Source organism: Porites lutea, chromosome 14 (assembly GCF_958299795.1).
Source record: "Porites lutea chromosome 14, jaPorLute2.1, whole genome shotgun sequence".
In the NCBI taxonomy this organism is placed as follows: Eukaryota; Metazoa; Cnidaria; class Anthozoa; order Scleractinia; family Poritidae; genus Porites; species Porites lutea.
In genome coordinates this window covers 7,424,901-7,496,989 of record NC_133214.1, presented here as the reverse complement: position 1 = coordinate 7,496,989, position 72,089 = coordinate 7,424,901, and the positions used below count along the sequence as shown (strand labels likewise).

General features: G+C 39.0%; 3 protein-coding genes across 3 annotated transcripts; 2 read left to right on the top strand and 1 right to left on the bottom strand.

Annotated features, from left to right (window-relative positions):
- Window positions 1–18,359: 18,359 nt before the first annotated feature.
- Window positions 18,360–25,719, bottom strand: LOC140925060 (nuclear receptor subfamily 2 group E member 1-like). Its single transcript, XM_073375016.1, has 4 exons — window positions 25,677–25,719; window positions 24,736–24,972; window positions 20,831–21,535; window positions 18,360–19,908 (listed from the first exon to the last, which is right to left on the bottom strand). The coding sequence occupies exons 1-4, from the start codon at window positions 25,717–25,719 to the stop codon at window positions 19,667–19,669; spliced, it is 1,227 nt and encodes a 408-aa protein (XP_073231117.1). The 3' UTR covers window positions 18,360–19,666.
- A 6,686-nt stretch (window positions 25,720–32,405) lies between these two features.
- On the top strand, window positions 32,406–41,884 carry LOC140924485 (uncharacterized). The gene is made up of 4 exons (XM_073374507.1): window positions 32,406–32,497; window positions 33,026–33,110; window positions 36,342–39,292; window positions 40,813–41,884. Exons 3-4 carry the CDS (start codon window positions 36,373–36,375, stop codon window positions 41,112–41,114), a joined length of 3,222 nt encoding a protein of 1,073 aa, XP_073230608.1. The 5' UTR covers window positions 32,406–32,497; window positions 33,026–33,110; window positions 36,342–36,372; the 3' UTR covers window positions 41,115–41,884.
- Window positions 41,885–50,165: 8,281 nt separating this feature from the next.
- Window positions 50,166–69,264, top strand: LOC140925281 (uncharacterized). Its single transcript, XM_073375273.1, has 17 exons — window positions 50,166–50,377; window positions 50,478–50,543; window positions 50,771–50,789; window positions 52,313–52,335; window positions 54,073–54,192; window positions 56,050–56,599; window positions 58,779–58,975; window positions 60,082–60,196; window positions 60,307–60,373; window positions 61,250–61,657; window positions 63,005–63,119; window positions 63,500–63,556; window positions 64,653–64,786; window positions 65,349–65,473; window positions 65,711–66,046; window positions 67,529–68,475; window positions 68,863–69,264. The coding sequence occupies exons 1-17, from the start codon at window positions 50,282–50,284 to the stop codon at window positions 69,058–69,060; spliced, it is 3,573 nt and encodes a 1,190-aa protein (XP_073231374.1). The 5' UTR covers window positions 50,166–50,281; the 3' UTR covers window positions 69,061–69,264.
- Window positions 69,265–72,089: the final 2,825 nt, after the last annotated feature.

Here is a 72,089-nt window from a genome sequence, read left to right as displayed (position 1 = left end):
AAGTAGCCTAAAAAAGTTACGCAACCTTCTGTTTTATATTTTCTCTTACTGCATTCAAAGCAATACTACCAGAAATAGCTGTTAAGCAATATTTCTATGTTGCGTGAGTTATTTTTGACGACATTTCTTGCGCAAGAAAAGACCTGCAAATTTGTGTTCTTGTTTTATCTTTATTGCGCAGAAACGAGACAACGCTGCTTTGCGTTTCGTCCTGGGCTTGCTACGCTAACAATCAAGTTGCGCACAGTTAGTGATTGTCAAGACTGTGCGTAACCCTCACCATTAAACAAATCGACTTCCTTTTATTGCGGTCATACGAAAATCACGGTTCAAGCGATAACATCAAACAAAGTGCGAGTTAAGACCAACGACATCGCTTCTCAAAAAAGAACGGATCATATCAATAGAACAAATGCATTTAAGTTAATTTTCTAGTACTACATTTAGAGGAAAGACTTTCTAACATCATTTCTGATGCATCTGTCTGATGCGTTGGAAGGAAATTCAAAAGCGCGCCCTTAGGATAATTCTTCCGAACTTACATTATGACGAGGTATTGATACTAAGTGGCCTGCCGTCTTTAGAAGACCGTAGGGCTGCTGGTTGCGAATCATTTATGCGTAATTTAAAACCATCCAACCCTGTGTTTGGCCTTGCCACGAGTGGAAGGGTAACTACCGTTCACTCGTACTCGTTACGAAGCTGCCGGAACTATAATAACAAAATGTGTAAGACAAAAAGGTTGTAGAGTTTGTATCTGTGAAATATTTAGATTTTTTGTCATAAGATAAATGTTAATTATGTGTAATTTGCGCAAGATCCTGTTATCCAGCTCTTAGCTGCAAGGGGTTCTGAATAAACAACTCTACTCTACTCTTTATCATTCACTCGTTTATCGTAAGATTAGGTTTTAAAGAAAACTCTTACACTTCACATTGGCTCAAAACCAAATAGTACTATACATGAGTTCTTGTCAGCTAAAGTGCCTTCATTTTAATGGTCAGTTCGGCCAAAGGATTTTGTCTAAAGATTAAATCGTTAGAACTACGCTATGTGTTTTCATATCTAACTATTAAAGTCAAGATTAACATAGCCCTTTTCAGAGACGAGGGTGACCGATTATCGAGTGATCTTTTTACCACCGTGCAAGCCACGTTGAACACGTGGTGTGACATTCGCTATCTAAGAGATAAGGTAAAGTAAAAAATTCATACACTTTGCATGTTAAAAACTGATTGCTAAGTTTTTTTTTATCAGGACTCTCACATGTGAAAAACATTTTTTTTTTACTGTATTCGCCCGGTGTATTAGAATCTCAATTGAATTGGAATGAGAGCTTGACACTTAAGGTTCTTTGGTAATATTGCCTTTGATTGCAGCGATTAAATATATCACGATATTGTATCGCTCAGTTCAACTTTTAGCACAGAGAAGGCCGGCACTGTGAGATACACACACAAAAAAGTAATTACAGAACCCTGAAGGATCAATCATAAACAGATCGTTGTGAAATGCAAAAGATACCTTATCATGATCACCAGTGAAGACGTTCTTAGTCAAGCCATTCAAAACAATGCAGTGCTTGGGGGTATTGATCTGCCTACTGCCTGTACCAGAACTGAATTTTGACAGAATCGCAAAAGAATTAATGGGCCACATACACAGCCATACATACTTCTTTCATTTTCTGCTGCTCATGACACCGAGTTTTCAATACTCGTGCCTCTAATCTCGATTGAAACCATGTGTTTCATTTAACACCCTTTTTTGGGCGTGGTATAGCAGATGGGCTCTTCTTAGGAACGCCCTTTCGCACTGGGTAAGTGTTTTTCATGAGGGTCTCATCCCAGCAGGGGCGAAGCTCAAATCCTATCTCACCATTTTTTTAACAGAGTGAAGCTGAACAAAAGATGTAATGTTGAGTTTAACACTAAAAAAGGGCGCACATGTGGACAAAGAAATGTCCACTTTAAAATTTCGGCCGCTGTTGACATGTGATGTCAGTAGGAGGCTTGATGTTAAGTTTAATGTTCAAGAGAACAACGTCATTACCTCGCTCTACAGTCTTCTACATACAATTATAAAGTAATTAGTACATAAGCTAGATTACATGTTTTCGCACTGTGAAAATCTATAGCTCGAAACAGCGGGACTGTCTTTGTTCCCTTCGAAAGCAAAATAATGTCAAATCAGACCCACCCGAGTACCAAAACAAACGCAAGCCTTCTTTTGTAATGCGCAACAGGTCCTAGTAAAGGATTACATTTTAGGCACCTCTCCGGAAGGTTCTAAGTGTTAGTAAAGATTATCTACGCACATGCTTTCTACATATTATATCACTGAAGATATAGTTAAGAGCTCCGACTACGGCGACGTCCATAAAAACCTCGCTGAAAAAAAGACTCTGCATTCCTTTAAACGTTTTGCCATTATCCCAAGTCACCCACTTACTTAAAGGAAGGGGAAAATATTAGAGGGGACCGCACCTGACAGAGATCATAGAATTTATCATTTTGCCGCTCCCGTTCTCAAGTAAACTTAAAATTTGGTTATTCACGTCGCACTTGTGATTTTACAAAATCGTAAAGCACGCGCAGAGTTGTCGTTTTTTTCATTAAACTGGTTGCTGTTTTAACGCACCCGTTTCGTAACGTCTCTGTTCAACGGTGACGGCAGCGATCGAAAAAGAAGAGGCTGACGATCGAGAAAAAAGCCTCTGTACTAACGCGCTTTATATTTGGGCAAATTCCTCTGCCCTTCTTTGCAAAAAAGGTATTGTAATATTAGCTGTTTTGCAGGAAAAGTAAGCTAATGATCACGGCAGGACTGAACCATTTTCTATAACTTAGCTTGACTTTGTTCTCAGACTAGTAGAAATTTTTGAATTACTTTAAGAACACGAATTCCTTTTTGCATGGACTGTTTCACTGCCTTTATCGTATAAGTTGCTAAATTAAAGATCACCATAAACAAAAAGACTTTGTTTATGTTATTTAAATATAATATAATATTTAAGAGTTATCACGTTGTACACGAGGTGAGCTTGACGACTAAGGAGTGGTCGACATGCCTCATTAAGTCTTTTCTTTCCGAAAATTAAAGCTAAGAATAAATGCCTTACTTCATTTCTAAAAACATTTTCTGTAAAACAAGCTAGCATAAGGTTTCTACGACAAAACGATTTCATTGAAATAGTCGCACTTTAGACATTTTCTAAACAAAGTCAAATGAAGTGCACAATAAAATAGACAACGACAGAAAATAAACAGCACATATCATTCACCACGAGCTCAAAAGCTAGAACTACTGCGTGAAGCTTCAAGAGTAAACATGCGTACAGCACCAAAGAAAAGTACTGCTGAGTAGCTCTCATTTGAATAGTCACACCATTGGATTTCGTCCGTAATTGCAAAAGTTAAAATTATTTTGTACAGCATAATAAACAGTACCACAGGAAAGTACCGCTCAGTAGCTCTTATTTGAATGGTAACACCGCTGGTATTTCGTCCATAGATTTAATAGTTGAAACTATTTTGTACTTCGTAATACGCAGCACCACAAGAAAGTACTGCTCCCGTAGTTTTCATTTGAATGGTCACACCAAAGAATTTCATCTATAGACTCAAAAGTTAACAATAATAAATAGAATAATAAACAGAATAATAAACATAACCTCAGAAAAGCATTGCCATGTAGCTTTCCCCAGATGTAGAGAAACATAACACGAGTCAGGTTGCACTCGATACTACAACAACAACCTTTATTTAAGTCACATGCATATTTGTAAGATAGTGCTGACTCGCAAAGAAGCCGAAATACTCTCATAGTAAAAATGTCGGTCTTTTCTTGAAATCAATACAAAGGATATTTCACGTGGGCTGTCATTTTGGCGTTAGGGAACGTGTGTTTAAAGTCGAATCATTTTTGTTACCCCTATACAGACCAGCAGGCAAACTAACTCCACTACAGGTACTAGAAACTGTACACTGGGTTGAATGTCTCAGCACGTGCCGTTGTCGTTATCACGTTGTTTATTATCCGAAATTAAAGGAGTCTGGGAGGGTATTCTCGGGATCCGGAATTTTACCCGAAATATAAGATTTGACAAAACGCCAAATTCATTGACGGGATACTGGATTTTACCGCTGCTCGGGCATCGGGATGAGCCGAAGTCTTAGCACGAGCCACGAAATGCGGATTCGGGATAGAAATGACAGAAATTCGGGATGCGGGAATCCCGCAGGGTTCTCGTGAAAAACGGGCGGGAATGCGGGATCAGGACCCCCTTTCAGACCCTTTTACCCCTTTTTATGAGAGTAAATGACACACATGATCGAAACACCTGTTTGAAAGAATCAAAGCGCTTAGCCTAATCTGCATTAGACGACATGTGCCTATAACGTGCATCTTACGTGGCAATTTTTTTGGGTAAAAAAACCTGCCAACCAACTGTAAATAGATTCTCGCTTTTTGATAAGGAAATTCTTGGCAAACCTGGTAGAGAGATTTGATATTCTTAAAAATCGACATGGTGATGGTTAGGAAAAAGAGGAAGTGGATTGAAGGATGGAAGAGGCCTTCAAATTCCAAGATTCTTATCGTTTTTGTTTAGTTAGCATTTCCGATGGCTAATTATTATCGTCTGCTTCGGGGTTTAAAAAGGCTCAATTTAGTATAGTTTAAGGCTTTGTAGTTATTTGGCCTCCTCTGATCTGAGCTGGCAAAGGCTGAGATATGATTTCTGCGGCGGCTTTCATTTTCAGGTTTTATAAGAAAGTATCCTTCGACCTAACTCGATAGTTTCTCTGTTGTCTGTTTGGACAAGAGGCGTCTCTTAAAGCAAATAGATTACCTCTCTGAATTAGGCCCGGTTAGCCTTGTACCTAAAGAAACTGGAATGCAGTGATCAAGCGAATCATTGTTCAAGCTGATATTGACATTATTACTTGACGTTTAAGGAAATATTTGAAACTTTCTTCCCACGTCTTGCTAGTCTGTTTGCGAGGGAATGTTCAAGATTCGATGCCACTGATTTTTGTACCATGTTTCAATCTATCTAAACGAAACCATTTTCTGCTAAAAGTAAGCAGACGCAGGCAATGTTCAGGAAATGAACAATAGCTATAACTCTGGTGCAAAATTGTCCGGAAAGTGAATATGAAAAAAATGCTTTTGTTTGATATAATTATACTTGAATGACAATTCTAACCTCACCTGTGATACGCTTTCTTTTTGAAAAAGAAGGCTTTCCTCATTTAAGCACGAAATGCAAGATTTCGACACGTTCCTGAATTAGACTGAAGAGATGCCACACGCGCTCTCTGACACGTGAAACTGTAGGAATATTTTTAAAAGTAGTGCTTCTGAAAAAAATACGCTGCGTTCGAGCTTAGCATACTTATACATCTTTTAAGTCAAATGAAAGTCGAGTTTTTTTGTAAATGGTGTTTCCTATATTTATCAAATATTGCCGTTTGATAACAGATTGTGTACTTCTAACTTTTGACTCCGTGAGCAGATCCTATAACGAAACTATTCAAACGGAACCTCAATAGCAGAACTTTCGCATGGTGTTTGTTGTTATTATCATTTCAAGTTTTTTTTTAAATTCAGTATGTTTCATAAAGGTTTTAAAAATTCTTTGCGAATTTTTTAATTGGTGGCAGTGACTGAAGGATTAAGACGGGCTTCGTAGACAAGAATTCGGGTCGTTTACTAAGTGGTTGGAAGGCGTGTCGCACGTGTACTTATGTTGTTTTTAGCAGATAACATTAAAATTACACACCAACAATACAATGATATTGGCTGTGGTGCTTGGAGCATACCAGTTCTTGCCTCAGTTTCGGAAAGAAAAGCCAAAACATTAACATTAACTGAGAGAATTGAGCAAGATTTTTTGCGCCTTTACCTAGTAAGTGAAAAGATCTTAGGGAAAATGCACAAATTCAAGAATTTCTCCTCTTGGTTAAAGAGGGAGTGACGAGACAGTCAGTTTACGTCAATTTTCTTTAGAACAGTCAAGAGCTATATTTAACTCCACGTGTTTGAGTTAAAGGAATGGTTAATCATTGTCAAGTAGCAGACTCTGTATTGTGTTATTAATAAACGCCCTTAGGTCTACACATTTTCATCGGAAAGAGAGACGAAAATTCCTTTTCTTTTTCAAGAGCTAAGGGTGCTTAAGATTTGAGGAAATCCGAATTATTGTAGATATAAACTGGTTGTTTATTTCTATCTGACCAAGATCAGAAAGCGTCGATTTAAAGAAAACAATGAGTACACAAAACGATAATTTGAAAAAAAAAAAAATGATATTGACAAGTTAAAAATATATATATATATATTAGCAAAAAAAAAGGGGTCAAAGGTTTTTCATTGAGGATAATACTGACTGTCGTTATTAGGTGACGAATAAATGTCTGTCAGTACTGTGGCTTAAGCTTGACCTTCTCTAAATACCCTTTTTAAAGTTTAAATGTAATTTACTGTACGGGTGAAGAATGAAGTTAGAAGGGGGTAAAAGTACTTGCACGAGACAAGTATAACAGATTAGCATAAGCCGCAACGTTTAAAAAAAACGCCTGTAGCAAAACTATTTAAAAAGCCGAGATAAAGAAATATGCTACTCGCACCTGGTTGAAGAGATGTCTATTTTTTTTTTTCCCTAAGTTAGTAAAGGCGTTGTAAAAGGGGGCAAGCAGATCGGGCATAACTTTTCCACTATTGTTTTTGAAGTTCCCTTTTCGCTAAGCTGTCAACTAAGTTTTGCTACTAATTAACGGAAAGTTAAGAAAAAACTGAGCTGAGATAAAAACTTTTGGACTTGGATAATAACAGCTGTGTTTTTCTCACCATCCTGTAATTAAAGACCAAGGAGATGTAAATAAACTTGAGGTTTATTCAATATGTAACCTCTAATTTTGTTTTGTTTAAGAGCAAAACACTTTTGTTTCTTACGAAACTCTCGTTTATTATTATTAAAAAATTTGAAAACTTTCCAACTTATTTATAATCGCCATATTTAACAAAGTTGGTTCATATCTTTACATACATTCAATTTAAAAATTTAATTTCTGATATGAGTTTAAAGCTGTTCAAAATATAATACAAGAAAGTTGCTTACAAATTTACATGTAAACATTTAGCAGTGACACATTTTTTGACCTAAGAATGTTATTCGCCAAATCCGTTGATAAATTCCGTCCATGCATTCTTATTAGTAACATAAGAGTCTTCTGTCAAGTAAATACTGTTCTAACTGGTGTAAAACGAATCTACAAAGAAGTCACTGTAGTGTGGATAGGATAAGTCCACATTGATCACTTGTTCCCCTATTTTCTGTCTGTCGGCGCATAATATCTCGGAGAGATCTCGTATGTACTCCTTCGCAAGCCTAAGAAGCTCCAATTTAGTTAATTTCCTTTTGCTTTCCGTGTTGGGAATTACTTTTCTCAGTGCCTCCATCGCATCGTTAATTGCCTGAATTCGCCTGCGTTCTCTGCTGTTAGCCCTGATCCGTCTAAGCCTTGGATCGAGGGGATAGCTCTTGGTTGGTCTCTTCGGAGAACTGTCAGCAAAAGTGCTCGAGGAGAAATTTTCTTGGAGGCGTCTTCGATTTTCAGGGGCTATTTGAGTTGCTCGTGGTGTTTCCTCATTCCTGGTAAAAGAGCATTGAGTTGGGATCCCATTTTTGTCCGTATCCATCACAGAAATTTCTGATATCATTATCTGTTCAGTCCTTCAAAAAAAGTAATGGTGCATAGAGATATAAGCATTCATTAAGCTTTGAAAAGTAATTTTAAAAACGTTTTAACCTTTTCACAAATAATGAGGTCTTAAAACTGTTCTAAGAAAGGTAGCCTCAAAAACGAATAAGAGAACCAACAGTAGAAAAAAAAGCTAGCTATTTTGATTCAATCTTGATAGTACAAAAAAAAAATACTAAAAGCAAAAACCAAATTAACCTTACCTGCGCCTCAAGGATGTAAGTAAAAATGCTCTCTACTGACAAATGCTTTTAAATGACGATAAATATTTGAGTAACGTATTCTTTGTTTGAGCGTTAACAAATTATAAGCCAATATGCCATTCTTGCAGGCTATTTATGGTGACAGGAGAGAATAGTTAACCAATCAGTGTCGCCTTTTTGAGACCCGGCTCTAAGACACGGCTTTAAAGAGACTAAGAATGAACGCAGAGTCAAAACATTTCACAGCAAATGACTTACGATTGTTTTATTTAAGAAACACCTTTACATTGCTGGATTAAATAATTCTAGTGTTGATCAAAGCCTTGTTCAATAACAGTGGTCTCTTCTTTCTATTGTTCGACCTCGCCACATGTAAATCTCGCGTCCATATACCATGTCTCATAACTTGGCAACCACTCCCATTCCCGTGTATAAACCTACGCAATGAACTGGAAATCTTTTTCAACTAGAATTTTTGAAGATTATCTAGCTAGTTTTTAAATTCTTTAAGGCGAAATGCTATGAACAAGTCTGACCACGAAAGTTAATAAAAATGAGAGGCTTGCCACCGACAAAAAGTAATAGTGTTTCTTTGGGCAGCGCTGTGTGTTTCGATATGTGTAAAAGGTTACAGCTTTTCTGTTGTGTCTTCACAACATAGCAAGACATTTTTAACCGAACAATGCCTGGTTATGATCCTCGCTGTTTCGTAGCAGACAGGTGGCCGACTAGAGCCTGATTGGGCAATGTGCAGCGGTAAAAGGCCGCGAAATGTTCCCACGGTTAATATAGTTCGTCACTTTAAGACACATGGTGCAAACAAAGGAGTCTCAATCAACACATGCTTAAGTTGAGTTGATATGGAAGCTGGAACAAAGCACACAAACTGACGAACATGGAATGAAGCCTTTATTTACAAAGAAAGAGATGAATTCACTTTATAAAGCGGGGTTAGGGCCAAGTGCATCGAAGCACTCTATTTTGTAACATAACCAAGTTATTTAGTTTGGCTTTCTGTTACTGTAAAACGTAGAACTTTATTAACGCTGTGAAATATAGATTGTACTCAGTATAGCCACTGATGCATAAAGTATTCTGTAGGAACAACATTTATAGTAATTTTAACTGGGCCATCTGTGAGATAGGATTAAAATAATGACCTTTTCTAGTTCGTTCCTTCGTCTTGAAAATTCTTTGTAAAGCAATTAAGAAAACTGACAGAAAGTTTTTCAGTCAAACAACTATCTGACCAATGAATTTACCACTGAACAAACTATAAACTAGTTATTTAAATGGCTTCGAGCTTATTAAATTAAACTGACAAGTAAAAAAAATCATTTGTTTGGAGAAAAAGGACAGTAAAATAATACAGTAATCGATAAGGCTGAAGTTAATTTCAGGAAATTTGACTAAAGAGGAAGATCATGGCCACTTAGTTTTAAATTTTCCTTCCCGCGGATTTTTGTCCATTTTTACAAAATCTAGTTCCAGCATCTTGGTCAAGCCCGTGCGTATTTCTTTACGTATTCTTTTTCAATGGGACGAGTAATTTGCCACTCCAATTTTAAAATTTGCGGACGAAAGCCTGTGGTATTACCAGTCAAATGGAACCTCTTTAGCAGAACTTTTTTATAATACTTAATATATTTCTTACGATTATACGAAAAATAGATTGATTTGTTGCGAATCTTTTTTGTCCGAGCGAGCGCTCGACCAAACTAAATAACTTTTCTTTAACCACTGTTAGAAATGCAAGGATTACTGTTCGTTATTAAAAGAAACAAGACATTGAATAGGCCTTAGAAAGTTAATGGCGAAAACGTAACACGCTTACTGTAGTGTAATTCTTCAGTACTTAGTACCGAAGTACGTGTTAATCATAAGTCAATATGGAAAGATAAAGCCGTAATGGTGAATACTTTTCTGTAATGATTTTCGTCAGATTACAGTAATAGACCATTGTACTACGTTCCTTGAAAGAAAGCGTTGTCAACGATACAGGTGGCCGGATAAATAATGTCATTTAATTTTTTTAGCAGTAGGTTGGAATGCGTGGTCCTCCTTCTGAACCACAAAAATCTTTTGTCTATCGGATCCTTAAAACTTTGCTCATTTTTGCTAGAAAAAAAGCTAGATTAAAATTTATTTACACATTATAGATAAACCTGTATTTAGTTGGCCCAATATTGAGCGAGTAGCCTGTAAAAAGAAAACGAAAAAAAAAATACTCAGTTTCTTTCAAACGTTTTTCCCATTTTTCTGCGAAACCACACGAAACCAGAAACCAATTATAGACCTCCATTAGCAAAGTCGTTCTTGGATGTTTTCCTACTATTGGACTCATTGTATGCAAATTTGAACTTTCAAAACACCTCAAATATTTTTCTTAAAAGAATGAAAATTCCAGACAAAAGCGATGACAAAATTACTGATAATTATGGCGAAAAGTGAGTATTTAACAAGAGAGACTCAAACAGATGAAAGTTAAAGACAAAATTTTCAAGTGCGAACTTCGCCTACTATTGGGTGGGTCTTCGCGCAATGCAAAACCAACAACCTACTTTGCCTTAATTTCAAATCCTTTCAGACCGTCATGTGCTTCTTATTTTGAAATCAGACAAAAGACTTCAATCAAAAGTTAAAACCTGGGTTCATTTTACGGTATTTTGATGCCAAGGTAAACTATTCTTTTCTTAATTACTTTTTTCCTTCCTATTCTAGGACCTGTTTTAATTGTTCTAGGACTTTGTTCGCCAATGGCCTTGACATTCACAAGAAGCTTAAAGATTTGTTTAGACCAGTAATTCAAATTCAAAGAGACAGCATGGATTTGTGTTGATTTAATTCCCTAAATTGCTAGTTTTGTTACCTTAATAGATCATTGTTGTCTGCTTCAGCGATGACGCATTCTTGTAAATCATTTTTCTTAGTTTTAAAAGGTATGATAGCCTTCTTATGCCAGTTTGACAGCTAAAATAACTAGAAAAAAAGGGTATTTTTACCTATAAAAACAAATCAGAGGATTTGTTCTGTTTGTCATAATGATTCAAATTACCAAGTTCGTTTCGACGTTTATTCTTTCCATTGATTTTTACTATTTTACTTAAACAAAGAATCTACGTATTTTTTGAGTTTCAACGAAAATTCTAATTGATGACCCCATCTTTAGATTTTAAATTTGAAGTGTTTCAGATTTCTAGTTTATATTAACCATTTAAGTATGATCAGCTTCAAATTTCTCCTTGTAATATCAATGCTTTGTAAAACAGAGTGGTCATGAGAATTACGGACATGATCACACAAGATGAATTTGCTTGATATTTTATTAACTTCTCCCCACTACTTCTGTAGGAAATGAATAGGGGCAACAAATGAGAATTCAAATTTTGATCTTAGGGTTTAAAGGGTTAACAACACACGATTTTGTTAGAAAGCGGGTATTTAAAGTATCCTAGCGACGACTTAAAACATTTAAGTATCTGCTGCTGACCCTGGAAACTACTGGTGTCCACTGTGCTTTTTTAAGATTCTGCATAACAAGCTGTGGGCACAGGTGTCATCAGAGCTTAAATATTTGTGATGCACACAAATATTTAAGCTCTGATGACACCTGTGCCCACAGCTTGTTATGCAGAATCTTAAAAAAGCACAGTGGACACCAGTAGTTTCCAGGGTCACTAGAGACGTCATTTCGGTGAAATATCTGCTTAGAGGGTCGTAATAATAGCTGCCTTTGACCTAAATAGACACACTGAATTCTGCAAAGCTGATCGTACTACGTGAAAATTAACTTTGCAAGACATCAACACGACACCGAAAGAACCCAAAACAGAGCGGGGTGGTAGCCGTAGACAGCTGTTTCGCCATTTTTATGGCTACCACACCGCTTTATTTTTGGTGTCTTTCGGTGTCGTGTTGATGTCTTGCAAAGTTAATTTTCACGTAGTACGATCAGCTTTGCACAATTCAGTGTGTCTACTCAATGTTTATTTTTGCCGGTCAGGGGCCCGTTTCTCGAAAGTCCCGGTAACTTTACAGGCCCTAAATCAAATATTCAAACCGAAACATAAAGAATAAGAGCGCGGGTCCTGGCTAGCAAACTACTCCATTTTGTTTCATTAACTGACAGTTTTATCATGTAAGATGCAAAACTATTGAAACCTCAATCTTTAATGTAAACGGAGACAGCTTACCGGGCCCGTTAATTATCGGGAGTTTCGAGAAACGGTTCCCAGGTCTTTTATGCATCCTACGTTTTGCGGCGTATTCGTTTGCGGTCCTTTGCAGTTTTAATGTGAAAAGTAGACGCGCGCGGCTTGCTTTGCTCACCCAAATAGAAGAGCTTGCTTGCAGGCTGCCTTTGACCCTTTACTTCGATTTAGTGATAATGGGACCATGGTAATGAAATACGATTTCATGACAAATTTTCCGATCAGCCAGCTAGAAGGATTAATAGATTGTGCTGGCATAACTTTTGGCATGCTTTGTCATTACGAGCATAATTTTCATCTATTTTCCGAAAAAAAAAACAAGGCTAGTATAATTTGCTCTTTTGGCTAATTTTGGGCCGAGATCAGTGATACAGGCAAATTTAAGTAACAAAATCAATATTTTGTCGTCTTATTGTCACGTTCAAGGGAGCTGGGCCCCACAGGAACTGACCCAGGACTCTTTCCACAGGACTCAACGCATGCGTATAACTAGCTCGGTTAGTCAAGACGGCGTCCACGTGCGTGCTGGTTGTTAATTGTTTCAGTTTTTGTGTTTATCAGACAGTTTTGTTTCAGTAGTTTACCTTTCTACATTTATCTATAACTGCAAATAAGTTGCAAGACAGTGATCACCAGGATAATTTATAAAGAATTGTACACTGCTAAAGTTTCTAATTGTAAATGGGGAACTGAATATTTTTGTCATTTACTTGTTTGCTACATAGTTATTGCGGTGTTTTCACCCAATTGAAAGCAAAAAGGAGAAGAATAATTTACATCAACTACAATGAATATTGGTATAATTTTAGAAATATACGAGCACTGCTAGTAGCATGTTATGCTAATTTTGGGAGCACAGTCTATCAAAGCCAGCCTACTTTTGCGTCCTCGCGTGCGCGGTCGAAACTTCCCCTCCCTTTTCCCTTTAGAATGCCGGTCATGTAATCGCATTACTGGGTCTCTGCAGATAGTCTGAACCACCCTAAAAATGCTCAGCCTCATAGTTTCCACTGTCTATTGTATTCTTTCACTGTTCTAGTGGAAATTGCGCCCGCTAAGAGCGCACCGCGAAACACCATGGGTATGAAAATATGGTAACCTATCGAAGCGAAAACTTTTGGTCGTGACGTCAATATACGGCTTTCGCATGCATGTACATACCATCGTCCACCCGTACATGTAAATCAGTATGAATTGAAACATTCAAATTTTTGCTGCGTTTTAGGAGGGCCATCGCATGTAAGCCGCGTCTTTTTTGCGGGGAGGAGGCGGGAAAACGCGCGTCGAACGGCCTTGTAGCAAACTGAAGATAAAAAGAATCAACTATTCCCACCGTCCATTATTCCTGTAGCTTTTTCTTCCCTACATTACAATAATAAATAGACTTAAACAAGGCTAAAAACGAAGCTTCCGTTGACTTGTAACCATCACAAAAAAAATCCACTTGGAGTTGCGCCTATGATCAAAACTGGTAACTTGTCAGCGGAGAACTTCAAAAAAACACGTAAACTCGATGGGTCGATACTTGAGCCCACAATGAAACCATGTGATACTGGTCAGCGAATACCCTGTTTTGATGGCGCTTAATTAACCACAACATGGATGCTCCCACGCTAGCTAAAAAGTGTGACATTTTACATTGATTGTCCTATGGTGCAGACGGACGGGGTGGAAGGTCACATTACTACCCAAATTTCTCGGATGAATAGATAACCAAAAACTAATCTAATTAAAAGCCTAAGTTGTAATAATAACTAGCATTATTATACATTGTACTCACTATCTGTCTTCTCATTGGCTAAGAGCCTACGGCTAATTTTGGAAATCAGCGCAACCTAAGGATTAGTTAGTTATCTGCTGGCAGATACCTGACTAATCTGTAGATTGCGCGCGCAATGCATTATTTCCTATAACAATATCAATTCAGGTTCCTTGCGAGCGTGTGTTTCTCGCTATTTTCTTCAGAACAATGTATAATAAAACAATTATTAGATTCGGTTTTAGTGATATCCTAAATAATCAAGGTCTCGGTAAGTGTTATCAGCCTCGGCCTTCGGCTCAGCTGATAACACTTACCTTGACCTTGATTATTCCGGATATCATAAAAACCGAATCTAATCATTGTTTAATAGTTTACTGTCATTTAAGTATATCGATATCTCGCACACAGTCTTCTATCGCTAATTTTGCCATGTTAGCAAAGGATGATTCAAAGGTGAAATACCGTAAATCCTCTATTTAGCCCCCCTCCCCCGCCTCTAATAAGCCCCCCTCCCCCTTTTCAGGGGAAGAAAGTTAACAAGCCCCCCTCCCCTCCCCTATTTATTCTTCACTAATAAATGGTAGACTGTATCAATCAATTACGACTGTAAAACTTCGTGTAGACTGATCCGACGTTTATTTACCAACTGGAAGTTTGGATTTGATTCTGATCTTCGGCTGCATGACCCCCATCCTTCTTGTTCTTGAGCTTCTCCACTTTCTTTTCTAGTTTTTTATGGAGAACTGATGCAATCTTTTTTTCTAAATTAAATAAGCCCCCATCTCAAATAAGTTCCCCGCCTCTATTAAGACTATTAAGCCCCCCTCAAATGGACTTGAAATAAATAAAATAGAAATAGAACAAATAACAAATAGAAAAAGATCCCGCAGAATTAGTTCAAATTATATTCTTGAAATGGTTGCTAGTGTAAATAAATACTGCAGCAACAATGCATGTAGGGCTGAAACAGGAAGATTCCCAATAAAAATCGAAGCACAATACAGGAATTTTAAGTTTTGGCTGACTCTAACCAAACACCCAAAACATACATTATCACAGGTGGTTTATAATGATATGAAGTCGAGAATGAATAAGGAATTATGAAGCCAAAAAATCAAACGCGTATTAGACCAAATAGGGCCTGGATACCTCTGGACAAAAGCACATGAAAACGACATAGGAATCTTGAACATTATCAAACAAAGACTGAAAGACATCGAATTACAAGGATGGTTAAGTGACGTAAACAATGACGACAAGAAAGGACGCCAACCAAAAGAACAAACTAAGAACCTTCCGAAAATTTGAAAGAATAGAAAATTATAAATATGACGATTGTCTCCGTCAGGTCACCAACATCCAACACCGGATAACTCTAACTAAACTCCGTCTATGTAATCACAAATTAACGATAGAGACAGGTCGGTATGTAAGACCTTATAAGAAACCGGAATAGAGGATCTGTCCTTTCTGTAAAAAAGACGTAGAAGATGAAGTACACTTTTTAACTCTGTACCCTGAGTATCAAGAAAAAAGAAGTACTTTATTTGAATACTTAAACAAAGAATACAGAATATCAGTAAACAGAATGGCACCAGATAATGTTTTTCTGTTGTTAATAAACCCTCCGAGCAAGAACAAACCCGTGCAAAAGTTAATTGCAAAATACGTATTCGACTGCTATGAGAAAAGATCATTAGTTCTTTAGGTTAACATTGATTATGGTTCCACTAGTGTGCAATTTGTGTTATGATTTTAAATTATTTGGATAAAGTCGATGTACATAGGACTGTATAAGACTCCAAATAAAGCATCGTCTTGTCTTGTCTTGTCTAAATAGGCCCCCCGGGGGGGGGGGGCTTAATAGAGGATTTACGGTATGATTGCTTGTCATCCGCATACAAAGGAAAGTCAACTTTATGATGTCTCATAATATTTAGATTTAGCCAGGGCTAATTGTGAAGCTCTCGATAATATTTATAGATTGCTCAAACAAAATATATAGAATCGTGTAATGCTAAGCGGTGAAGGCAACGAGAACGGTGAATAACAACAATAGGTCTAATTAGCAAAAAACAACTTTGCGGGTGCAGCACCCTTTTTTTGTACATTATTTTGCCGTTGTTTTGCACGACTACAACGAATGTCGTACGTGTTGTTGTTCAGTTTTTTTCACTGCCGCTTATTTTCACCTTGGTGGGCGCTAGCATTTCCCATTTTCTCACCGGCGCCACAAAATTTTCATGTTGTTCTCCCAACAAAAAATGTCTCCTTTGTTTTTTATCTCTCGCTCTAGTTCTCTGTCGCTCTTTTTCTCGTTGAGCTTCGCTGGTCTGTCGCCTACTTTCTCTTTTTCTCTGTCTTTCTCTTTCTCTATATTCAAAATTTGTGGACATGATAATTTATCTAAGCTTAATATTCAAGACAACACGGATACAGAAAAAAATTTCCGCTTTCCGTTTTCGTCTTTACTGACTCTTTAGTTGTCTGTGCTTCACAAGATGCGGGTGGCAATGCGATTTCCCGCCAAATATCCTCGAGTTCCATTTGGGCTGCCATACCTGTTGATTGAGTTATTTTACATTGGTATGCCTGTGGTGCGGACGGACGGGCGGTTGGTTGGTCGGACAGACGTACGGTCACGTGATAACCAGAATTTCTTGGATGGGTAGATTACCACATTTTCTTAGGTATGGGGTTACGCTCGTGCATGCGAACCGCGCGCTTGGAGCTCCGTTAATATCACCCGAGTGTGTGGTATAAAGCAGAAATAAAATAGGTCCAAGGACACTACCCTGGGGAACACCGTAGTGTAGCTCACGACTGGATGACATACCACCGTTTACTTTCACAGTCTGGTAACGATCAGACAAATAATATGATCTGAACCACTCTAGTATCAAAGGATTTTCTTAAAATGGGATATGGATGATTAAGTGTTTCAGATTTGTGGACGTTTTTGTTCTTGTCAACCAACATGGCCGTCTTAACGTCAACTGCAAACCACCAATAGGGAGCTTAAGGTACGGTAAAACAGTTTGGCAAAATTGATGCAAAATGAGTTGCAACACGATGTTGCTCGTTAGTATCACCCACGCTCAAACCCGTCTTGCCACAAATCAGGCTGTTGCTGGTTGCCAAAAGTTTTTGCAGAAACTAGAGAATAGTTCTACTTTTTGCAACAAATCTGTACATGTTGAGCGTTTTACCGGCCCAAGGCAAACCCGTTTTGCATGCAGCAAGTGATGTAAATCCAGTACACGGCTCACGCGTAATTATATCCAATCAGAAGTCAGTATTCAAGCAACTTGCTGCAACCTTTATTTGTTGCAAGAACGGTTTGAACGAGGGTGGTAAAATGCGTAACGTCGCTTTCAACACTTTCTGCAGCAATGTTGCAAAACAAGTTTCACGATTTTGTTGCCGTTTTACCGTAGCTTCAAGCAAAGACGTTTTTGAGCGACAACACATCGACCGGAAGTGAGTTCGTGTTTATTTTGATATTCTTAACGCTACCACATTTGAATCACTAAGTGTATTTACTCTGATGAAGACGATTTGCTAAAAAAAATGTGGGCCAAATCACTGGGCAAAAAGTCCACTTGAGGTTGACATGTGTTGCTAGGAAACGTCTTTGCCAGCTCCCTAATACCAATCCGATACAATGGGTGCAATAAAAACTGAATGAGTGGTCCCTCGGGAAACAGTTAATCTTGTTTCCCGAGGGACATTGAGATTCCAGGGAAAAAGAATTAACTGTTTCCAGAGGGACCAGTTTTTAAGTTATTTGTTCTATAACCCACGAAGAAAAACTTTTTCTTGTACAAATTTATGAAAATAGATCTTGCGAGCGCTCAACATTCGCGGGTAACAGTGCACTGTTACCCTCTGACGTCATAGACTTTGCATTGTTGCCCACTCAGAGATTTTGGCGGGAAACAGTTTCGTTGTTAGATGTCATGTGACCTAGAAGTAACCAATGAGAGCGCGCGCTGTTGGGAAAAATTTCCAGCTGTTTAACGACGCAACTTGCTTATCCAGGAAACAAATGGTGATTTTTTTTATTCTCTCAAGGTAACTTTAAACCTGTAAGTTGCGTAATTTTATTTACATATGTACAAATTTTTTACACCTTTCAGCTGCCAGAGCTTTTTCAGATCAATTCAGGTTTCTAGGAGACTGCCTTCCTACCCCTCCCCTAAGCCATCGTTTTTGCCCTAAGTGAAAGGTAAGTGTTAATGTCAGCTTAGGGGAGGGGTCAGTGGGCAGTTTCTCTGAAACCTAAATTGTTCCGCTTTCAATAATATTTTTTACCCTACCAGGGGTAACTACTCAAGATACCACTGGTTGGTCATTCCTAATCAAGTATCCAGTCTTCTCTCGTGCACAAATTGTTAAGGAATCCAGAATAATCAAATACGGTACTTTCATCAGTAGAAATACGACATAACCGCTTTATTTTAGTCCTGCACCGTAAAACCAACTTATCTTATTTTAAATTATTTAGATGACGTTTAAATTTTATTTCATTTTGGCAATTTTGATTTAAAAAGCTAGCAAATTGCTCTTGCCATTAGATTAGCTTTAATTGATGAAATGAAAAACTTAAATTACTTTTTCATATTAGTGATTATTTTATAATATTTAAAAGAAAAAAATTCAATTATTTTTATATCCTTTTTCTGGAAAACCACGCAAAAAGTTTATAAAAAGACAAATAAAAAGACAAGAATTAAAAGAGAATAATAAAAAAGAAAAAATGGAATTTTGGAGGTCTTCAACCATCGTAACATCAGCAACTATCTTGAGAAAGGACGGGGATCTTGCCCAATCAAAAAGGATAGGAAGTTCGGTTTAAAATAACCACGAACTTCTCACTTTTATGGTTGATACACATTTGAAAAGATTTTCAAACAACTGAGGAAAACTCATTATACTGTTTTCAGTAAAACGAACAATATTTTGCCTACTTCGAGGTACTGTACAGTTCACTGATCAGTAGAATTCTATTTGACTTCATTTAACGCATTTCGACTGCGTTCTGAATTCGTTTACTAACCTATTTGTACTTGGAGGGTCTCAATGGGGTTAACCTTCAGCCGTGAAAAAAGCGGCCTGAAATTTAACCGTCAGCCGTCGAAAAAGGTGATTTTTTTACGGTGAACTGTCGAAAATGCATATGAAAATTAACCGTCAAAAAGTTTCGAGGTATTTAAAATCTCACTATTTGAGCTGATCTTAACGGAATTCTGGCTCCCGGAGAATCTCTCAAATTGGAAAAACCAGTTCCCATGCATTTTGTACACCTTCTAGGCATCACTTGTCTTAGACAAGACCTTACAACTTGCTTAAATATTTCGAAATTGTGAGTGAAAGTCCCGACAACCTCCAAAACGCAACATGCAGTTAATATTAATTAATACAGAATTCAAAAATAACCACCCCATTGAGACCCTCCACTAACAGCTGCTTTTAGATGGATGTATATCTTCGTTAATTGAATTTTAAAATTTATGACAATCATGAACGTTCAGAAATTAAAGTTTATAGTCTACAACAAAGAAGCACTCGTCATACGTATCAACGTTTGTTATCTGCTCTTTCTTAATTGTTCTATGGGAAATGTCGAGGCCACTTTGTGTTCTTCTGATGAGGACGTCGCACCGTAGTGGATCTAAGCTGTCTGTCCGTAACTTTTCCCGCCTTTTTTATAAAGGTATCAAATTAAGCTGACTTAAACATATCGGACAGAAGTCTTTCCATTGGAATATTGTCGAGTGTACCGCGGAAAAATATCTGTTCTATGCACTTTGCAGACAGCTCTCGCAAGGAAGGCAGCATCAGAAGTAATCTTCCGAAACGTACTTGTTGACTCGGATAGGTCTGATTATCGTATTCTCCCAGCATGCTTTGTGCTTGGTCTTGAAGCTGTTCCACATGGTTTGGTGCTCGTAGCCCTCTGGTATCTGAAATGGGAATTATCAATACAAACAGCATGAGTATTTCTACCTTGCCGCCGAAATAGAAAATAGCAGTGTCATAACAGTGTTGAGTGTGTATTTATCCACTTTGAAAAAGGGTCATTCTGCGATTGTAAGCTCCTATGTTTAAGGTTATGTTCACACTGTACAAGATAGCTTTTTGTACCGGCACGAAAAGGTCCGGTATAATATGAACACCTATCCGATATATATTTATGCCTCTCCACAAATCGCCGTTCTTACTGTGTGAACAGAAGCCTCGTAAGGTATGGTTTGCGTGCCGGCACAAAAGCTACCCGTGAACATAGCCTAGAATAGATTGTAAATTGTAAATATCTTATTATCCACTCCCCTCAGGGCTTTTCAGGGATAATTTACAACACTGGTTGGGGGACTTTGCCAGACTACTTAGGTAAAGTTTACAGGTAATGAAGGATTGAGTAATGATGCCCCCATACATGAGTGTGAAAGTGAGATAGACCACTACGCCAGGCACTACGTACCCTACTCTTTACGAAGAGTGTGTGGGTTCTTTAACGTCCCACAGATTTTTTATTAGATGTGCAAGGGCTTGTGAGACGGGGCCTACGGTTTATCGTCCTTATCCAAGAAGACTAGAAAGTCAAACCGTTTGCAGATGTTATTACAAAGGCAACAACTTCCTCCTCGGTTATTTAAAGACTCTGGGTGTTAGTCCGGCCTGGGTTAGAACCCGCGACCTCCCACTCAGCAGACCGGCGCTTAACCCATTGAGCTAACCGGGTGGCGGTTGGACTCTTCCTGGCTGGAGTTTTCGGATTGATAGTGAAATTCTCTCTACGACTTTCAAGACGGCTAATGGTAAGCACCCCTATTAACTATACCCAATACCACTGCTTTGTTGGTATCTAAAAACAAAATTACCAACCTGGCTTAAAGAGAACAATAGCTTTCAGGCATGCGTACTCCGTCTGGTCAATATTGGCAGCTCGAAACCTTTCAACAATGTTTTTCAACGCCTTGATGTCTCCCATTCCACACATCATCTTGTCTGTCCCGTCCCGCTCCGGGTTCAATCCCGCAGCGGCGAGTAAAGTGTTCATCTCAACTGGAAGATTCCACTGGGCAACGCTGAGGATGAAGAGCTCGCTCCAGCCCTCCTCGAGAAGAATCGCCTGATCTCGGAAAGGCAGATCAAAGAACGTCGGGATGTTACGAACCCATTTGACTGTCATAAACAAGATACGAACAGCGGACTCATGTAACATTTCCGGAGAGCCGAGATATACAAGTGGGTAAGGTACTTGCTGTCCATGCTGTGGGGTATGGGGTGGGGTCATGGTCGCTGCCATGGAAACGGCTACTGAAGCATCCTTAGGGCTCTCCGGTTTAACATACCCAATAAGAAACCTTGGAGGGCTGTTTCTATAGCAACCAGGCTCTGGTGTCACCGGCGCGTCGAACACCTTTTCTTTCTTCGGGGTTATGTGAATCTGGGTGGGTGGGGTGGGTGGCATGTCAAAGTGTTCTTGCTCATAATTGTTTAGTTTCCTTTTCAAAGTCTTGCATCGGATCTCTTCGTTTTCTACCTTCTTGATGTGATTTGCTCGTGGGGCTCGCTCGTGTTGAACGGCTGAAAAAGTTAAAAATAGATCACAGTGAGGTTAAAAAAATTTTTGCGTTTGCTTTGTCATTACTGAAATGCTCCCCAATACGTTACAACTTTCCCTTCCTAAACTCGTCTGTTAATTTTTTTAGTAGTACGGAAAAGATGGCAACTCAAGAACTGGCCCAAACTATTCAAGTTCAACTCTTCTGCAAGTTGACCAGTATTTACCAAAAACTGATCACGTTTGGTTTTGTCTTGGACTAAATCGTTTGATATCTTTCTTTCTTTCAATTACGAATGGTACTTGAATAGTTTTCATCACATATAGACCATTTATTGCTAATTTCACCAGCACTGAGATCCCATTATCAGAGGATAACATTAATTTTGCAGTCAGTCTAGTGAGGGAGGGAAGGTTACAGAACAACTTACTCGCATCTAGCTAAACTATTCAGATTTCATCCAAAATGCTGAACCGTAAAATTGCACTACTAAAATTATGTAAACAAGCTGCCTCTAAGATTTCCAAGGAACATTTCTTCAGACAAACTTTGTTTTTCTACTTTAAAAGTTATGTTATTCATATCATCATCATCATCATCATCATCGTTATTGTTATTATTTCAGTCATCACATTTTAACAGCTAGTAACGTATTTAGCATTATTATTATTAGTAGTAGTATTATCCTATATCAACTTCAAGTTGGTAACTACTGCTTAAAGTAAGTAGCCGACAGGAAGTTGTTAATTGTTTTGATTATTGTCTTTGGCATTCCTTTTTGTATCGTGGCATGTTAAAAAACAAGACTGAAAAAGAATCTTCCCTGATAAAAAATAGTTTGATATGATATCGCGAAGTAAAGCAACTTTTAATTGGTTATCTCTCTTACGCGAACAACTGTGACGTAACAAAAGAAAACCTTTAAATTCCTTGGGGTCCCTAAGGACATTGATAATTGCGGGTAATAAATGATAATAGGTTTATAACAGCCTCAGCTGTCGTTCCTAGAGATTATGTTTTGCCTTGCTATGATTGGCTAACTGGTCCTTAGATTGATATCAAGTCCCGAAGACTGCATATGTATTGAAATGCTTTTGTTCGCTACACAAATAAGTTTTCTAAATTCCACAAGACGACTTTGGTCGAGCTAAGTAACAAATTAATCAAAACATGAATTGAAAAATCGTTGCTAAACTCTTTTATTGGTAAACAATCGCAGAACCTGCTGTCATTAATTTTGCTGTCATTAGCTTTCAGAAATCACTTGTTCAATCATAAAAAAAACAATGGCGCGTTGTCAACAGAAAGATGATTTTAACAAAATTAGTGTACTTAGGCCAAATATTTCCTTTTATTTTACACTAAGCCAAGAGAAGTGACTTTTAAAAACCATTACTTTATTGTCGACTGCATAAATAGCAAAACCGATAACTTTTAACAAAATTTTTTAAACAGATTAGAAATATTGTTCCGACGGTGGTCGAAATTATATATCACTCATAGTTTTTATGCCATATTTGTTTTTGAATCCATATTTGCCTTTTTCATTCAGTATACCTTACCGCCTATGGCTTGTTATTTGCTTTTCTGCTTGAAGAAAAAAATGGAAACGCCACCTTTAAGAAAATATTTATTTTACGATCGGGCTGAATTCCAAAGCGAATAAATCTGAAGCTTCATTGTACCAAACTTTAAGGGTAATTTTTTTTGTACGCGATGGTCTTGTCTTGATCTGTAGACCAAATAAGTGGAAATTTCCTTTTCAAAAACTTTTTAAAGTAAAAATAATGATTGCAAAAGTGGATCTTAAGCATTTGTTTTTTGAATACATTATGTTGTTGACTTAAGGCAAGGATGAATAAATTTTTGCGGTAAAGTTAAATCACAGTTTACTCTCAAATGAGTCAAAAGACCGTGAAAAGAAACCGGAAAGAGAAAAGGTTCTAAAGAAATAACCAAACAAAAGCATGGTAAGGTTCTTTTTGAGACGGGTATAAAACAAAACACCTTTTTAAGTAACTTCTTCAAATTGTATACAGGGATTGTTTTGTGTTCGGTCTTTTAAACACAAGAATGAATAATTAAATCCCTGGGGTTCATTAAAACGCCCATTTTGCATAAGGCAGCCCGGATACTGCTTCGTCAGAGTTCTGGGCTATTACTTGTATAATCAACTAACCGTATCATTTTATTGTTTGCTTTGAATTTCTGCTAGAATCGAGTCTTCAAACTCACACAGGCTATGAGGCACTGTTGCAGTCGCCGTGTCGCTTCGGTTTGGTTTAGTGTACATGATAAATAATAAATTACTTTCAGTCGAGGGTAAAATCTCTTAACATTGCTCGCCAGTTATATTACGAACACTTAAACGTCGTAAATTGAGTAGAAATATGAAAGGAGGAGCTATGTGCAAAACTACATGTAAACAGCAAATTAATAGAACCTTAGAAGTGTGAATGAACAACAATAGTTTGCGCGCGCGTGTTGTATATTTGGAACTGATTAGCTTTCGAATATGAGATCAGTCTGGTTATCAGGAAATTTGCACAATAAAAACAAATTGCGTTTGATCAGTTTTGGAGAAGTGAGTTTTCTGTTGACGCTTTCTAGTCTTTCTTGCGATTATAACTTTTATGGCAAACACAAAACAAATCGCTACAATGAAACACGTCCCGCTGATCAACAATAAATTAGAATAAATTAAAGTTATATTTGATCTAGTAAGATCTATTAGTTTTGAACTTATTGTGCATATATAGGAGCGATAAAAAGCGAACTTTAAGGAATTTTTTTTCAATTTCTGTCCATCCGCAAAGTGATGCAATGTACAAAGTGAGCTATTGAGTTTTGTGAACACTGCGTATACGCTTTTTAAATTTTGGGTGAGCCCATGTTCGACAGGTGACCATGTATTCGGCAGGTTAGCCTCCTCAAAACCTTACACGACAGAAATAAACTGAATTACAGCCTGAAAACTACAGTTTAAAATTACTAAAAACGTTCCAGTTTTTTCATTAGCTCCCTGTCAGTTTGATTCATAAAGGAAAAAGAATTTTAATTTAAGTTTAATTATTTCAACTTTTGAATGGCCACATTGCTATGCATTTGTAGGTTTCCAGTTAGATCCCGCGTCTTGTTATTTAATGCGAACCCCGGAGAACAAAATTTGCCAGTCTTCATATTTTCACCTTTATATCGTCAGTACAACAGCATACTACTCACCATCTCGGTTCATTCGAACTTCGAAGCATTTCCTTAACCGGCAGGCCTGGCATTGATTGCGTCTGGCGACGTCGATAGGGCAAGCGTTGCTCTCTTTGCAGTGATATGCAAGATCTCTTCGAATGCTGCGCTTGAAAAATCCTCGACATCCATCACAAGTTAGTATACCATAATGTTTCCCAGAAGCTCGGTCCCCACACACTTTGCAGAGAACAATTTGCTTGACTTCTGTAGAGAAATTTAAGGAGAATCAACTTACTTTTCAAGCGAGCGGAATTACCACTTATGACTTTTCGACTTCACTGATTCGTTAGATTAGCTTTGTTTCAGCCACGCGACTGCACGAGCGAGCTAAGAAGCACGCGCACTTTAAAATCGCTGGTTAAAAGTTCCTTTTAAAAATCCAGAGAAACCTCCTTTTTAGCTCTGCTCAACATCAGAACAATGAGAAATTGCAGGTAATGTCTGCTTTAGAGCTCATTTATGGATAAACACTTAAAAATTTCATTCATATACTCAAAAGTTAAAACCGCCTAGATTTAACAACAAATTTTCAGTTGATCACAAAATTCTAGCACTTTCATAACCTATACTTTGCCTTTTTACGACAGACGAGGTAGTTAATTTAGCAGGTTTTCTTGTGTAAACATATTACTTTGTTGTAATTCGTTTAATGAGGCGTAGTCTCAAATACACCTGGCGTAAAAATTACTAGATATCATTTAATTTGGCAAATCATAAAATTGTTATTTTAGGTTGATTTGTTCAGTTGCCGTTTAACAAAAATGCCTGCTAATTCAATATTGGCTAGGCTTGTTTAACTTTCCAATGCTACTTAAGCTTCAAAATCTGTGCTTCTACAACCATGTCCCTCGGACCAAACCGTTAGCAATAGAATCCTATACTGTGCGATCACTTCCCAGTATTTTAAACTAAAATACCTCCTCTTCCACGCCTTGCAGCAAGAACTTCTGTATCTGCCATTAGATTCTGCAGGTCTTATGGCTGGGTAAAGGACCAGCTTGGAATCGACGGAATACGGACCTCGTTTTTAGCACAGCGTCAAAAGGTTGTGCTCAGGAAGTTCTGAGCTGACAAAATCTTGTACGGGCAAGCTGATAGCCGAAATTTGTACTTGCTGGTATTGAACAGGTGCAGAAATTTAACGCGCTCTGATTGGTTAGCGGTCAGAGCGCTGAAAACTCATTGGCTCAGAACCGGTCTTGTATTCACATGGCTAAGCACCTAATTAAATTAGATTATTTTAAATGGATTGGCCCAATCTTCCACGCTCTGGCGAGTTTTCCCCAGCAACAGAATTTTAAACGACGAAGCAAGCGTGAGCTATACCAGCCATGTGTGTATTTATACGGTGTTTAAACAAGAACAATGGGATCCACATTGCTTCACAATCCAAAGGAATTAGCCCTCTCAAAGAACCAACATACCGTGGCATTGAATGAGAAGGAATCTAATTTAGGACCGGTTGCTATAGCAGCTCCCGTGCAATCGCCAAAAATGACTTACACTGCAACTGCTAAAAGGTCAACAAAGGCACGAGCCTTGCTCACATTGCCTTTAATTTTCGTAGTTTATAAAGACAGTTATCACTCAAATGAACTTCCTTCTCTAGCGAGTGACAAGTTCTCAGTATCTAAGCACCTGTTTAAATGATGGATTTTTAAATCTAAAGCACGCGTTGGGTGATACTAAAACTGTCTCTCGCTTCTTTACTTTCTTGTATTGAACTTTATTTTCAATTCAATACAGATAGCTTATTAATAAAGATTTGCAGCGAACTTAGATTGCTTCCCAAGCATTTTCGCAAATAATTCCTAACTATCAAGGTAGATTGTTCTTTTTAACTGTATCACAACTACAGAAAAATTCCAAAGCTTCCTTGATCGGTGTGCAATCCCTTGTAAAAGGCAACTATTAAAGACGAGTCATTGTTATAGAAATCTTCAGAGGTCAATCGGGTGAAACCACAAGTAGGGTGACCATTAGCAGTTTTCAATACATGTAACTAAAGATTATAGTGATCACATTTTTTTAAGACAAGACTGATTCCGCTTTAAGTTAAGTTTTGCCTCACTGACGGCTCCGAGATTCCATGGAGTTGCAGACGATTCAGTATAGCTAGTACACTAATGCCTACGGAATGCTTCTCGTTCGCATGTTTTCTTTTTCTAAATGGACAAATGGAACAAATGCCTACACTGGGTAACGAGGATTTAAAAAGCAAAAAATAAACTGGTGGAGTGATTTAGGACCAGTCCGCCCACTGCGCCATATTAACCATGCAACCTCCGTCAAACAATAGAAAGAATTGTCATAACTTCTGTGATCGCAAAGACGTGCTGTCAGTGCCGTGAATTTTACAATCAAGAATGATAACTTTCGCTATAGTTACTTTCATATTTTGTCTTATAAGTTATGTCTTTTTCCTTAACCTTGTTTTTAGCATGCTTCTTTCATACATAGCACTAGACTGCGATAGTAATCAGTTCAAAGGTAATCATACCACTTAAATGTTTGCTTAACAATTGTCTCTTAGCGAGAACGTGATGTATTGATATGATGTTAATGACCGACTGATGTCGCTTATGGGATAATTATCACGACCGCCTTTTGCTGCCAAAAGAATAAGACAGTTATTTGGCAAATACCGCAGCACAAGCCTAACCATCGACAGGTGCTGCCTGGTAGCTTTTATTTGTACGATTACACAGCTATCACACATTGAGCTTTTCATCCATGGACGCAAAGTTGCGGACCACAAAAGGTGGCGCCTGGAAAGCACTGATGAGAAGGTTGACTAGAAGGTTTCATGGCAAACTGAGTTCATCCAGGGTGGCGATCATGATCAGGCGTTCTTTTTGAGCGCGCGGCTCTTTAGACGAGGGCGGAGCCACTCTCCCCTTAGCCTCTTCCAGGCGTGCAGACAGTGGGAGCGGCGGAAACAAAAGTGAGCGGAAAAAAACAGCGTCACTAGCTCTTGTTCACCCCGTTTCCGCCGACTTTCGCCCACGTATTAACTAAAAACGTGCGATCGCACCCTATCCAGCAGCAGGCCTGAAAAATTACCGTGTTGTTCATTGGCAAGTTTGAAGAGATAAAGCTGTTTCATGCCCCTTTAGAGCTTTAAGATCAACCAGCTGGAAATTTACTGTTAGACGTTTTTATTAGCTTCCAATATTTGCCCCTTTTCAGCACGTGTATGTAATAACTCTAATAAGACATGTAATGCTTATATCGCGACGTTTTCTCGCCCACCAGTAAATATTATTGTCTCCGCGCGATTCTTCTATGTATTGATCGATTTAAGTTGGTTGGTGAGAAACTGAATGCTGATCTCTTACTTAAGGATTTCAGAACCAGACAAAATGCGGAAAAATCCTGCCCTGTAGTTAACAGCAAAGTTGCTTTACTTTTTATCAAGTATAGTAGCAAGTTTTTGAGGATTGCAGTTACGGGTTGGCTCCAATTCTAAGTTGCATGCGCTGGAGTTTACTTAAATCAGCAAATGCCATGAGGTGATGAGGCTAGCCAGTCTAAGTGTCAAAGGTTTGTTTGACAATTGTCTCTTAGAAAATTAGAAGCTTAGATCCATTCTTTATTAGCCTTTAATTCGAATTGTAGAAGAAGGCATTCCATATGGGACAACAGCTTTGAAGTTCGCCGCTTTCTGCATGGACCAAGGATCAAAAGTGGCAAGCGAGTAAATTCTCTAGATCAAAAAGAAACTACAAAAGCAATTATTCAAGTGTCATTCTAGAACGCCTAGCAACTATTGTATAACAAATAGTGTAATCTGTTAGTATAATTAATTGATAAATAAGAAACTTTTTGATCTATTGAAAACAGGCCAGTGTCTTTTGTGAAAGCGCCCATAAACGTAAGTCTTTTAATGTCCGATGTAAAAAGGAACCACGAAACACATTAGCCTTACTAGACGCGGATTAAGTTGTTAGAGAAGTAAATAAAGAAACGAAAAGAAAAGTAAATGACCAATATCATTTTTATTCGGATATCAAGTTAATCTAGCCACAACAGGGCTTATAGTAATGCAGTGACCACATTGACAACACCGATTTAATAATGTGTAATGTGTAATGTTGTTTTTTCCAGTTTTTTTCTCTTTTTTATGAACACAAGGCAGCAATGTGGCCTCCGGTGTTAGCTCCTTGGTCATTACAAAAAGAGTCAAGAGTCTTTTTCTTTTTTTTGAGGATATGTTTTTTGATATTTGTAAGTTATTGCTTTCGTAATGACCATGAGGTCTCTTCTTCTCCTGCAGGTTACGCAGACCGGTACGGGTTACGGGTTCTACTTTGTTGAATCAGTTAAAACTTCCATGATTTCCATGCTATTTACTAATAATCAATAATACGGCCGGTTTAAACGCCGTTTAGTCGACTTTCTCTCCATCGAGTACTGAACACTATAAAAGAGTTCAGTACTCGAAGTCGACTAAACGGCGTTTAAACCGGCCGTAGGACACAGAGTGGCTATGAACTGAAGGTAAGGGAGCTTTTTGAATCAATATTTCGCGTGATCATGATTTTTTTTTTCTTAGCGTTGTAGATTCGAATACATGTGACAAAATTCGAACATTAAGGGCCCGAATCACATGTAATATTGCAAGAAATATCGACCTTCGTTATCTTAAAGGCTACTAGTACAGATAGACAAACAAGAAGACTTCATATCTTTAAGATTTTTGCGTTTATTTAGCATCAGATAATACACTAATAATTCTAGTATATTCCGACCAAATGACCTCTGAAGCCCGAACCCACACATAGTGCGCTTGGGCTGCCTGTGCTTAACCTTATCATTATTTGTAAGACCCTGAGTGAAAAAGGAAGGCCGTGCCTTGGTAGCAAAAAATATACTGATTCCTGACTGTAAAATCAGCCTTGCTTTTTTTGTTCGTTATTTCAACTCCTTTTGTTGTAACGTTGGTCTTTGCTAATGCTTCCAACGATTAGACTCTGTTAAATTGACAAGAAAAAAGTGACCGTTTTCTGCATTAATGGCCATGGGTGTCCTAGCCTGTGAGCAAGCTCTCCTATTTGGGCGAGCGAAGCGAGCCGCGCGGGGCCACTTTCTCTCCCCTGTCCCCCGCCTTCGCGTCTCCTCTCGCGTGCCTCTCGCGCGTCCACTTTTCACGACGATATCCCCCAAATAGAGGGCTTGCTCGCAGGCTATGGGTGTCCACATTAGGCAGGTTGAATTTAGAGAAAATGTAAGAACTTTTTCTCAGGGAAAAAATTTTCGTTATCATGAGGTTTCCGTGTCAAGGGCGAGGCCCTGTAAAGCGAGGTCCGACTATACATCAAAAACACCGACATGGCCTCATCTACTGCTAGTGAGCTACTCGGAAGTTTTCATTTGAATTATCACACCAGAAGATTTCATCTAAAGACGCAAAAGAGTTTAAAATGTCACTTTTATGACTAGCTAGTAATTGGCTCCTGGCAGTTTAACTGGCCAATCAATAATAATATAATGGTTGTCTTTACACTACGGGTGTAAATTAAGACTTAAAAAGAACGCGCTTACAGCGGCATACACGTCTCGCCTTCTTGGAGATTAGATAGAAAAATGAGGAGGCGATTAATTCCACAAGAAACATGATAATAAATAATAATGAACTTTATTAAGGTATTAGATCTGCTATAAACCCTTCCATTTGAAAAATTTATTTCTCAAATGATTAAGAATTTTGCAAAATAAAAATTACACAGGCCTTATCAAGCGAGAGCTAAGCTGTCAGAAAATTGATATGCGAGGTGTCAATTCTCACACCTAAGGTGTTATTTCCGATTTATATCGCAGGCTCAAAAATTCAATAATTCAGTATTTCTGGCTTTCTCTCGACAGCTTGGAATAACAAGAAAATCGGAACTGACTTATACTTAGTTTGTTCATTTACCTTTAAATTCCCGGTAGTAGCCAGTGAATTTTTCCTGAGATATAGAGGTGGAATTTTTTTGTGATGTCCTGTAACTTCAGGCCGCCGCAAAAATTCCAAAATGATCCGGGAATTGCCGGGAATTCAATACATTTTTTCTTTACATTATGCGAATAAACCTGGCAAGTTTAATTTCAGCGCGGTATTATAAATCCTCATCTTTTTACATCGATTTGTTGTTAGTGCGGTCCAACAGAGCCGCAAAATCATGATTGCCCTTAATTCGCCCTTAATTCGCCCTTAATTTTTGTCGCGCTGCGCTTTTTTCTTCGTCACCATCTTGAATTCTTACGAGTAAACCGCTGTTCTTAATGTTTGTTGTGACACTGACCCGATTGTGGCACGGAAAGTGGCGAGAAAATACGAAAATCTTCGTTTCAACTCGTTGCGTGACGTGCTCTCAATATGGGGTCGTAAACAATGTTTTAGCTTTAGGAACGTGCTCATTTGCATAACAGATCATTAAACTGCGGCCTTATATCTGATGTCTCTGTAGAAGGCTTTTAACAGCCATAGAAATGATTTAGAAATATCATAACAATTGTACTTAATTTGGGGAAGTAGAATGTAAGCGAATTTTGCTATAATTTGCCCTGGCTTATGCATCAGTCAATTCCAGCTGCGCCCAGCGCCCCCCCGGGCTGACCCCCGGGCATTAGCATTTTTTTGCCTTGGATGGCAAATTCCCGGTGTAGGGACGAAAAAAGAGGGCAAATGCCCCGTCCTCCGTAAACACTGCAACCTTTTTTCATTGATCGCATAGTCGAATAGTGCCGTTTTAAGCATTTTAATGTGCAATTTTTTGTTTCAATTAACGTCTTCCTTTGTAATAGCGCTTGATTCTAATTAAGACTTCACACCGCAACGACATGCACCAGTTTATAATTTTAGTATTGATGTAAAATTATTGACATTAAAATAATAGAGCGCTGTCAAGTTATATGTTATGAACAGTTTTATAAATATGAAAGGGTTTTTTTCAAATAATCTCAACAGAAATTTGATTCAATAACTAAAAAACGTTGATTCACGTCGATACCTCCCGATTTCGCTATGTAATTCTGGCTCGATAAGCAATGAAGAAATGCATGCATAAAATCAAGAACATGCCTTTACAAACCTCTTCAATTTTTCGTGTCCTTGACAGATGAGCCAATCTACTTTCTTTCCCAGTAAAATCCTCTGTGTAGTTATTTTCTGATAGCAAACCGCGTGCGTGTCAAAAGCTAATGGCCCCGGGGTTGGCAAATGCCCGGCCCCCGGGCAGCGCAAAATTTGCAAATGCCCCACCCCCGGTACTGACAAGGCGGGCAAATGCCCCGCAGTAGCCCGGGGGGGTGCTGGGCGCAGCTGGAATTGACTGATGCATTACTTGAAACTCATCGGAAAGTATCGTGTCGGATTATAAATATTTCCAAAAAAGCGCTCTTAGATACCAACTTTGGCCTTCGTTTTCTTGGCTTTCGATTCTATAAGCATGATCATGTTTTGACTTTATAGCAGTTCTAAGAATTTTCTTACTTGACTTTGCCGACAAGAAATTAATACGAGTGAGTCCGAGTGGAATGCGGTCATCACGGCATTGTCACAACCTCGTTCCCAGGATTCTCTACCCGTAGGGCGGGTAGGAGAGAACCCTGGGAACAAGGTTGGTATTGTCACGCATGCGTTTACGGTTTTGCTTGCTAATCGAAAAAGCTCTGACGAAGGCACAAAATATCGCAAAAATTTGCCGAATTAACAACTTTTCAACGTAGCTTGATTTGTCATCAGTGTTTTTAGGTAAGTATGAATACCACTTCCGGTTTTACAGCATCGAATCGATCGAGAAATTGTTCGTAAACTAATCATGTTGGGGAGATTGTTTACAAGCTTGATTTCGATTCTTGGAAAAATGCCTATCAGGGCCTATGTACTTCCGCTTTTGACGTCGATTAAACTACTAAATTCAATAAATCGGGAAGGATACCACTAGAACTGATTTTCGATCGAAAATGTTATTATTATGTGAAACTTTCCATATCAAGTCGAACCATAGGTTAATTTGTGTGAGTTAATAAATGTATTTTCCTGCGTGCCGACATCTCCTCTTTCCTTTGTTTCAACGGGAAGTAGGAGACGTCTCCACGGAGGCATAGATGTTACGTGTCTCACGTGAAGTAACATGCCTATAAGTAACTATTTCGTGTTGATTTGAGAATTCATGACGGCTGACGTCGTAAAGTATGATATTTTTTTTACTTGATTCATCGTGTTTGGCGACAGAAGTAGTACTGAACGTTATTACCATTAATTTTATTTGTTACATAGTGGTTACCTGCCTTTGTCTTCGAGTACCCTGTTTGCTGTTTGTTAGAACAACACAAAACCCGACTTATAGCTGCAGACAATTCCGGTAAGTTTTTTCATAAACGAATACAAAGTTTTGTCTTGATAGTTGTTAGCAGAATCATCCATTGTTCTCAAAGAAGACCTGTGTAGACTAAGAGTCCTGATTTCCGCATCAGCGGAGGTTGTCAGAGGAAAAAGCTAGACGTACCCAGTTTATTATTCTGTAGGTGCGAAAGTGCCTCAAATGTTTTCTTGGAATATGGTCGTTACACTATAAAGTCGTTTCTCTGCAAGTCGTTTCACTGCATAATGAAGTCGATTCGCTGCAAAGTTGTAATGTCGTTTCGCTAACTTAACTCGTTATTACTTTGTAGTTCATTCTAAATTGTTTTAAACTGTTTAATACAAAAAGTTGGTTGCAGCGAATCGACTTTGTGATGCAGCGAAGCGACCGTAATACGTTTTCTTTACCTTTCAGACTGGTTTCCTGGTCTTACCTTTTGTATTATAATTGATTAAAAATCCTTAAACACTCAAGGTTAGACAAACAAACTAAGTCTTTTTCAAGATGTGGTGGAAAAATCTGGAATAGTCTACCGCGCGTGTGAAGTGCGTCAAATGTCCAAAAATAACTTTAAAATCAATGTCCACATAACTTTACCCTGAATACTTTCAGAAGAAAATGATTGTATTGATTTACCCGACTTAATAACAAAAATTTCCTGAAAACTCGGCTTCTTATATTGGCAATGTTCATGATTGTAAACTTAATTGAATTGAATTTATTTTTATTTATTTATAATTTTAACATTTCTTACCCTGTTTCTCTAGCTAGTTGTTAGTAAAATCCAACTAGTGGTCTATTATCAATGCTGCATTCAGATTGGTTGAGCTACTACTAGGCTATATGTTATAGCCTGCATGCTAGTAGGTATTTTTAACCAACTAATTGGATTTTACTAAAACAATTATTCCTCTCACCCTCATGACCTCTGAGTCAATAGCCCATTCAGCCTTCGGTCCATGGGCTATTGACTCAGAGCCCATTCAGGCTCGAGGAATAATAATAATTATTGTAAAATATATAACATACGTGTAACCACAGCTCGCCTTGACTAGCTAATGTGCTAACTGTGGGCAGAGGATATTGCTTGCTGTAAAATTTGCAGTAATGAATAAACAGTTGAAACAGTTGGTTCTGAGCACCAGTTAAAACATGATAATTTATAGTTTTATTATATATTTTGCCTTGACCACATTTCTTTGACACAATGAGATCTTGATCATTTAGGAAACAACGTTTCCCTTTAAAACGTCTTTCACCAAAATATAGATTACTCTCATGGTCGAGGTTGAAACTTTCGAAGGTAGATTTTGGGTGAAATTGGGTATTTTGGATTGAGTAAGCAAAAGGCTCACAGGATATGGTTTTGTTCTAATTGCATTTTGATGATGACTTTGCTTGAGGTTCTTATAGTGGTTCATCGTTGTAGGCTTGTCTTGTACTACATCAATCGGATTTTGACAACCCAAACTCATTTCTTGCTGATTCATGAGGATGTTTTAGCATATGTGCTGATTCAGCAAACTACGGATAGGGCACAACTCAAAGTAAAAATAACTTTCATTAACATTTTTCAATAATCTTAAATAATTTTGCATGTATTGCCATCCAAGCAAATATTATTGAAACAGTGGGTTTACTGTCAGGTGCAGGCTTTTTGACTGTTGTCTAGACTAGCAGATTATATGGTTTAATGTTATTCATTATGACGAACCATAATAATCGACTGAATTTTAAATTTATCTCTTGGTTTCTTCATTTATGTGGGTGTAGGAGATGAATTTTGCCTTTTCCTCTCTAACAGACTGCTATAGTGGGTGATCAGATGTAAATGGCTGCATTAGTTGCCAGATATAATTCGGTATGGATCAAAGACAGGGCTCAAATTATGAATAATATGTTTTCAGTAAAATGATGTTGAAATTAAAAATATTGACCAATAGTCCCCCCAAAAAAACACTGCACTTTGCGTGGTGATGCTAACACATAAACAAATATCCACTCAGCATCTGTTATAGACATCAATAAGTAGCTGAAACATCACAATTTGCATCATTTCCCAGGGCTACATTGTAAAACAAACATTAAACCCCTTTTTTTACACTGGTACTAAATACTTTGCTCATTGTACATGTCCAACAAAAAATGTCACCGTGATCACTGCTAAAAAAAAGTGAACACGATGTTGTATATGGTACAAAACGTGACACATCAATATATATATTTATTATTCTGAGCTTAACAGAACAAGCTAGAGCTTTTTTCCTAGGCCAGACAAAACTACAAAGAAAGCACTTTAGCTTTACTTCCTGCTAACCACTGAATGGCCATTGTTTCAAAAGAAGACGATAGCGAGGTTAAGCTGTTAAGCTTTAAGGGAAGTTGAAGTTTAGATGATGAAAATGACGGTAGCATTGGTGCTGCTTTATGCTAAGCACTCTCAATGAAATAGGAACCATTCGTGCTGTTAGGTGTATAGAATTGCCACAAGTCGACCTCACGAACGGAGAGAGCTTTTTAGGCCGCGAAGCTGGGACCGAGTGAGCGACGAAGTCGCGAGAGTAAGGTCCCGCGCCATATTAAATTGGACGAAGGACTTTTTAGAAATTCTATTAGGTGTATGGACTGAACCAGAATAGGTAGTGAAAAAGGGAAGCAACGCTGTTTCCACGAGAATGTCCCTGATGTGTTATTAAAATATACATGATGGTAGGAAGAAAAAAGTTTAGTTCTACTTTACGACTTGTGGTCGTAATTATACGTGACTAGACTTGTGTTATTACAAATGAAAGCGTTCTCAGTTTGGTACAGCGCCATCTGTGTACTTCACTTCACTGAATATATTACTTGTGAGGGCTTGTTAGGTTTTTAGGGATAAGGAATATTTGTTCTCAGAGTTACAGGGATAAGAAATGATAAGACTCCCCACCCCACCCTAACAGGGCATCTCTTCTAAGTACTCTGCAACCGAGTTCTCGGAATTCGGGCTATTATGATGTTAAATGAGCGGATAAGGTTGCATCGCTTTTATTGATCTTTGGGATTATTTAATAACAGGAATCTTCAAGGTGTAAAGCTTCCGCCTTGTTGCCCATCAACAACTTAGTAGATATAGACAGTTGAATTGAGGTAGACTAGTTGATTTATCGTGTTTTCTTTTTTTTTCTTAGAAGCAAGACTCGTTATGGCTGTGCCTTAAATCTGATAACTTTTTTTTTTCACGCTACGCAGGTGACTGTTGTTAAACTCGGAGAGCGCTGTTATGGACAAAGATAAAGAATCGACCCATCAACCTCGAAGAAACAGTGACAGACCGAGAGGACATACTTACCGACAGCTAACTTCGGACATTGCTCAACCTTTAGCTGAACGTCAAGAAGGAAGTTCGCACCACGAGACTGGAATAAGTGGAAATGGAAACGGCGAAAATGAGACAGAACGTCGAACAGGTGATCGCGAGCAAACGCGAGAGATTAATGAAAGACGGGGAACAAATGCTTATCAACAACTACCTGCAGCAATGGCTCAACCTTTAGCTGTGCTTCAAGTTTCCGGGGCCAATAATGAAACAAGTGCGCGACCTCAAACTGAATTAAATGTCGATGGAAGGGAAGAAACTGCGGTAGAAAAACAGCAAAATGTTCGTGAGCAATCGCAAGACGTTAATGAAAGACGGAAAACATTGAATCCCTATTTCCAGCTAGCTGCAGACACTGCTCGACCCTTGGCTGAACTTCAAGTTTTCGGTGATAGTAATACTGGCCGCGAAACTTCAAGGATCAATGATAGTAAAATCGAAAGTGAAATTGAATATGACCAAGGGGGTAAACCGGAAGCCCCTTCAAAGGGAAAACAAAAACCAAGAAATCACTACGTAGACCTTGCAGCAGATTTGTCGCGTCCTTTAGGAGAGCTTCGCGTACCCTCCATCAGTGATGATCGGGCTTCACAACAAGAGGCTGGGTTACAATCTCAGTTCCAAACAACTGAGTCTGTAGCTCGTCAAGGGTCGCTGTCAGAGTACGATCCAAATGCGACTTGCGGATCAGGCTTTTTTCGTGATAGAAGTAATGGAAGTGAGGAATGGTCTATAAGTAGCCAAAGCGAAGCGACTGAATCGTCAATCTTTCCTCGTCAGGAATCTCTGCCTGAATACAATCCAGACGCAACTTGTGGGTCAACTTGTAGACCTTTAAGTAGTTACGCTGACGAAGAGATGCAAACTGAAGGGGAATTGAACTCGTGGGGCCAACGCGAAGCGACCGAGTCTAGTTCATATCAGGAATCGTTATCGGAATACAATCCAGATGCAACTTGTGGGACGGGCTACTGGCAACAGGCGAGTGCTGTGATGGATTCTTTTACCGCTCAGGAATCTCTTGCGAAAAACGGCACTGACCACTCAGGCGTTCAATCAGACACTGAGGGACTCGGTAGTAAGGAAACTTCTTGGACTGGTGATTTTCCTAAGTCTTTAGCTGAAAACGATACGCATCCTAGTGCTACTGAAGAAGAGGACGGAAATCAGCAAAAGGACAGCTATTACTCTAAACAAGATGGAGAACCTTGCACTAAAAAACCGAAACCCAACCCGGAAGTGCCCGATCACCTTTCACTTTCCTCACATCCGGAACATTTCCACGAAGAGACGGGACCCTCTTTTGGTTCCGCACTTACTCTCGGCCAAGGGTCGATTTCTGAGATGTCGTCGACAATGTCGGAGCAGTTTAAGTCAATGAAAACAGAAGACACGCAAGAGAACGTATTACTAATTGATGGAGCTCGTTCAAGGGATACTGAGTGTCTGAGCTCAGAATTTGAACACATGAATATCGACGAGTACGATGGCGTTGAACCAAGTACCGTTTCTTACTCTTCTGTTACCTCGCAAACAAGTGACAACGTGGATTCCCTGAAAAGCGCCACTCAAGAGTCACTAAAAGATATAGAAAATGGCGCGTCATATTCAAGTGGCTTTGAAACTCAAGTTCATAACCAGGTACCAGCACCCATGAACGAAAACGCGGAAGTGGCTGGCGCAGTATCCGGCGAAAGTTTGACGTCAGTAAATAGTATTCCCCAAGGTGCTAGACCTAAGACTAAAGTGAAGGTTCCTAAAGGAAAGAAAAATAAAACACCAAAACAAAACACCAAAAACCCTTATAATGAGCTTGCGAAGACGATATCTGGTGACTTGTCAGCATTGAACATAAAGATGGATAATTCACGATCTGGAAAATCTACCGGAAACCATCTCCGAGATGATTCGAGAGATCAAGAGTTACTCGATGGTGGCAGCTCCCAAGCTGCAGGAACAAGCAGCTCTTCGGGAAACGTGTCTAGCTTAGAGTTTGGGCAGGTTAATGCTCGACAACAGCCAAGTGAAGAACAGCTTAACAGACCTAATGATGGAAATCAGAGCAAAGATTGGTCATTGTTAGGGGATGGTGCACAATTGTCGGACCAAAGCACTAACGTAGTCTCGCAGCACACGCATGCTACCTCGCAAAACAAGGATTTTACCTCGCAACAAACGCAAACTTCCTCGCGGCGAAACCGTAACTCCCCAGAGGCGCGCGCTGCTGCTGAGTATTGCAGACAACAGGTGCAAGAACAGCAGAAGTTGATTGACAATATGGCACCCGAACTACAAGCCTTGGTGATTGAAATGATACGGCGTGATGAAGAAGAACTAGGGGGAGGGCACGTGCTCCGTGATGTACACTTTCAACCGCCTATTCCGCCGAGGGAACAAGCTGGGACTTACGAGCAAACCAACAGCCAGGAGGCCAGCGTCCAGGGGGCTTCACAGAAATCCGGTGGCAAAAAATCTAAGAAGGGAAAAAAGAAGAAAGGTCATTATGTGGAACTCGCTGGTTTGATAGCACCAGAGCTGACAAAACTAAATGGTGTGATGAACGGGCACAGAGAAGAGCATGAAACAACAGCTGCGAATGGAGCAGCAGGGATAGATCGAAGCGATGGGGCCAACCAAGGCGCTGTGGGTCATTCGCCGCACGAAGAAAATGGCTCTCTTCAGGGAATGCGTCACAATGGTGCATATTCAAATTCTCCGGGGCCATCCTATCAAGGTGCTTGGGGAGGCTCATCACGTGGTCAGTCACATGTTCAAAGCTCACAACCCAATCGACAGAGACGAGGAAACGGAAACCATAGCATGGGTAAGTGTCCGCGGCAATTATGTCGACGTTTGTTTTGGCCATCAATTTTTGTCCAAATAACCGTTTACGTGTATTTTTATATCTGCTATCAAAATGAGCCTGTGAACGGGCTCTTTAAAGAGAAAGCGAGAAAGCACGACCTCAAGAGGACGGGGAAAGAAGCAAGGCACTACGTTCTCATGCCACATTATCTAATGCTACATCAGAATAAGTTCTCTGGTACCAACACACTTTAAAGTAAAACCCCGTCAAACGACCGCTCTGCGGATACGCCCACCTTATAATTAACCACTTGTTTCAATCCCGGCCTCGCGACCAATGCAAAGTAGCCAAAGTCTATAGAATCTGTGGATAAATGCGTAGTCTCCTACCCAGATGTCTTGTCGAGAAAGCTTCGGAGGTCTGGGTACGAGATTAGATAATTCCGTTCATATGAATGCTGCTTAGAGTAACCTTTTCTGTGATATTGTTTGTTATCTATTCTAACTATAGGCGGCTATAATTTCTTGCCCAAATATTAGGGAGTTAGTAACCAGGACGCGACGGCAAAGGAGACGTCCAAAATGCAACAGATTCTAAAAACTCTCCACGTGTTCACGCCTGTTTAGTTTATTTCCTCGCCTTCACTGCGCGAGTACAACGTGAAACTTTCAAACGAGACCTGTTATAGAGGACGTAAACACTTGACGACAAATTTCCTTCCTCTTTTAAAACTTCCTGGTGCGCTCCTTAAGACGTCAACTCCAGAACTCCAAAGCTCGCCTTCATCTGGACCAAGCTGGCCAGTCGAAATAGCCGCTGTAAATTTTGAACTAAGAACTATATAAATGACCTTTTCGCTACCTTTACCGTCACTGTCCTCGTTGCTTAAACTCCCCATTAGCTGAGAGATTGCGAAGAGTCGACCTTTTTCTCTCCTATCCAAGACCCCAATTCTTTCTCCTTACAATAATCATCGTGTTTTACAAACTAAGGTAAAACCGGTCACTCTCTGTTCACTGCGAGCAGTTTCTTTTTTACGCGGGAAATTCATTGCCACTCTACGAGTCAGAAATCCCACGTAAAGATATCGGTAGCTGTGATTGCCGTTTCCTTTTAACGTTTTGATGTTCACGTAGTTAAATTTAACACCAAAAGAAGCAGTCATACAAATGAAAATCCCTATCCGTCGGCCCGGGGGCGGAGATATATACGGGGAGGCGCCGCCCCCAGCTTCAAACCCCTACCTTTTTATATACCGTTTTTGACAGAGGGGGTACCCCTTTCGTTTACCTCCTATTGACAAATGGTTCTTCTTTCACATACCTAGTTTGGTTCCCTTTTTAGCCTTCTGTCCTTCTTTTCCCTACCCTTTCATATAGCTAGTGAAATCATGCAACTAAAGCCTGAAAAAGGTGCTCCTTTCGGGCGGAGCCTCCCCGTACAGGCCATTATAGGGAGTGCCCTTCCCGGGTCCCTCGGGAAATAAATAAAAACTAGTAATAGTTTGACCGAAACGGGTGTCTTTTGTCTCATTCAAGGTGGTGGCGCGAATTCTCTTGGGAGTAGGAAAGGGAAGGAGAACCGAGGACAGTCGTCGAAACAGCGGAAATCTAAAGAGGAAGACAAAAACAAGAGCGGTGTATCACAAATGGTCGAAGACATAGCTCCTTCCTTTCACGAGCTTAACGCTCGCCTCGAAGAACAACAACGCCAACAGCGTGGGCGGAAATCCACGAACGGAGCTGAGGGAAGCTCTCACGGGGAAGGGCTGGACGAATCCGTGACGCGTGACACGACTTGTACTCGGTCACACACCTCGTCAGCAAATGGTCACAAGTAGAGCGTGCAAGCGTTATAGTTTGGTATGGTATGGCATGGCACAGAAAAAAATGTTAATTTAAAGGAGCTGTGTCACGAAAGTTGTCAAAATTCAAACAGTGGGAGCTGCCAAAAAATTAACTGAGTTAAGCATGAAAAGGCATTTACTTTGTGTACCGGACACAGATGACTTGAAACAAAAGAACAAAAACCTTGAAACTGCTGACTTTTGTTGATTTTTCTCTGGACAGAAGACAAAGAGGTCTTTTGTTTTACGTTATCTGTGAACGGTACACAAAGCTTTAACCCATAAAAATAACCGTTCAGAACATTAAAAGAAGGACTTAAAAAAGCAAATACAAAAGTCGGCACGGATAGACAAACTTGAAGAAGATTGAAACTACAAACAACAAAACAACAACAACTTTATTTGTACTCTACATTGATTTACAGTGATGTATATAAAAAAAATACTATAAAATATAGAAAGAGTACAGGCTGCCCATAATAACCATTGAGGGCTAAAAAGACAGGACAGCCTTACTTAAGTTATAAATAAATGATTATATTAAGGGACAGGTACCATACGCCATACACGGCTACACAAAACACACACACACCAAAAAAAGGGGAAAAAACTAGTGAAAAAAAAAGACGGCAAAAGAAATCTAAGTGTGCCAGTATAAAGTAACGGAAAGCCAGAAAAAGTATATTGTTGAAAAATCTGAAACGGATCGCCATTGTGCTTTTTGAAAACTTGTTAGCCTAACAGTTTTTCAAAGTTCAGTTTTGTTGTTCGTAAGTGTTTGATATAATCAGAGCCGGATCCAGACCTTGAGATGAGGGGGTGGGGGGGGGGGGGGGACGGTCATCCAGACCCTTAGATAAGGTGGGGGGGGGCGGTCTCAGTTTGGTCCAAAAATAAGGTGGGGCCGGGCCCCCCGGGCTCCTCCCCTGGGTCCGCCACTGATAATACTTGGGAGACATCTGTTCGATGACAAAGCTGCAATTTGTCTCTCACAAGTAATTTCTTAAGTTCCGTAACGAACTAGGACGCAAAAGTGGCATTATTGACAAAATGAAATAGACAGCCGTGACACAGTCCCTTTAATAAATATACTCTAAAAGGCCCTCTTGAGTTGCAGTATAACGTGCTTTTCAAACACACACACACATATATATATATACATCGGGAAGTTTTTTTGTACAGAAAATATTGAATATTAGGAGTCGCCTCGTTTGTCATGGTGCTGTAAACTACCATAAACCTGACAAAGGGGGCATTGAGTCGTCTTTCAGCCACCTCACTGAATTTGAGATGTTAACGGAACATGATGTGAAGTCCCTTATGCAGCATTCGTCTCTTCAGACCCTATGCCTTCAACTTTGGTCAGCCGATGTGATGTCCTTCTTCCTGTACTTACAAGATTAATCAATATGTCCTTAAAGTCTGGTCAATTTCCTGTCGCCTGGAAGGAGGCCCGAGTCTTACCGTTAATTAAAAAACCTGGCGTCGACATTCTCTTCAAGAATTTTCGTCCCGTTAGTATCTTACCATTTGTTTCGAAGCTGACTGTCAACTGTCTATAACCAAACTCATAAGGGACTTTAAGATGGGTCACTATGGTCCCTGGGACGGTTGGATAGATGTCACGTCACGCAAAACACGCGTGACCTTTTACCGTCGTCCTTCTGGGACGGTATGTTTTGGTCGGGTATCACGTTGTGACGACAACGGTGAAACCGATAAGAGTTCATGCACACTTATTCTCACTATTCTTCTAAAACGGAGTAGCCAATGGGTTAAATATGCGTTGGGTTGTGTTTTCATTGATTTAGCTATTGGTGAAATGAAAACAAAAGAAAAATAGCGAAAATGTCTGAGTTCATTTATAACTTAGCGCGTGGCCACAGGGCGACTGCTTGTTTTCATGTGTTTTCTGCCTAGTGTCGTCCGCCGTGGCAGAGGAAAAATTGCCGAAAAGAAAGGTAAGGCCCAGTTCAAACGTCGATCTTTTCAGGTTCCGAACTGAATACCTATTAAGGTCGACCCAAATGATATAAGTTCGAAGTTGATTCAAACGTCACTCGAACTTAATTAGTGGAACTCAATTCATTTGCACGATGTTCAATGGTCTAGAATGCTTTAAACAAGTGAAAATAAATTTTAGTAATTTGTGCATCAGTTTCGGCACATGAGAAGTTCAAAGTTTAAACTGGGCCTAACAGTGATTATTGTAGCCGTCTTTTTTTTAACTTAAAACTGTATTTTTATCAAGAAAAGATTTCTTTAGCTCAAAAGGTGTTGGCTTAAAAAAGGAAAGTTCAAATAAAAACAGTTTTGAAAACTAGCTAGCTATAATTTGTACCCTTATTCTTCAGATTGGTATTCTTCATATAAAATAAGAAACTCCTCTTCAGTAATTGAACCTTCTACAAGCGAGTTTCGCACATGACTTCACCGTCCTCTGTTTTGTTGTCCGATCTTAACTTGAAACTTTTGGCGCCTTTTTACCGTCATGGCCCCAGGCCGTCCGTATACGCATCCAACCGTTCCAACCTACCGTAATGAACTATCTTAAATTCCCCATAGTCACATTTGCGTGAACAATCTTTACCCTGCCAATCAGTCATCTTATAGGAAGGATTACACCACAGAAACAGCGTTGTTGCTGAGAGTGAAAAGTGAAATCTTGTTGAACATGAACAACCACCAGCATGTAACGCTACTGGTAGTGCGGCATTTGATACTGTGGATCACAACGTGTTACTCAGTCGGCTTCACTCAAAATTTGGTATATCAGGAACGGCACTTGAATGGTTTCGTTCCTACCTTAATGGAAGATCTCAGCGTGTTATGGTCCAAGGAAATTTATCTTCAGTGTACCGCAGGGCTCTTGCCTCGGGCCATTGCTTTTCACGATTTATGCAAGCAAATTGTTTGATGTTATCAAGGTGCACCTTCCCACGGTTCACTGGTATGCGGACAACACACAGTTGTATGTGTCTCTCAGTCCAAACATAAGCACCGGGCAATTTGAGGCTGTCACTGCTTTTCAGCACTGTGTGGATGATGATAATTGGATGACCAATGATAAACTACTTCTCAATGACGATAAAACAGAATTCCTAATGATTGGTACCAAGCAACAACTAGAATTCTCATGTAAATAACACTTGTTCCAATGCTTTTTATTACTTGTATAATATCAGAAGAATTAGGAAATATCTTTCTAGGCGATCCACTGAGACGCTCATTCACGCCGAATTGTCTCAAATCGCGTCGACTGGCTGCTGGTTATATTCCGAATTGACTTTAAGATATTACTGTTAACGTATAAGGCTATCAATGGCTTAGCGCCTTTTTATCTCCAGAAACTTATTAATCTTTTAGAAGCATGTAAATACAAGTTACGCTCCGATTGTGATGGACTGCTACTAAACCCGGTCATAGTTAATTGAGTGGAATGGTTATGAAACCCGTCAGACTCCTTTGTTATATGTTTTTGTGGAACTGAAAGTGCACAATGTTCAAAAGAATTCCTATCATTTTGATTGTATTGACCAATAAAAACGTTGCATTAATTTATTCCGTAACAATTTGCCAACAGAAAACAAAGGATTGTGCACTTTCAGGGTGCTTCCAACATAAACTGCAGCACTGTTCTTTTTATCATTGATGTTTGCCGCTTTTCTTAACCAGTCTCCTCTAATAACTATGACCCGGTGAAATTCAAGACTTTAACAACTTTAGGAGATCGATATTTTGCTGCTGCTGCTCCTCAAGTATGGAATTCATTGCCCTAAGTGATTAGGTGTTACACCTTGGTAGCATCTTTTAAAAAGACACCCAAGACATGTCTATTTCAGAAAGCTTTTTTTGTAATTTTATGTGCTTTATAATCTCGTTTTTAGTAGGTTTTAGAGTTTTTTACGATTTAAGAAGTCTAGGTAATTTTTATAATTTTAGTGTTGACATAATTGTTTTAACTCTTTTTGGTACGTTCATGCACTTTGTATACTTTATGCAGTCTTAGTATTTTTTTTTTTTTGGCTTTTTGAAATATTTTTATTTTTATGCGCTGATGAAAATAGCAATATTGATATCGGCGCTATATAAGTTTTATTAATAATATTATTATTATAACAAAGCAGCCATTTAGTAGTTGATAAATATGCCTAATGTTATAAATTGTATGTGAGAACTTAGACTCATTCGCAGTGGAACGTGTTCTGTTTCTTACCCATGCAGTTCATTGTCCTTCCTCTATCTCTTTAAACGAACCGTGTGAATTACAATATTATATATGGTAGTATTGAGTCTTATGTATTTTATAATTATTACAATTAGTTCAAATTAATAGTCACAAACTATAAACTTTTTAGGTTTTTTCTTTTTGAAAAATCCTTTGTCTCGAGAATGATAAGATATTCGAAACTTCTTACGAGGTTTAAACATTCTCCAGCAGCTGTCGCAGCTGTAATCGTAAAAACGTGAAAAAACCTTAAGTGGCCCAAGTCTCCCCCGCCGCAGTTAGCCGGCGATCGTAGACGTATTTCTGGTCGTCGTTTCTTGCGTACTCGTTTGTCGGGATCATGTGTCGTCTTTGTCCGTGGCCACGCGGCGACGATTCACGAACGTTTCAGTCTAGTCCTGATTAAAAAACAAACAAAAACAAAACTGGAGAAAAAAAATTTTGGTATTTACCGTTGTGTTTTGTTTCGTAGCTTTTCAAACCTTTTTCGATAGTATAAAACTGTGCTTTATCTGCGAATTTCGTTCCCGTGGGTCTCTCCTACCCTGGAAACGAGGTTGCTTATTTGCGTGCTACACCAGCAAGGGGAACCCTGTTACATTTGGAGGGCCATTTGGAGGAAGCTAAAGCGAGGACGACGACGACGGCAGCAAAAACGTCGCTAAAAAATGAGTTAAGGCCCTTTCGCGTCTATTTGGACTCGCTCAATTGATTTCCTGCGGTTGATTGGAAGCAAAAGAAGAAGGGAGCGTCTGCAAGCCTTTGTTTGAATAGGCCTACTCGTGTCAACTAAGAGAACATAAAACTTCGTGTGTCAACCAACCACCCACGTTTACTAAGAGGCAATCATTCGGGGGAGAAAGAATGGCGTGACGACAGCTTCAAGTGGCAGAAGAGTTTGGGCCTTAAAGATGCAGTGTTTACTCATAACTCTAAGAAAACTGCTTCCAGAATGCATTTGACGTGCTATCTCTACAACAATAGTTGTATAATAAATAAAACAAACAAGGTGAAGAAGCAAATCAATAAAGTTAATCAATTCCTTGCGATATCTAACCACTTCGCAATGAACTTCTCAGGAGCCCCGGAGGATACTCAAAAGTTTTATACGGGGAAGCTCCGCTCCAAAGGTTTGACCCCTTACCCTTTAGCCCGTTAAACCCTAAGATCAAAATTTAAAATCTCATTTGTTGCCCCTCTTCATTTCCCAGAGAAGTAGTGGGGAGAAGTTGATAAAAGATCAAGCAAATTCATCTTGTGTGATCATGTCCGTAATTCTCATGACCACTCTGTTTTACAAAGCATTGATATTACAAGGAGACATTTGATGCTGATCACTGTTAGGGCTTAAAGGGTAAATAGAAAGAATGTGTTGAGAGAATTTGATAAAACATCAAGGCATTTTCTTTTTGTTGACCATTTTACTAATTCTGACAACCTAATCTCTTAACAATCTATGAATATTGTTGGGAGAAAATTGATGTTGGTCATCATTGGGACTTAAAGGGTTAAAAAGTCTAAAAAGAGTTATTTGGTTATTCGTTGAGTGAAATATTTTCTCCGAGACAATTCTTAGGGCCGGTTCAGACGCCGAACTTTTCATGTCCCGAACCTAATGAGTGAATTATTATAACTTATTTTGCAAGCAGTTTGACCGAAATGAGCATTTTTCTCCTTTTGAATTTTGTTCGGCTGGAATTCCGATCGGCGTCTGAATCAATTCAGCCGATCTAAATAACTTGGGTCGGCCTTAACTCGAATTATTCTTCGTGAAAAGTTCGGCGTCTGAACCTGACCATACTCAAAAAAGGTTTCTCTGAACAGCTGACTCCGCAAAAGGTAAAGGGTTGATATTCTTTTCACCAATTCAGACACTGTACATGTTGATAGGAGTGATCGAAAAAAATTCTAAAATCTGGACTGGACTGGGAAAACCACAGGGAAAGCAAGAACAAACCATGTACAAAACCGTTGTTATTAAGATTTCCGATCTGCGACCAGCAGTTTTAAAATGTTTTAAACCTCTCCTGGCATCTCCAGGGTATAACAGTCGTCCAAAGAGGAATTGAAGACAATGCTTACGCAAAATTTTGGAGGGGGTGGGTGGGGGTGGCAAGCAAGGTGTATCAACGATGATGGCAAATGAACAATTTCATGAGTCAGCGGGCGTATCAAAACATACATGTAGTTAATTAAAGTGGAATGGTTGGGAAACCCTTTGTTATAGGTTTTCTTTAGCTTTTTTGGGCTTGACCGTGCACAACGTTCAATAGCATTCCTATCATTTTAAATTTAGTGACCAACAGAAATATCGCATTAAATTATTCAGTCATAATTTGTGTACAGAAAACAAAGGATTGTGCACGGTCAGGGAGCTTTCAACATAACCTACAGCACCATTGCTTTCAACTTTGATGTTTGCCGGGTTTCCTAGACAAGACAAGACAAGACATTTATTATCGTAACATTACAAGTACAATTGTTTGGCACGCAGTTAGCAAGAAAACGCTAGTCGAGGCGTGCCAAATTAATTCTATTACAAATCAGATATTATTTTATAATAAGTAAAAAGCAAAGAAAAAGAAGAGAAAAAAATATGTGTAATGAATTCAAAAGCAAGAAAGACATCGTTTTCTTCCGCTTTGCTTTAGGTTTTAGTAATAGAAATTTAACAGAGATTTACACCGAACTAGAGCTCAAATATAGCGCGACCTACTCGCTCGAAGGCCATGCGCAAAACCTAACCAGTCTCCTCCACTAACTGTGGTATGAAGCACGCCGGAAGTTTGTAGCACGAAAGAGGCGTAACAAATGCTCGAGGAGCAGTCGAGAGCAATTAGGGAGCTTTAGCAACGGCGACGGCAACGAGAACGACAAAAATGCAATGGGTTTGTTACGTAAAACAACTTTGCACGTGCATCACGCTTTTTTGTACATTTCTTTGCCGTCACTGCACTTGTGTGAAAATGCCTGATTTCACGCTTTATGGAGGACGTAAACAAGCGACGACGAATTTTTCTTTCTCTTTCTAAAATTTGAGTCCGGTTCCCAAGAAATCAACTCTAGGGAAATTGGCCTACATTTGACATTTTCAGCGGATTGGAATAAACGCGACAAAGGTTTTCAAAGTGACGTTTTCGCTGCCGTCGCCGTCGTCGATGCTAAAGTTCTCTATTCTAGCGTCTTGAATGCACTCTAAACTCCCCAAGTGCTCATATCTTGGCATACGGACGCTGTGAGCAAATTGTTTTATGACATTTTTGATGCGATCAATGCGGCAGATAATTATAGCGCATGCTCAAAGTAGTATACGTCAGTGTCCACGTGAGATGGGTGCTTACCAGCTACACAAACCACCCTGGTGGAAAGTTTTCTCTCCAGCCGCCTCCACGTTGGAAAGCGAAAAGACCCTGAGGACGAGGTTGGTGGAAATCTTGTAAGAGCCAATAACCCGGAACATGCAACTCCCACACTTAGCCCCCACTTAGCCTATGCAACGGCGTTTTCACAAGTCAAGTTATTTTTAACATCATTTTGGAGCACTTTTTCCACGAAAATTGAAGTACCGTTCAGTATACGTATACGATAAAAAACGAAAAGAAGTAAATGCTATCAAAGCACCAGAAATACGTTCTTCAAGTCTCCGGTTTTGCCGATTGATTTGTAATGACCAGGGGCGGATCTAGGGGGAGGGTGCAGGGGGTGTGCACCCCCCCCCCCCCCTGAGAGACCTGCTGTTTTCTAATACAACTGGTATTCTGCAAAAAAAAAAAAAAAAACTATGTGGTTTATTGGTGTTGAAGTAGAGCAAGAGACGAGTGCACCCCCTCCTAAAAAAACAGTCCTGGATCCGCCCCTGAATGACTTACTTGATATTCAAAATTTCGCGAGAAAATCCATCTTAAAATAAACTGGCCTTTGAAACGCTGTGCACCGGGGCACAAGGGAGCTGTTCGCTCCAGGTTATGGGCTCCTGATCTTGTAGATAAATATAAAACTCGATGAATTTTGACGTGGTAAAAGAGCAACCCACTGCAAATGCAAAGTACCGTAAAATTCGGAAAATAATCCCCTCCATGAGTATAAGCCCCCCAACTTGTAACGCAAAAAACGCCCCGTTAAATCTCCCCTCCAAATAAAAGCCCTCAGGGGGCTTGTACTTGGAAATTGCCTTCAAATACAAAGGAAACCAAAGCAAAAACGGTAAATTTCCTTCCAACTATAGGGCTAGCCCAATTGATTTTGAAACTCTAATTTTTCTCTATAGATAAGCCCCTCCAAAAATAAGCCCCTCAAAAAGGGCCTTTGAAAATATGAGCCCCGGGGCTTATTTTCGGAATTTTACGGTATATCCGAATCTGCTGAAAGGAATTAAAAGAGTGGAAAAATTGAATCGCCTCATATCACAGTCCATTAGTTTCTAAAGCTTCCCAAACGGGAATGGTGCGAGCCATTTGATTTTCCAACAGGAATTTCCATATTCACCATGCAATGTAACTGCTACTGGTACCGCAGATTTTGTTTTTACCTCAGTTTACGTGACGAAATCGTTTTCCAAGATATTGAGAAAGAAAACCAGTATTCACCGAAAATGTTTTTTTTTTTCCTGAACGAAAATATTTTGCAAAGAATGATTGCACACTCCGTAGCGCAACAATCATCGTTTACATATGGATGCACTTATACTTACCACACTTTACTTGTAGTGACTTGGGTGGCCTGTGGTTACCTTCGAGAAAAAAAACCGAATCTTCTCATCCGGGTAATTCTTTCCGATATCACGTGACATTCTGTGGCTCTCATGTCGTCATATTTGTTTTGGTCTGAGGAAGTGCAGAGTTGCAGATTTCGAACTATTACTCAGCAGAGAACATCGATAAACACGTTTTCACAGCTCAGAATCTCATTTTAAGCTCTGATAAAGCTTGTCCAGATGACCAGTACGGTCAAAGTGAAAGCGGAGTCTTCCACTATTACTCGCCGATTCGAGATTGACTCCAAATGTTCTTGGGATGAACTGAGATTGCAAGTAAGTTCTTTGTTGTTTCTTTAAAGATTTTCAGATACAAAAGCGTTGTTATCCTATTGAAGTCTCGCTGACAAAGTTTCTTGAATCTTTCTTTCTTTAGATTAGACGATTATTCGACTTGCAAGACGACTTTAGTTTAAAATATATTGATGACGAGGATGAATTGGTAAGCATTCATCCACCAAGCTGTTACTTGTATGTAAGCTTAGCTCATAGCTGCGTCTTAATTTCTGGCATATGCAGCAGATTAACATGGTTACAATGTTTTAAAGATAGCTTATAACGCTAGTTTGTTTATAACTTCATTATTATACTCCGATCCTAAGCGCATATGCATTTCCAATGATGCTAAGCGCTCTAAGCTAATGATTTTTGTTTGTTTCGTGAATTCAGGTCACATTAGGAACGCATGGTAAGTTAAAACAAAAGTCATTTTTCTATTATTTTTCTAAGCCAGTATTTTCTTCTAGCATCGACCCATTTTTAATAAAAATTTTTAACCAATGAATTATGTGTTCATTCAGCTTGCACTACTAGCTGGTACGTTTCGTTATGGAAAAACTCATATCATTTTCGAAGTGCAGTTTTGTTTACCATTTTAAGCTTGCTGTCTCAGTCTTATGTAATTTTAAAATGTGTTTTAACCTTATAGAAACTTAAAATTATGCAATGCTTCTTGTCTATTCTGGTTTATTTTTTCTGGACTTAATTGCTTGTTGCAGTCATTTTTTAGATGTTGAAGACATACCTTGCAACTCTCATAGAAAGCCAAAAGCCAGAAGAGTTTTAAATTCTCAAATTCGTCAACTATAAAAGTACTGAAAACAAGCATTGCCTTCCAAAATACTGCCAGAGATGTGAATGGTCACAACATTGGTTTTTGTCAACCGAAGTCAACCGCAGTTTATGCCTTCATAAAATTATAGTATTTTTGTGTAGGATACGTCTGTGAATGTTTTAATCTAAGGTATGAAAATGAATTGGTGAAAAACTGAACCAGTAAATATAATTATGACACTTTCAGTTGCAAGTTTACTCAGTTTCCCCAGCCTACGTAAACAAGGGATGTTTTACTGGACATCCTGTTTATCCTAAGTCATCAACCTTTGTAATACATTTAGCCATCTTGCAAAGCAAAAGCAGTCAACGATGACAGTAACCCCAATATTCGCAGCCTACAGGCTGAAGCAATATCAGTTTAAAGTAGGAATTAATGTATGAATTAAAAAAGTAACAAAGAAATCCCTTTCCAAGATACGTACATGACTACTGTATGTACTGTACAAAAATTATACTTGACTACAATGATTATCTTGAAGCTGGCCTGCTATGAACCAGATGTAGTAATCTTCTTTTATTTTGTTTAACTTAGTCGTGATACAGTGAACCCTCATTAAAACAAATTATTTCCTCATTTCTTGATTCTTTGTTATATTGAAGTTCGGCTAGCACTGTAACCGTAAACTTCCTTTTTCTAGGGTCAGATACATAGAACCTAATGTCATTTCTCCAGACTGAACTCCATACTGTCCGTTAAAGAATAAGTTGAGAAAAATAAAAATTGATGAAAGAGCAAAGCATTTTCCTTTAGGTGAACATTTTTAGTAATTGTCAATTTTTTTTTACCCCATTATATTTGGATTCTGATGGGAGAATATTGATTTTGGTCACTCTTGGATCTCAAAAGGGTTAACTGCTAACATGTGGTGTTCAAATTCAGAAGTTGATCACGAAATTGACTGGATATTGGCCCTAGTGGTTACTCCAGTGTTAAGATTTATGCAACTTCCTTAGAATCTTTGGATTGATCGTCAAAACAGTTAAATGACAGCCTGTACTTTATGTAGTTAGATTTTGGTATCGATCATTACAAGTAAAGAGGAGTTGCTTTAAAAATTATTTTTATCTGACAACATGCATTTTTATTGTTTCTAGGTGAGCTGGAGGAAGCTTTGAAGGTATGCTAAGAATGTCATACATGTATATGTACTCTACTTTATGACAAAAAACAGAATCAGTTAAAAATGTGGTAGATGGGGTAATTTAAAAACAAAAACATAAGTTGGCATAAATGACTATAAACAAATATGCATTATAAGACGTGTTATCTATTGATAGTAAAGACAGTATTTTTGTAAAGACAGACTGCAAAATGTGCGTGTCATAAACATCTCTGGCATTCATGTACAGCTGCAGCTGCTTAACCAATGAATGGTGTTTTATTTTTTCAACCAATTAAGGATATTGCACACTTTCAAAGTCAAGTTTTTTTGCCAAGGGTGTTACAATTTTTTCTGGCTGAGTTCCAGCAAAACCCAGTTGTTATAACTGATGAGAAGGAAAGGCAATTCACCTTTCTTGGAAATTGTGTTAATTTTAGTCTGCACACTTCTTCCGTCATATTCTTAATCAGGGCTGTCTCTCAGGCCCTAGTTCAATCCCTGCCTAGCTGCTAGCTGGAATTGTCCTTGGTAGTCCTGAATTCACCTCCTCAGTCAACCATGTAAAGAGCCAACTGTTTTGCCTCCAGCCAGTTGGGATGTCAACCTTGTGGGCCACAATTAATGAAAACTACTGGGTTACTAGTAACTGTGTTACCCTGTTAAGTCAGGTTTTTCTATTTAAAAAGTCTCAAAATAACTTCCCATCTGTTAAATTCCCTGCTTACTAATTTCATGCTCCCAGTAAGTTGAAATTGTACTAACACCCCTGTGTATAGACACAGGGCTTAAAGAAAATTGAAAATTGAAATAAAATATTAGCTTGTGCAAATATATTTTTTCTGCTTAGCACCCTTTTATCCTTGTCTAAGGTTAGGAATAATTCAATAGAAGATGACGTGTCTACAATCTTGGACAAAACTGTTGAGAAAGTACTTGGAAAATACTTGGAGGGCATTTTTTCTAAACTTCGTAGCCGACTGATTCTTCCCTCCCCCCTCCCCCTGGAAGCAGTGCTGTTGGGTCTTCAAAAGAAAGCCAGATCCCTAAGCATTTGTAGGGAGCAACTTTGAACTGGGGGAGGGGGTTTTCTTTACGCAAAGCCGTTGATTTGGAAATAGTCCTGTTGCATTAGGTAGTGTGCATTAATGAAAACATTTTCTCAAGTAGTTTTGTCCAGGATTGTAGGTCTTTGCCCACTGAGCAAGTGATCATGAAAAGTTACTTACATGTGCCTGGAAGGAAAATCTACTTCTCCTGGTTGGCCAAATGGGGCTTTTTTGAGCTCTGAGAATTTCCTATGTTCTCTTGTTTCACTCTGAAAAAATGTCTCATTTTCAACACATAAAGCCAATTTATTGAAAGTGAAGCAAAGGGAGGAGATGACAATCATGTTCATGATAGGGTTCACAGTGTACATCAGAGTAGCTAGTATTTAAACATCACTTCTGTGATTCATGTACTTTGCGGTCACCAGGACACCAAGGAAGTCAGTTTTACAGTTTGCCATTTGGGCAAGCTGTGCAGGGGGTAGCTAGCATATACTAGCCCAGAAGTCATTTCAACTAGCCAGAAAAAAATCTAAATGAGCAGTGGATTGGTTTCTGTTTTTCTGTAATTTGAATTCCCCCCAAAAATTCACATGCCTGTGGGAAAAGTTAAGACTAAAATTCACTGGCTTCATAAAAAACTACTTTCTTAGCATCCTGGGATACTTGTTAATGAACAATAATTTTTTTTAAACAATTTTCACAGGTCACCCAGAAAACAGGCTTACTAAGGCTGTTTGTGGAGAGTTCTTCTGATCAAGGGCCTCTTGTGGGAATTGAAAGTTTTGAAGACTTGCTTGGTGAACCCAGTAAAGAGACACCTGTAGTAAGTATGATTATTAGCTATATTGAATGAGGCTGAGTAGGATGTGAAGAATTATGCAGATTGAGGAGGATGTTATTCAATGAGGCTCAGGGGGATAACATCTTCTGAGATTTGCATAATTATTCACATTATACGAAAGCTGAATTCAATAATAAATAATAATTATAATAATTGTATTATGTAATAATTATTGATTATGTTATAATTAAGGGACTTGTCAGAAATTAGCAGGGGTGAGGGGAGGTGGAGATTTTCAGTGTAGCAATGAAAATAAAATGACCCTCCCTTGGTAAGGGATTAAAATGTCCCGACCCTCCCCTGGAAAGCATCCTAAAATTTCTATGACCCTCCCCTGTATAAATGATAAGTGCGAATTCTTATACAGTGGTACAAGGAAACAGTTCAGTATTCAAAAAAGGAATCTTGCATTAAAACTGACCTATGACGAACATGCGTGCGTTGCTTGTGTTTCTTCTGTTGGGCAAACAGGACAAAAAAAGTTTTTGGTTTAATGAGATGATAACAGTTCCTCCTTCATGACTATAAGAAACAAAGACAGACTCACCGAGATCAGACAATTTTCATGGAAAAAGTTAGACTTCTGGGCCCAGTTGCTCGAAGCATGGTTAGCGTTAATTAGCGTTTAATACCTTGACAACGTATTGGTTTTGATACTGCTTAACCAATGGTTAAAGCTAACCATGCTTTGAGCAACTCAGCCCTGGATGTTGTTTCAGTGAAGAACACTTCAATAATGCTCCAGCCAAGGGCATAAGACTAGTCACAAACAGCAGGTTATAGAAATGGGTCCATTAAAACCTTATCAACCACCTCTCTCAAAGTAAAATCAAGTAGGAGAAGTTGCACTCTACACAAGAAAGATCAGGAAATTAATGATCAGTTAATATTTTAACAAGAAAAGTGCACTCGACTGTTTAAGGCAACATACCTTCAGCCAAAAAGAAGGAAAGGTAAACAGAAGCAAACATTAGAGAAAGGCCAAGAAAGCAAAACAGAACATAATGAAGACTAACTGTAAACTTACTGATAATTATGAGAACCATTACACGCTAGCATAATGATAGTGATGCAGAGCCCATAGGTCCCTTAGAACTCTATTATGAAGTAATTAGCTCTCTAAAAAAGAATCAGTTGCCTCAGTTACATCCAAATACCTTTGACAAGAGACTGTTCACTGTGGCTTTAAAGGACATTATCAAGCAACCTATGACATTTACCGCAAGTGAGACAGAGGATGATCGTAGTGATGGTGGGCATGATGATGAGGATGTTGATGATGATGATTTCGATGGCGATAATACAATGTTGTCAGGGTTGTCACTAAGATTTCAAGTTGCCGGGTGAATACAACAAGTAGGCGGGGAATCAAACGGCTAGGGATTTCTTTTGGTTCTATTTTTCTTCTATTTTCCAATAAAAGTAGCCGGGGGCCACTCTCTTAGTAGCCGGGGAAAATCCCCAGCCCCCGGCTCTTAATGACAACCCTGGTTGTTGATGATAATATTCATGATGATGGCAGCACTGCTGGTGTTGATGCTGTCAAAGAGGGAAGGCAGTTTTCTTGAGATATTTGAAAATTGACATGCAAAAGCAAAACATGAGCTGTTAGTTTTATAAGTTAGGTTCTTATACTTTCAATAGCTTGTCTTGTTAATACAGTTGAACCTCCACTTAACAGCCACCCTCGGGGTACTGGCAGTTGGCCGCTTAAAAGAGGTTGGTCATAAATTAGTAGTAATCTTTCGCATCACTTTATTTTGAAACAAACAGAGGAGAATATATTTGTGGTTAAATTTTTGTTTGCCATTGTTGATTGGTGTTGTTTTCTAACTTTAGGCTCAAAAACGTAAATTTGTGGTCAACACCACTACTCCGTTAGAGCCAAACAGCACTTTCAAGACAGCGAAAATGGATGATCCTGCCATCTCAGAGGCGGAGAAGTTACCCCCAGACTCCTCAGAACCTGGAACCAATGTAGTGAGTTCCTTTGAATTTGGATTGCCATCCAAAGAGAGCAAAGAAGAAGATGAGGGTAGAACTCAGACGGTTGTCATGCCTGTAGAATCATGGTCCTCCGATGCTGCTGATAAAGACAACATGCCCTTTTCAAGAGAGCAGTACACCCCTTTGGTTCAGTTGATGGCTCCCCTGCCCGCTGGACAACCTCCACGACCTCCACCACCTTCAACCAAGCCCAGGAAAGGTCCAGATGGGGCTAAAGGCTGCTACACCAGGCTAGCCGAAAATGTTGCTTTTGAACTGGCAGCTGTGAATGAACAGCTTAATGAAAAGTTGCGCACCTCTTTTGAGAAGCAACAGTCTGAAAATAGACTTGGGCAAGGGATGGATGAAGGAGAGGATACGTATGTGTTTGTTAATCAGCAGGGTAAGATAATCAGTTGAATAATTTTATCATCATTGTCACTCCAAGCCTACAGCAGGAAAACAATTTTCAGCTCAAAGACATGAACAGCTTTCCATACCCTTGTCTCTGTGTGTAACATGATTATTAAAATATGCAACATGATTATCAAAATGTGCAACATGATTATCAAAACATGAAACATGATTATCAAAACATGCTTGAACATAATATTTAATCCAAAGAATCAAGAGAAAACATGTGATGATCTTTCTTGTTTTTGTTTTCATACATGCTACACGACATGAATAACACTACCTGATCAGTCCTCAACCTTAGCAGTGGTCCACTAGCCCATGATTAATAAGAAATGGGATTGGGCTGGTAAATTTTCAGAACAACTACCCACCGGGCTAGTCTAAGTAGAAAGACAATTAAAGAAAAAAATCAGTTTTCATTGATCGCGGCGGACAAAAATAAATTAAGAAACTTATCCAATAACTCCATTTGTGGTAAGTGGGACTGGTAGGAGGACTGCACACTAGTGGGACCCAGTAATGATTTATTGTAATGCAATGATCACCATCTTGATTGGGGCCTTGGTCAACATGAAGAGAATACAGTCAACTCTCTCTAAGATGGACACCTTTGGGACCGGCACTAGCTGTCCATCTTAGAGAGGTGTCCGTCTTATAGAGAGTAAATAGAGGGAGCAAAGAAAGGCAGGCACCAATTTTAGGTGTCCGTTTTACATAGGTGTCCGTCTTATAGAGGTGTCCGTTAAGAGAGGGTCGACTGTAGACTCTTTTTTCAAGCAATGCGATACTCTTAAGAGGAAGCAGCATGTCAAGTGCTGAATGGACAAGCAACTCAAGCTCAGACTTTGCTAAAGAAGCCTGACACTTTCAGTTTCATCCCGAGTGGAAACCAAAATGTCTTCTTTTACTTTTTCTTTTAACTTGATATTTTTCTTTGATTATCACTAATAAACACGAGCTTTCATTGATTCTAGTTATCTCAGAAAATAAGCAGCAAAATTATTAGTATTCAGACAATCCAGGCTTAGACTTGCCTCTTTTGAGCTCAATAAGTGTGCGGCAAGAGCAAAATGTTCAAGCCCAGGCTTGGCTACTAGGTGATGACCCTTGGCTAGTAAATCTTAAACCTCACTAGCCTAAGGACTAGTAAGTTAACAAGTTAAGGATGAGCACTGCTTAAAAACCACAGATTTATTCAAATTACAGTCAATTTTTTCTTAGTGGACAAACGTATTAGATGGACACCTTCCTAAATTGGACAATAATGTACAGCCCTTGTTGCTATTCATTCTTTTTTATTTGCCTCTCAGAGGACTGCCCTCTATGAGGAATGCATTTACGATTTGCCCTTGGTTCCAGTTTCTGAAAGGGGTTGACATTATGAACCCGTTAAGCCCCGATATCCACATACAAATTCTCCTCTGTACATTTTCTTAAAAAATTAGTTGAGAGATTTTTGATAAAAGATCGGAGTATTTTCTCTTAGGTGACCATTTTATTTATTCCCATAAGCTAATCTCTTGACAATCTATGGATATTGTTAGGAGAAAATGATTTTGGTCACCATTGGGACTTAATGAATTGATACTTAATTACAACATGGAGATTTGCTTTGCAACTCACTGTTTAAGTGTACATGCACAGTCTCTCTAACAGTAAACCCAGGTCTTGTTTACTAAGGGTTGATTTCCACTGTCACGTAATTTTTCCTTGTGAATGCACGTAAATTTTACGCGCGTAGATAAAACAGAGGCGATGTATGAAAGACCTCGCGTAAACGTAAAAGTTAAGGGAGGTTCGACTTTTACATTTACACGTGACCTTCCATACATCGCCTCAGTTTTATCAACCCGCATACATATGGAAAAATTACGCTACGATGGAAATCCTCCCTAAGGGTCAGAGGCTAGGGATTTCCTATAACTGTAAGATACTTTCATAGGAAACATAAGGAAAAATAGACCCAAAAGAACTTCCTAGTTGTTCAATCCCTGCCTGTAATTGCATTTTTTTAGCAATGTGAAATCTCAGTGCGAAGCCCTGAAATCCACCTCGTTTATCATAATATTTTACTATTTACAATGCTTTTCTACGTGACAAGTACACTGAGTAGGTATGAATTAAACTTATTGTCTGTGTATGGTTTTTTTTTTTTTTTCAATAAGGCAATCTGTTAGAAACCGATGAAGACATGACCCTTACAAATGAGGTGCTTAATTCCTCTTCTAATCAGTCTGGAGAAACAGAGGAAGAAAGCTTAGATGACGAGAGTCCTTGTTCACCACAGAATTCTCTTGCTTCTGACGGCAATGGCTTTGATCACGCCTCGATAGAGCAAACTGTTCACCGAGTTGTTCAAGAGGTAAAATTAATGGTCAAGAGACTTGTAGCACAATACTCATTATATGTACACTTAAATTTTTGCAAGCAGGTAATAGAATGATTTTATTCAAACCTCCTCTTTGAGAAAAAAGACTGTAGATAAGAAATATAATGATTGAAATATTTAGCAAATCAATGACACTTTTCACTGCAGTGGTCTCACTGCAAAGTTTTACAATAACGTTAATAGTTTGGGACGTCCATTTCCATTGAAGTTGCTTGGAAAATCCTGTAGGGGCAAGTAGAGAGAAAAATGCCAGAAATGCATCACCATCATGCCTTTTCCATGGTCTGTACTTTTATAGACCATTGCTCTCAACCAATCAGTGCATGCAAAATCAACCAGTTATTGTAAAATATTATTGAGAAGAATTTGATAGAATAAGCAGTCATGGAGATGCACGAAAATAGATGAAAATTCAGCATGTAATGCATAACTACTTATTTGCTTGAAATAGTTAGTATTTTAAAGCACAGTGAGTGCATTTTAGAAAAATCTCAAATCCACATTATCTTGGTGAATGTTAAGATGCTAGCTACATATTATAGTTCTTTATAGTTTTCAAACTTCTTCAGTAGGGTATCATTATCATGATCATTAGTAATGGTAACAGGACTGATCTGAGGTGGAGTCCAATTTGGTCAATAATCATGCAAGTGATTAACAAAATCGGACCACCGCATAGCGGTAGTCCGATTTGTTTAATCACGAGTATGATTACAGACCGAGTTGGACGACACGAAGTTCTGTTACCAATTAATCATAACTTTACCAAACTTTGTGATATATAAGGCTCTTTTTAAAATCAAAGGACAAGAAATTTTAATATCATTTTTGCTAGCAGTGAAAAAGAAAGCCATTTAAGCATGTGCGTGATGGTGCGTACTGTCCAATTACTTGGGCGTGACGTGCATTGTCCTGTTAGACTGTCCTATTAAGGCTGAAATCAGGGCAGTCGATAACCAATCAAATTTGAGAATTTTGTTATAGTTATGATTCACATTATTATTGATTGTTCCTTTTAAATTTTCTTTATCCTTCTTATTATTTTAATCTTTCGTTTTTTCCTTCGGTTTTTTTTACAGTCATTGCCACTCATTGTGGAACAAACACTGAGGAATCTTCAAGGACTTCATTTAGATGATCAGAAAGGCGACTCATTTATTGGACAAAGTCCTGTAAAGTCAAATGTTGCTAAAGGTATAACTTTGTTGTCATTTATTTTTTTCAGTTGTACTGTAAACCAGAATTTTTACCATTCAGGTTAAAAGCTATTTTACCCTAATGCTAACTTGTCCACATTTTATTAGTTCTCCATAAAGGGATATTCTGTGCCGAATGTAATCAACCTGTCGTTGGAATCCGATACAAATGCTGGTAAGAAATCAATGCATATTTGCTTATTAACCAAACTAGCCAAAGGTTAAAGAGTGCAGGCAACAATGACTAAAATGCCCTTGCTCCAATGCTGTGCTTTGCAGAAGTTTCTTGTGATTTATTAATATACTATTAGATGGTCATAAGATGCGCTATGAGGTTACAAGTGATAAGAGGTCCAGGCATATAAGATTGCATTCTGTTCACTTTGTGGAAGTCCAGACAAAGCTGGCTACATACATGTATATGTGTTGTGGTTCAAATTTAATCCTTGGTTTGAATTTTTTTAAACCAGTTTAAATTTTTCAAACTGCTGAGAACTTTTTAAACACATAACTTTTTCTCATTTATTTATACCTCTCCTGGTAAATTACGGTGTAAAATACACTTGTGACATCAACTTGGTTTCACATTGTTAGTAAGCATTTTAGCAATTACGGTTAGGCATTTATTTCAAATGGTTAGCTTTCATGTAAGTTGATGGCCACAACACCGTTTCAGTGATTTTTTTTACCTTTGCATCCTGCATCCCTGACACATAAAAATTCCCAAAGACACAGAATAATTTGTTGTATGTGTCCCATAGGATGCAAAGATCAATTGATCAATCTGAAGATGTTTAAATTGTACAATATCCTGTTTTTGTGTGATTTGCTGTGGCTGTTCTTGTAGCTGTTGTTTAATGACACATTGTTCTTGTAGTATTTGTTGTGCTTGACAATAGAAAGAGTATATTTTTATTTCAGTAAACTGTCATATGGAGTTTTGAAGATTAACTGTGTGGTTACATTGGGACTTATTGGAAATTTTATTGACTCGCTCTTCATAGAAAGTATGATTTATAAATGAAAGTACCATTAACTATTTTGTTTACAGCTTTTGCACAGACTATGATCTGTGTGAAGATTGTGAGGCAGTGGATGGAATTCATGATTCAAACCATTTCTTTGCAAAGCTCCACAATCATGTGCCTGGAATAGGGAGAAAAAATGGAGAGATGGTGCCAATATTGAAAAAGTCTGTGTATCGGACAGTCTTCAAGGAAGAATTAAAGAATGAATGGAAGCTAGAGAAAAGAAGGGATAAAGAGGAAAGAAGAGAAGGGAAAAGAAAAGACAAGGAGGAACGAAAAGTGGAGAAAAGGAAAGATAAGGAAGAAAGAAAGGAAGAGAAAAAGCGGGATAAGGATGAAAAGAAGGAACGGAAAAAAAAGGAGAAGTACTACAAGGCTATTAGACTTGAGGAGAAGAATAAAAGAGAAATAAAAAGGAAACTGAGAGAGATGTAAGTTCCTAGAAATTGTGGAATGCCTTTAAGTTCCGAAAGTAATGACCCCTCAAAAGTAGCAAACCTCTCAAAGTAGCGATAAAGTGTCACAGGTGTTAGCAAATCCCAAAAGTAGCGATCCCCCTGAAAAGTAACGACCCTTCAACAGAAGAGACCTCAAAACTAATTTCCCCTTTTGCCAAAAATAACAGATTTGATAGATATCCTGAACAAATGCCATGCCAATCCAAGGTTTATTAATAGTGATTATTTGACATTCTTAGTCAGAACTCTTAAAGTACAGGATATACATGTACATTACCTTTTTTCAAAAAGTATTCCTTTCGGTGTTAGCGATTATATTATTTGAAGTACCCATGTGGAGTATACGTTTTAGCCATCCAAAAGTGAGGACCCCCAAAAAGTAGCGAGCCTCCGAAAGTATTGATAGCAAGAAGGGTGCTAAATCCGAAAGTACTGACCCTCATTACTTTCAGAACTTTACTGTAGTCCAGTTTTGAATTCATCACGATCACTGAATAGAAGCACTGAAGACTCATTTATGCAGGGTTAGCCTCAACTTAAAGTGAAATATTCACAAATACTGGCAAATGTGAGTTAGAAGCAGTATAAACAGTTGTACACAGGTCTTCCTCTGACTGGAATTCGTGATTATATACAGCTATTTCGAGAAAGGTTGTCGGAAAAATGTGCATGCGACAACCCCAAAAGGTAAAATGGGATATGATCAATACACTGTTTCTGACGACTGTACCTGTCGAATCTACTTTGTTGCTTTCCTTTAGCACTCGCAAACACATAACCACGGCCTTTCGTACCAATTCTTTCAAATTTCTTTAAAGAACAGTGAACTTAAGACCACCCACAATGCCTTTCGGGATTATCGCGTGCACTTTTTCCGACAACCTTTCTCGAAATAGCCGTATATATACCTTAGGTTGAGGCTAACGCTGTATAAATGAGTCTTAAGTAGGTGTTTACGTTAGTTTGAACATAAAGGGAACTCTTCCTCGTGAAAAGTTGTCAAAGATGTCAATACCAAACCACTCTTGGAATTTCAGGCATCCTGCTGTTGAAGCATTAACCAGTGTTTCCAGCAACAACAATTTGCTGTCTTTCCCCTTCTTATAGATGCCTCCCAATTTTTTTTGTGAAAATTTGGGTTTTTTAAATTTAATTAAATTTAAAAGTATTTTTTTCTGCCTAAAACCATGTACTTGATCTCTATTTACTTTAGATATCATACTTGGTTGGCAGAAATTCCCTAATCAGCGTACCAGGTATTTGATTGCAAGATGAATATTTATCCTTAAATTTGATTTTGTCTATTATTGTCTTTAATAGTCGTCATGAAAGGGAGTCCGCTACTACCACAGAAAGGCTGCAAAACTGTCTGAATGCTGAGTTTATTGCAGATGCTAGTATTCCTGATGAAACAGTGTTAAAGGCAGGGCAGAAGGTTTGTCATAAGAAAGGATCCACTTGTTTACTAGTATAGTGTGAATCAGTATAAATTGAAGAATGTAGTCCATCGCTAGCAAAAACCAGCCTTTACATGCTAGGCACTTGTCTGTTCCATTGAAGTAAAAATATTGATGATAACAACAACAACTACCAAACGTAGGGTTTTTCTGGCAAAGATTTAATTGACAAAAAAAAAAACTACTTTTAACTTACAGTTATCGTAGTATTGCAGCTTGGTGGTAACACAGTACTGTTTGTCCTTTTGTTGAATGAGTGAAACTTGTACAATATCAATTTTGTACATTGTTAAGCTCCCGCTTTTTCCTCTGACAGTTATACTTTATTTGCTGATTATTTTTTGAATGTGTTTTACAGTTTTTGAAGCGCTGGACTGTGAAAAATAAGGGACGCAGGTGGAGTGCAAAGACTATGGTTAGTAAAAAAGTTACGTTATATGCAGTGTAGAGCAACAGCATTACCTTATGCATGGCAGAAAAGTTAATGTATGTAAAAATCTGAACATGTCAGGGTGCAAAGAAAATCATTTTTACAGCTTAACAAAAATTGGGGCAAGCTGAAGCTATCATTTACTAGCCTAGATGTCATTTCAACTAGCCTCAAAAGCTTTTTGATGAGCAAAGTTAATTTCACAGTTCTTCTGTTATTCGAATTCCTCAAAACACATCACTTGCCCGTCAGGCAAGTTAAAAACAGAATTCACTAGCCCAATAGCAAAGTCCACTAGCCATGGGCTATTAGACACCACTTTCACTTTGCATGTAAGCATGCAGATTTTGAGATATGCCATCCATCAGTTTTTTAAACTGTGTTGAGCACTGCATGACTTGTGTAGTTAGATTAAAAGTATCCTTTTATTGCAAAAGGTCCTCTCACCCCCTTACTGGGAGGCCATGAATGAGATTTGTTTCGTAAATTTTCACATAATATTTGGTGCAGCGTAGCTGACAGAGATGGAGGGCTCATTTATATGTTATAAATGCTATGAGCAAACAGAGGCAACATTGTTTGCCAACAACTCCCAAATTGTTGGATGTTAAATGTTTCTTCTGTTTGCACACCCTGAACTTGAATGTTGTTGCGTAATGTTAGGAGTTGTTGGGCAAAGTTTGAAACCAGTCAAACTTTAAGTTATATGCAAACGAACACAAAATATCCCAACCACGTTGGTAGTTGTTGGCCAACAATGTTGCATCTGTTTGCACACAGTGCTTAAGTTATATTTGGCAACTCAGACTGGCAGCCTATAATTGGAAGTTTGGGGCTAAATAGAGGCAATGGACACTGTTAAGTGAATAACATTAATTATATAGACATGCACAGTAGTATAGTTTTCAACCACAACAAGCATTTGTCTATAGGTGAACACTGACTAAGTTAGTGAATGACACCCTATTTACCAAAGCATAGTTATAGCCCAGTTCTGCAATAATACCTGTTGTCCTAACAGCTGGGCACATTTCTTATTGATTTTAAGGGCTGACATATTGTTTTGTTTTGTTAACTGAAGTTGCAATGTGTAGAGGGTAATATCCCAGTGGCATCAGGAGACAACATGGTGGAGGTTCCACCGCTGAAACCTGAGGAGCAAGGTGAACTGGCTGTCCCATTTGTTGCGCCTTCTGTCCCTGGGCGTTATGAAAGGTATGTCATTGTGGCACTTCAAGAATAAAAGCCCTTGCTAATAGGGGTATAATATTGTTTAGGAGGCCGGGGAATCTACTGCGTAAGGTTGTGCTGAGATAGGGGTGATTCCGTGGTTAAATAAAATATAATAATAGTAACATTTAATTGAAAAATGATAACAACAATATAATTACATTATAGATTGCAATATAGTATACTGTTATTTTCCCTAGTGGTCCTCTAATGGCACAAGTCAGTTACAGTGTACAAGAGTTATGTTGCCTTCTAAATTAACGTATAAATTAATGTGCAAAAGGATTTTCATGAAAAAGAGTTTCGTAGTGATTGTGCCTGATTGCTGATAGTTCTGAACCATCATGCAGAGACGTGTATCACATCAGTATTCTGGCTAACTGTAACTACACCTACCCTTCCCCTAAACCAACATTAATTTTTGTCCTTAGTGGAAAGCTGGTGTCAATATTGGGTCAGGGGAGGGGTAGGTTGGCCTTTTTCCAGAATCTTATACTTACTTGGCCAATCAATAACTTTTGATGTTGCTGTTAATATCCTCTTGCAGCAAGTGGCAGCTGTGCCATCAAAGGATTCCACATAAGATTCCATTTGGTCCACTCTTCTGGTGCCAGATTATTGTTGAAGGAGACAAAATGGAATGTGAGGTCTCCCAGAAAGAGGAGGCAGCAGGTAGGTACATTTGCTTATTTGCCCACAAGTGTGTTGTAAAGATTATCCTCTCCATAGCCATGCATGTCTTAACTTTGCTGTGTTTTCTTTGGTTTATTTGTTTTAGTCATCTGCTCAGCCCCAACAGCCTTTGTGCTGTAAATACTGCAAAGGATAAATATAGGAATAATGTTTTTGGTATTCTCTCAAGAGCACAAAGCTTGAATATTAATACCGTGTAATGTGTTTCCCCTAAAGAACCAACACAAGTACCGAGCCATGACACCACCTCTCTGGTGAACAGTGCATTCCTTGAAGGTGTGTCCCACCCTGTAAGAAAACTTGTGGAGCACATAGTACCCCAGGGTGGGCAGATTGAGGAGGCTGATGAAGCATCAGGATCAGATGCTTACCTGAGTTCTGAAGACACGGCGGAGTATAAGAAAGTGGCAACACCATTAGAGTCAGTATTGGTTGCCAGCCAGGCTGCTCAAGCTGCAGAATTGGAGTGGGATGCAGCAGGATGTACCCTTGACACAGATTCGTGTGACAAAGAACAGACTGAGGAGCTTGTGTTGTGCAATGCAGTTGAAGGTAACATATGCTGCTTTAGAGCCTTTGAAAAGGCTCACTTATGCGAGTTTGGCTGATTGGAATTTTGGTGATGGAGAAGCCCTATTCAAGGCTGTCACTAAAATTTCAAGTTTCCGGGTATATGCAATTAGTAGAAGAGGAATTGTACAGCTAGGGGTGCTTTTGGTTATGTTTTCCTTTAGTTCCCAACGAAAGTAGCCAGGTCTCACTCTCATTGAAGCTGGGGAAAATCCTCGCCCCCCGAGTCTTAGTGAGAGCCCTGCTATTCCTCTTGCCAACTTTGCTGGCTCACACTGGTGGTTTCGCCACCATAATTTTCCCCAAATGAGCCTGCCTAAGTCTAGCTGCTTTAAAAATTGGACATTGGGGGTTAAAGTTCATTTTAGCCATGTTTTATGTCCTCTGTGGTAGTGTTTTTCATAGTTCGTTATTACATCCTGTCACAAACTCGTCAGGTTTTTTTTTTAACTGTTTCCATTTTTGTTCAATTATGATCCAAAAGAAAAGAGTGTTGATCAACTTGTTCATTTGCCCATCCCTTCATTTGTTCATTCAATTTTTCATTCATTCATTCCTTTATTCATTCAAAAAATAATTATTAAGGGATCATAAAACTAACAATCTTTTTCATTAAGAAGACTTACAGCAAGGAGCCCAAAAGTGTGACCTCCTTTAATTGCGCAGACATTAACCGATTAGAAGTCGAAGACAATTTTTCATCTGGCTTCTGATTGGATTAAATCTGTACAAAAGAATGTGAAAAAAGAAGCGACCACACTTTTGGGCTCCTTGCGGTAACACTTGCCCTTGTTTTGCTAGCCTGTTTCAGGTATTCTGACTGTGGAGTGTGGCAGTAACCCGGTTTTTTTTCTTTTCTTTTTTCTTTTTTTTTTGGGGGGGGGGGGCGGGGGGGGGTAATGCCATATATGGGCTATGTGTGTACGTGCCACGGTGAAGGGTATGGTTTTCAATAGTGGCAGTTTACTCTGGGATAGGGTTAGGTATATAAATCAGAGAGTTTGGGTCTAGAATAGGGTGTCATTTTCCTGGAAACTGATCAGTTGGTTGAAGATTATAGTCTAGACCAGGGAAACCGGGAATTGCCACTCAAAAATACTTTTAAAAAATCGAATCGGCAAGTTTAAATTTATGCAACTCAGCCTGAAACCTACTCTAGGACAGGGCGGATTTGGGAAGTTTAGTCTAGTATAGGGTAGCAAAATTCAGCTGAACTAGCTCTGGTATAGGTTAAGGGTTCCAGGGTCCCAGCAGCACATTCCCACCCAAAAATTCCCCCAGGGGCAGTAAGTCAGGGAGCATAAAAAATAAGGAGGGAGAAGAACCTTGCTATTTTTCTGCTTATTTCTCTTTGTGCTGTTGCCACTATCTGAATGCCTTGAAGAGGCTTTTGTGATCCAAAAAGAGGAATAGGACAGGCTGGCAAAGGCCTAAAAAAGTAACTTAAATTAATTGTCTTTACAGATGCCGGAAGTGATGTGGAAAGCATCTTCAGTGATATATCAGATGACTTCATGGTCGTTCCCATCCCTCCCTGTTTCATTCCAGAGGCCCCCCTGACCGCAGACCCTGCCCACGTGACTGTTAGCATGACAGAATACAAGCAGATGTCAGAGAGTCATCAGGGACCTTTTTCATTGGACCTCAGTCCTCATGCTTCTCTTGAGGCAGAGCTCAAGAGTAGATCCGCCGATGCTTCCTATACTGACCAAATGAGTGTTACCAATGTTGCAACAATATTGGAGGGTGGTTCTACCCTTGTGGATTCAAGGGATGTTACCAGCAGTGAGACACCATTGGAGATGATATCAAGGACAACCATAGAAGAAGAACAGAATGTTTTTGATCTGGCAAGTGAGACCTTGTCTCTGCTTCCAGAGCCCCTCATCCCTGAACCAGGACTGCAGGTAACTGGATTAGTGGAAGCAGCGCCAACCCTCGTCACCCCCTCTGAGTCCACATTACCAGTTACCAATGAACCTCTCCCTGCACTCGAGCCAGCAGAGGATGACAACAGTGTTGTTGGAGATGATGATGCCAATGACGCTGCACAGCCACAACCAGAACCAAGCTCACAACCCATTGCAACCCAGCCAATGACCGGGACAGACGAGCCGCCTCCAGTAGCACTGCAACCAGAGCCCTCATCATCAGTGAATGTAGCACCAACCACTGTACAAACAAGAGGAGTGGTGCAGCATATTCCCAACACCAGCAATGACTTCCCCACTGACGTCGTTAAAGATGTGTTGTCCACTGCTTTTGATGCAGTAGCCAGTGCAGGTCGAGCTATTGTGGACACTGTGGACAATCTTCTCACCGGCACTCCAAGGCCAGAACCTACAGCTACTTACAACCCTGAGCAGGGATGTGAGATATCAGTTAATGAAGAAGAAGGGGACCACATACGAGTATGTCAAATTGCTTGTTGTGTACCATATATTTTTCAACTTAAAGTTACAACTGGAGCTTTCTGCAGAATGTGTATCATTGTCCCAAAAACTATCTTCTCTCTACTAAGAGTCTTAACTCTTTACGGACTCCTTCAAATTCAAATTATGTCCCTTCTAAGGATTCAGGGAAACCAGTACTTACGCAAATCCTACTTCATACTTTACAAAAACTGGATACTCTGCTAACCTGATTGATTGAGTATACGAGTGATTTATTAGCAACAATTTTGTATACTCGTGTATTGGTACATGTATATACTTCTCCCTCCCCCCTCCCTCCCCAATTTGGGCCCACAAGGATATTGCTTGTTCCAAACTAACAGCGTCTTTCTCTCCCCTCCACAGGACGCTCCTGAAGTGCACTCAGTATCCTGGCCTCCTGGTAGATCGCCTGGCACGTGTCAGGAATGCTTGGTGGAGATGGGATTCTGCGATCGCAAACTCAATGAACAACTTCTGAAGAAACACAACAACAATGTGGCCCTTGTCGTGAACGAGCTATTATCGTTCACTGATAATGACTGGTCCACGCGGAGACATTAATTAAATGTAAGGGATGTTGAGCGAAGGAGTTTTTGAATGACAAACGGCAACCGGAAGTGAAATGCCGGAAGTACCTTAAGTAAAATGGCAGAAATACCGGAGGTAAAATGCCTTGATGCTGCCACATTTGAATAGCTAATTGTCTCTTTTTCTTATAGAGACGATTCGCCTTAAAACTTGTTCAAAATTCCGGCCCAAGAGTGCAAAAGGTCCTCTTCCGGTTGACGTTGGTCGCTCAACGTCGTTGCCTTAACTCCGTATTAATTAAATATGAGGGAACTCAAACAAAGCCGTTTTTGAACAACAGGTGGTTGCAAGCGGATATGAGGCTGTTTCCTTTTGAAAATGCCAAGATGCTAATGCGTTTGTTTTGGAAAGTGTCCTTACTCTTAAACACGATTTGCCCGAATTTCCGGGCAAAACCACTGCCCGCCTAATTTTGCAAAACAACCACTTCCGGTTGCCGTTGCTCAAAAACGCCTTTGCTTTTCAAATTAGTTTAGCTTGGTTTGGTTCTAATGGGTGTTTTTTGTATCTATTTAATGGTATAGTCTAATTAATTTTTGCTTAAAACTTTTGAAAACATTAAAAATTTAAAGACTTATCTTTAGTGTTAGTTGTTCCTTTGGCTGTCAGTTTGTGAGGTAATTTCAGTGTTATTCAAGACTATACTTCAGCGTTGAAATGTTTTATGTCGTCTATTGCTACAGATGGCAAGGATGGACAAGAATTGGAACTTAAAACTATTGGGCCAACTTTTTTTATGTTTTAAGGCTATGCCTACAATAGCCTGTGTGCAGACGCTCCCCTCCCCTCAGAAAAAAATAGGGGAGAGAGGCCCTCTCTCCCCTCTTATTTCTGCGGGGAGGGGGGCGTCTGTACACAGGCCATGCCTACAATAATCAGCTGAAGAATTATCTTGATTAGTGTTCCTTGAGTAAATTCGTTTGGTCTCTTCTTCATAACTCTACAAGTGGAGCAATTTGTGTATAGGGTAAAGACACTAGGAAATGATTTCAGCACAGAATTGACCTAAATCAGCCTAATATCCTCGTGATATAACCCCTTTAATGGAAACTTCAAAATGAAAAGTTGGTACAATAGAAAAGTAACAGGTAAGTGATTAGAAACTACAAATGGTGTAGGAGGTTAAAATAGATAACAAACGACAAACTGGAAAGAGAATCAAACAGAATTCTAGGATATTTCTGATTAGAAAAGGTCAGATAATCGTCATAATACTGTTGTTGTATTCATTGCACCAAGTTTACAAAATGTCCGGGGATTTTAACCAGGAATTAACATGACAAGGCCGGCGGACATTTCGTGACACAAATGGTTTCCTCGCGAATTGACGTCTGAGGAACGAGCACAGGAAGCCCGCGGAAAGCACTCTATTCGACTTTCGGTGTCCAAATTGTCGCTCTGTCATTGGTCAAGCCAGTTATTTGGTTTGCGCGTGCCGTTGTCAACTGACGTTCCCGTTCTGTTGCTAAATCAGCCTTATAACATACCGATGACGTGTCGCTACCCAGATCTGAGTGGTGCTCCTGATTGGTCGTGCTGCGTGGGAAATTTTCTTCAACCAATCAAAAGGGATAACCCAGATCTAGGTAGCGGCACATCATCAGCATGGAATTTCTTTCTCAGACGTCATCTCGCGGTGAAAACCAGTGGTGGCGTCGCAAAATATCGGCTGTTTTCGTAGGCCTTAACGTAACGCTTGGGTTTCTCCTTAAGTCGATGGGAAAGGTTTGGATAAAATTCGGGTGCCACGTAATGAATGCATTCATTAATGAAGTGTTTGTTTACACCAACTAAACCAGTAGACTAAGTTAAATTTGCAAACTGAGGCTGAGGCGTTGAAATCCGTATTATCGTCACATGTAGCTTTATCAGTTGTTTCTGTCTTTGATACAAATTATAAGCTGTAGATATACGAGTGATTCTCTTATTAACGCTGACTAGTGTTTCTCCTTTGTTTTTCTTTAGTAGGTAATTTTAGAGGAAGCTATTACAGTAAATAATCTATTCATAAAGAATCTTTATGCGGGAGTAATCAATGTAAATAAATGCTTCGAAATTTCAGACGATTGCTTTGTTTGTTCGTCGATATTTCTATAACACCATTAACCTGCAGGAAAGTGGAGTGTAAGTTTAGCGCACGAGTGAGGGATCCCTCACGTGCGGTTCGTGATTTCATTCGCTTGAGTGGACACTTCCCTTTGGAATCCCTCACTGTGTTCGCCTTCTTCCAAAGTCACCAAAAACAGGTTAGGATTGGATATTGGATATTTTTAGTCTGCGAGCAGGCTCTGATTTATATGGCGAGCCCTATGGCGAGCTTTGCGAGCCGCATGAGAACGCGCGAGCGAGCGGCGTCCCTTCCCCCTTTCGCGTGCTGCTCTCGCGTGACTCCTCGCAACTCCCTCTAGCCTGCGAGGAAGCCCTCCATTTGGGCGAGCGTGAGACGTCTTCCCTCGTTTACCACTCGAGCGTTGACTTTTCACGCTATTTTCTAAATGGAGAGCTTGCTGGCAGGCTAGGATTATTTTTTTTAAGTGTTAAGCTTTCCTCATGGGGGTGGAATTTGAAATATTTGCTTTGCCTAGTTTTTCTTCAAAATATCCCAAAAACTCAAGATATTATTTTCAAAGAGATTAACCTCTATTACTTTTGGGTTAAAATGCTAAGAAAATAAAATAAAATTTTGTTTTTGTGGCCTTGAGCTATGTGAGATAATTTCCAAGAAGTTAAACTTTCCATTTGGGTCAAGACTTGAAATTTCCTCTGTGTTTGTTCGACGCAGAAATTTTTTTTTGGAATCGTGATATAGGATACTCATAAATTTCGAAGATTTAGAATTTGGGTTGGGGCCAACTTACCATAATTGGCACGTTCTCATGACTCACAAAAGCACCAAGTGATCTTTTTCATCCGCTTAACATAATAAAATCATGCATCACCTTATCCAATTTAGCAACCATGAAAAATTAAAATCGATATTTTAATATTACTTGCTCTAAAAA

What these genes read in the sequence shown, in the direction of transcription:
- LOC140925060 (XM_073375016.1), bottom strand. Translation starts at nt 25,719, where the DNA reads ATGGCAGATACAGAAGTTCTTGCTGCAAGGCGTGGAAGAGGAG. An exon ending in AGTTCGAATGAACCGAGATG is followed by an intron (nt 21,536 to 24,735) that starts GTGAGTAGTATG and finishes TAACTTTTTCAG; the next exon opens with CCGTTCAACACGAGCGAGCC. An exon ending in TATTGTTCTCTTTAAGCCAG is followed by an intron (nt 19,909 to 20,830) that starts GTTGGTAATTTT and finishes TTCCCATTTCAG; the next exon opens with ATACCAGAGGGCTACGAGCA.
- LOC140924485 (XM_073374507.1), top strand. Translation starts at nt 36,373, where the DNA reads ATGGACAAAGATAAAGAATCGACCCATCAACCTCGAAGAAACAGTGAC. An exon ending in AAACGGAAACCATAGCATGG is followed by an intron (nt 39,293 to 40,812) that starts GTAAGTGTCCGC and finishes GTCTCATTCAAG; the next exon opens with GTGGTGGCGCGAATTCTCTT.
- LOC140925281 (XM_073375273.1), top strand. Translation starts at nt 50,282, where the DNA reads ATGACCAGTACGGTCAAAGTGAAAGCGGAGTCTTCCACTATTACTCGC. An exon ending in CCAGAAAGAGGAGGCAGCAG is followed by an intron (nt 65,474 to 65,710) that starts GTAGGTACATTT and finishes TTTCCCCTAAAG; the next exon opens with AACCAACACAAGTACCGAGC. An exon ending in AAGAAGGGGACCACATACGA is followed by an intron (nt 68,476 to 68,862) that starts GTATGTCAAATT and finishes TCCCCTCCACAG; the next exon opens with GACGCTCCTGAAGTGCACTC.